A 72089-nucleotide genomic window follows, 5' to 3' on the forward strand; every position below is an offset into this window, starting at 1 on the left:
TTCAGTTGATATCACAAGCAATCTAGCTCAATAAATATGTTGTTGCAATCAATTCATTTTCTGTTTTATTTTGTTAGTAAAATACTATTGTCTGTATTCAGTAGCAAATGTGCTATTTCAAATATGCTTAAAATTTAGATATGTAAAAAAAATCTATATAGAATAATTTTTAAACCACAATGAAAACAAAAAAGTAATCTTCCCTAAGAAAAATAATAATAATAAATGAAATAAATGGTACTGTTCATAAAATGAGTAAAAATGTTTTTATCTGTTTTTCTGTAGTATGATTCAAAGACCATAGAAATCTAAGTAACATTGTTGCAGTGACTTTAACTGATATTATCACAAATTTTGTAGACATACCAGAAAAAAAAAAAAAACACTAGAAAATAGTATTTTGTTTGTTCCCTTTTCATGCTTTTCAAAATACTCTTCTAACATGAAATTTCATTTTCTTCCAACCTATGTATTATTATGACTTTAAGGAAAAGGTGGGGTTATGACACCCTAGAATAGGGAAAAATCAGGTTAGAGAGTATGAAAATAATTTAACATTCACAGAATCACAGAATGTTAGGGATTGGAAGGGACCTTGAAAGATCATCTAATCCAATCCTCCTGCTGGAGCAGAAACATCTAAATCTGGTCACACAGGAACGCATCCAGGCAGGTTTTGAATGTCTCCAGAGGAGGAGACTGCACAGCCTCTCTGGGCAGCCTGTTTTTGGGAAAAAAAAAAAAAAAAAGTTTGGTTTTTATTAACTCTGTCGTGGAAAGATTAAAGGAAAACAGTTTTAAAACTTCTCTATAAGCTATCTATTCTGGTTTAACCCTGACATGAAGCTATGTACTGTACAGCTGCGTGCTGCTCACTCTCTTCAGGTGGGATGGGAGAGAGAATTGGAAAGGAAAAAGTGCAAGAACACAGGGGTTGAGATACAGGCAGTTTACCAGTAAAGCAAGAGCTGCACGTATGGCAGCAAAACAAAACAAGGAATTAATTCACAACTTCCCATTGGCAGTATTTCACATAGTGCCTCCTTGCTGGCAGGGCAGCATAAATAAAAAAGTTCTTGAATGTGTCTAAAAGTGCTGCTCTTCAGCAACTAAAAACTGTGGTGTGTTATCACCAATATTTTCATCAAAAATTCAAAATATACCATTTTGTAAGGCTCTGCAAAGAAAACCCTGTCCCAGACAAAACCATGACACACAGTCATTGTACCAGAAAACTTAGAAAATCTCCATTGTGTCCCTGTTTCCTTTTCATCTATAAGGGAAAAAAACGTAGCAAAATCTGCCTTATCCTTTGTGGCAATCTTCATTATCACTCACTTACCAGTTCAGTGGTGCTCCCCAGTGTGAGTAAAACAGAAAGAAACCAAAAATCTTTTCCTGCCTTGCATCTTTCTTTCTCAAAAGGTGGTATTAAGAAGCCACGAGCATCTCCTTTCCTTGTAAATCCTACTTTAGCTGTTATCAGTGTTGCTATTGGGAAACAAACAAACAAAAAAGAAAGTATTGGTTTTCTTTCTGTGCAACTGTAAAGTCAACATTCAGAGCTGGACTTAACTTCAGGATGCTTTCCAGAACAAATTTACCATACACCTTTTGTCTGTATTTTACACTGCTAGTTCAGGTTCTTCTGCTGACTGGTTTTGGAGAGAGAATGAAGGAAAATAATTTAAATGTTAAGTTACTCTTGAAGAAAATTTCAGTTCTACTTATGATCAGTAAAGTAATGCTTTACAGCATACTTAAGAACAGGCAGGAAGTACTAGAACATAAACAAAAAAAAAGATATAATTTCATATGGGCATTACTCAACCACATGCAATCTAATATTGTCTTACAGTTTTTTAAAGATATTGAGACATTTTTGTTGTGATGCCCCTGAAAGCACCACCAGCCTGGACTGTTCCTTCCCAGCCCCCTAGGGCCTTCCCCATAGCCTAGCACCCTCTGTCAGCCTCTGGGACCATGTATCTCTGCCCAGCAAATGTAGCAGGACCAGTCTCCACCTCTTCCCACCCCAGTCTGTCCCAGCCTAGCCCAGCCTGTCCCGGCCATGGGGCCCACCAAGCTGGGCCCATCCATGAATGAAAATGATTCACTATCTTCTTTCCTAAAATGGCTTTCTTTTTCTAATGAGGACACCTGAAATTAATCAATCTTAAGAGAGACACATTAGGCATGAAGTAAAATCTGTGAGTTTGAAAAAAGTTACAGATGTCAGCATATCAGCTTGGAAGGAGATGATCATTGACCATTCAAGACAGAATGATTCCAAGTTAAGGAGCAGACTAACATGTTGAATGAGACGTAAAGGTACTAGCAGTTACTCGCTGTACTTTTGGTACATGCCACATATTGAGATTTGTATTCTAAATACCGATACACTGAAGAATTTGTAGGCAAACTAAGTCCCTGATGACATGATCTTTTACATTTACTGTTTATATAATTTTGAACTGATTATATGGTATCTGAATTTGTCATTTGTAAGTGCTATAGTAATGTTTGATAGCTACACTTTTACAAATTTATTGGTTTCTAATTAGCAGAAGAGCAGTCTTCCTGAATCTAAATTAAATGCTTATTGGAGACGTCTATGCTAAAGTTAGTTCTAATCTAAAAACTCATACCTAGTGTTAAATATGTGTATTGATATTTTAGTGATTAAAGCTATATTTTTACATGTCAGTTTAAGGACCTAGACTCAAAAGGGTAAATTAGCAAAGTGGATTAGTAAAAAGGGATTTACACATTTCACTTACTATTAAGTCTAACTTAATGTCCAATTAAGTTCTGTCTTTTCTGTATGTCCTTAAGCCTTAGAGGGACTTCTAATGATGGTGTCTGAATGTTATCTACTATCTTATTTAAACATGGATTATCTTTGAAACCACTATCCTAGTTTCAATGAGTATTAAGAATTTTATATTTTAGCCTATGATTCCGAACAGGTGTACCCTGCAAAGCAAAGCCTGAAATAATACGTGCAATGCTATACTTCTGATATGTAATTAGTACCTATGGTATAGAGTTTAGCCTATCCTGCCATGTTGCTGTCAAAAGAATATTAGGAAAGCACTGTGAAACTACCAAAGATTTCATTATGTTTTCAAAATTGAGGGCCTACACTGCATTCATACAATGCATCTGCTTAGATAATTACTAGTTAGTTTTTACACCACTGTCTGATACAAGGGACATCTGCAGTATATAATGGTATATTTTTGCATCTTTGCATGCCACATCAACTCAAGTTTTGAAAACATGGGACATATAAACAAATTATCCCACTCAAGGATGAATTAATATAATTTATATCAACATGTGCTGAACTCCATATACTTTTTTTTCCTATGCAAGTGGAGCAGGTGAATGATTTTCTTGTGTTTGTCATGCCAGTGTTGTATTTCACAGAGGTAAAATACATCCCAGCCTCTTTGCCTTCAGTTCATTCTGTTTTGTAGTACTGAACAGCAAAAGTTTACATTCAGGATATCACCTTTTTGTAAAAACAATCGTTTCCTATCAAGAAATGCTAATACACTGACAGACAGATGCCCAGTAAGGTTAATCATAGTAGCAATATCATACAGATTAGCTGGTAGGGCAGTGCTACAGCTATAGGTAGAAAGATTCATTAATGGTTTAAAACACATGAGAATTGCACCGCAGTCATCTCTCCATTGAATGCTACTCTTTCCACTAGGACAAGGCTAGGATAATGAACTCTAACGTGCAACACGCAGAAAACAGCTTTCAACCCATGTCATCCAGACAGCCTGGCAATAAGATGATTACAAGTCCTACTAAACATGAGTCTGACTTAAAGGGATCCTCTTTTGCAACTTTTTCTTAATGCTTTCCATAGCTTGCAGTTACACAAAGACCTAACAGTCTACATATTCATAGAATCATAGAGTGGTTCGGATTGGAAAGGACCTTAAAGATCATGTAATTCCAACACCCCTGCCATGAACAGGGACATCTTCCACTAGGCCAGGTTGCTCAAAGCCCCCATCCCACCTGGCCTTGAACAGTTCCAGTGATGAGGCATCCAGAACTTCTCTGGGCAGCCTGTTCCAGTGCCTCACCACCCTCACAGCAAAGCATTTCTTCACAATATCTAATCTAAATCTACCCTCTTTTAGTTTAAAGCCATTACTTGTCCTATCCTTACACTCCCTGACAAGGAGTCTCTCCCCAGCTTTCCTGTAGGCCCCCTTTAGGTATTGGAAGGCCGCTGTATGGTCTACCCGGAGCCTTCTCTTCTCCAGGCTGAACAGCCTCAACTCTCTCAGCCTGTCTTCATTGGAGAGGTGCTCCAGCCCTGTGATGATCTTTGTGGCCCTCGTCTGGACTTGCTCTAATAGGTCCATGTCCTTCCTGTGGTGGGACCCCAGAGCTGAACGCAGTACTCCAGCTGGGGTCTCACGAGAGCAGAGGAGCAGAGTAGAGAGGGAGAATCACCTCACTCAACCTGCTGGCCATGCTTCTTTTGATGCAGACCAGGATACAGTTGGCTTTCTGGGCTGCTTTCACACTGCTGGCTCATGTCAAGCTTGTCATCATCCAACATCCCCGTGTCCTTCTCATCAGGGCTACTGTCAATCCATTCTCTGTCCAGTCTGTATTTGTGCTTGGGATTGCCCCAGTCCAGATGCAGGACCTTGCCTTTTTCCTTGTTGAACTTCATGAGGTTCGCACAGACCCACCTCTCAAGCTTGTCTAGGTCCCGCTGGATGGCATCCTTTCCCTCCAGAGTGTCGACTGCACCAGATAGCCTGGTCATCATATTCCTAATGATCTGTGCCAAAAAAGCCCCTGACAACAGCACTGAGAGTGGGAGAGAGGTACAGTGACCAAACAGCTCAAGCCTGACAGAGCTAAAGCAGAATAAAAACATACATGCTCTGAAAAGTGTGAACTCTCTCTCTCTGTGAATGCAGTTTGATGTCCTTGAATTAACTTGCTTGGCGTTATGAGGTGAATACATTGAAATAGCTTGTGTCTCTCGTGTCTGCCATGTCTGTGAGCCCTGAAATGCAGTTTAGAGGAGCAAGTAGAATATTTTTAGTAGGAAAGAAACTTCATGTTTTCTGAGTACTGATATTAATTTTTACATAACTTAGTTAGACAGTAGCATTTCTACATGCGATAAAGGAAAAAGTAAGACTAAAAATGGCAATTTAACTAAAAGAAAAAATAATTGTAAAAGTCAGAATTAAGTAGAACTTCTCTTTTCTGCCTTTACAAAATGGATAACAAAACAAAGAGCAAACTCAATTTAAAGACAGTCGTACATTCTCACTATGTAGTCCACCGTTAGCACTGAGTAAGCAAATATTTCTGTGACAAAAATACAGCAATAGGTAAAAAATGGACAAGTATAACTGCTTTGGTCAGTGCATCATACCAACATTTCTCATGTGACTGAGTGTTGATTTGGTGTTTTATGTAATGAGTATTCCAGAATGGGATTTTGTAGCTGAAGAAGGTTGAATTTTTATTCTTGTTTTTTATTTTTTTTCCTTAAGAGCTGATCTATTGATTTTTAGTAGCTGAAAATGTACAAAGATTTTTCAGTACTAAGACTAACATTTTTTTCTTTTTTTTTTTATTGTTAATAGCATATGCTGTATGATTTCAACTGTTCTTTGTGACTAAAGAGGTATGATTATATGATTTTGATTTTATCTGATGTACAAGCAAATTCATATTCCAGCACCTAAATTTCATGAGCAACATTATACTTGTGGAGATAAAAGTGATTTTTCAATGCAATTAATAAATATGGCAGACACAGGTTTATCTTAGATGGAGTGGAGCTACAAATACTGAAAGACTAAGAAGAGATGTATTATACTTAAGGTAGAAGCAGACTGTGTGAACAAATACTGGCACTTCTTACCATCACAGAAAATTTATTTTGTGGAGTACATTCATTTGATCTAGAAAAGTTTTTCAGGTATGCCAGGGAGGGAATTCCAGCAGTGAAATGTTTGTGTTGTCTTCCCAGTTAAAGGTTTCTCTTTTATGTCATACTGTAACTTTGTGTATCATATTTATGTGTCATTATTTAGGAAAAAAGGTTTCACATTGATAGACAGTTATTAGTATATCAGATATGCAGAGTGAAAATTACATTTTCAATAAAACCTGTTGAAACATGCTAAGAATATCTGAAAATATTTTTCACTTCGGTGCCACAAGAAGGTCATTTGCAAGACACAACCTTTTTCATTATTAAATATCAGCAGCTACAGTAACGGAACTGTTAGTCTTCTCCCATCTCCTTATGCTTTGCTGTATCAGCCGTTTCTTCTCCTGCCTAGTATTCCACCAAATTTCAACTTGTTATTCAGAAACATGCAACTATAAGTGATAATAAAGTGGGGAGAAAAGTTGTACTTTTCTTGATCACTTTTTTATCTTTACTTCATATGATTCTTTTTCTTGTTTTACCTTTACATAAACCTACACAAAAGTTCACTGGTCCACTGACAGTCTCAGCTTGGCTGTTTAAATTTAAAGGCAATGTAACAGAACACATAGAACCAGGTCCTATAGTAAGAAATACTAATTAAGATTACCCTAAGTGGAAGTACTCTCATTGATTAAACAAAAAGAAGTTAATCTCAGACAATTCAAATATTCTGCATTGTGGGTGTCAATAAAGATGATGCAATTGCTCTGCAAGTTCTGCCTGTATTATGAGAGTATTCCTATTACACAAACGCCATGATTAATTTAAAAAAGTGTGGCACTACTTACCATATGACCGAAATCATCTTATTGGGTAAAGATAGGTAGTAAGTATGTCAATGATGGAGCACACTACTGGCTAAAAATTGGTCTCCACTATTTCATGTGACCTTTGAAAGGAGTGTTATAAGAATGCTTTCAGTTGAAAGAAAAATATATGAGCTTAATAAAAATAAATTTTAAAAAAGATTTTTTTTCCCTAGATGTTCTTGGATAATTCAGAACATAATTATCGTCATCATGATTTCTTTCAGTTATCCTTACAAATTGAAATAAAAACGGAGATTATATGGTGTTCTAAAAGGCTGTTGGGTTCAAGTGCTTAGTATTTTCCTGTTTGATTTCACTTTAATTTATTTATTTGGACAAAAGTATTTTAGTATTCCAAAGAAAACAAAGTTTTGGGGTTTTTTTTTCTCATAAATAATAATAAAATCTTTATACATTTTCACCTGCCTAAAATGTACTGTTTGTCATGCAGGTAACTTTTTAAAAAGTATATCTTAATTACATAACATTTTCAGTTTTAAGAAGGACACCTAGTATGCTTCCACTGTTTATCTCTAAAATTATACACAGATCCCAGCAGACTAACTCAGAACTCAGAATGGGCACAAGGAATGGAGAATAACGTATATCCTGTCATTCTCAAGGGTAGACTTTGTGACCAGATCACAACTTATTTCATTTTATTAGTTGCTTTCTGAAATAGCATGCTGTATAAGAACTTTTTAATACTGCACTATATCACAAAAACAACAACAACAACAACAACAACAAAAACCTTCTTACTAGTTCCCCTCCCAAAATCTTTCATTTTAGCTAAAAATTGCCCATTTTCCTGTTTCACTTTAAGCTATCTGTCTTCTCTGAGAAAATTATATTTCCACTTCTCACCATTGGTCTCACAGACAGCCCACTGTAAAAGAGTTCATCTTGTTTAACAAGTTGATTAATGAAATAAGTCGGTTTTTTGCATTTTATTTTTTTTTACTCATTATTTTTTCCTTACCCCTCTCATGATAGACACTGAACTGAATTCTGTCATTCCCATCAGGAGCCCACTGCACAGGTATTACTCACACATGCCTTTGGAAGTCCACCTACACAATCACTTTCTTGTCAGAACAATGCTGAACCTCACATATTCTTTCCTCTCTTTGTTTTCCCACATTCACCTGCATAATGACTGTCTAATTTTTATTGCATAGCCAAGATACTTTTAAGAACTCTAATATTTATTAGTAACTTCAATATACAATTGTATTGTATTTGTAATTGTTTACAACCAAAAAGTATGTGAAAGATCTCTGAATACATAAAATACAGCGGCCTCACTTTTCGATGAGTTGACACAAAGTACTTGTTTTTTCAAGTGTCAGGAATGGATTCACAGATATGTTCAAGAAAGACAAAATCTTTGAGTTTTCCAGTAATCTACTGTATAAGAGTGTGTACTTATATCCATTAGGACATAATAAAAGACAGAAAAATTAGGAATTTGGGCCAAAAGTATCATAATAATGCTGGAGATGCCTAGTTTCAGGATACCGTATTCATGTCTTCCTCCCTTCTCGAAACTAAACAACCCAAGTCGTTTTTATCTCTATTTGTACATAATTTTTCCTCAAACTCTGGCCATTCTTGCTGGCTGAACAGGACAAAACACTCCATCTCAGGCATTGCCAATGCTATGTAGAGCAGAGGACTATGAATTTCAGCATGGTGCTTTCCATTTTCTGCAAAAGTATCATATTGAATCAGTCTCTACATCACCATGCATTATAGCCCCCTTAGCCTTTTCTGAAGAACAGATTCCTAACCTGCTGCTGCCTTTTGTTGCATCATCCTGTGATTTTCACAGCTTTTCAATAGTTGTCTAGGGAAAATGGGAGCAGAGAGCATGGTCCAGCTAGCATGGTACTTTGCCTTCTCAGTATAAAAATTCAAAATATGAAGCTTACCTGATTAGGTGTATTCATATTAGGAAAATCTTTCATATTCCACAACCAAAGAACAGTAACTATCCATTACAATTGAAGTATAAACAGTATTCAAGTTTACTTATTTATTTTCAATCCAACATGTCAAACTATGTTACTGAAAGCAAGTGTAAAAGACACAACAATAAAATTCTCAAGTTTTACCTAGACCGTCATTCACATCTGGCTTTAGGATTTGAAAGACTATTGTGACTGCAATAAGATCCTTAGATCATATTTACTCTTGTCTTCACAGACAGAAATAGAACTAAAGAAATACGTGGAAATATTAAAAGGGATTCTCAAATAGCAAAGAAATAATGAAAACTAATTAGCTCTAGTGATTAAAAACAGACGTAAAACTGGGGAAAGAAGTTCCCCACATGCATTTCCTATGGACTGTTTAAATGTTAGGTGTCATTAATCAAAATACACTGTTCTCAGTCACCCTTGTGTGAATTTTAGTAGGTTATAATACAACTTACACTAATTAGAGGCATAACAACACGGCTTCTGTGAAGGGGATCAGAATCACTTTTTGTGATATGCAGAATGACATTGCAAACAGCAATACTGCAGTAAATTTTAAATAGAGACAACATTAAATTTGGAAGTAAACATGAAGACACAAAGCAGAAGTTCAGAATGTATCTTTTGACAAATTGATGTAACCTCATCACTCATCATTACAAAGCTGTCAGTTGCAGACCTTTCAATTTCAAAATTAATTTTTCATCTATTTTTGCAAGTGAATGCAAAGTGAATGTCTGACCATATGCTACAGGTTCATGATCACTGGAAAAGCAAGCATCTGTCAAACTCTATTACCAGAAACTTTACATTTTAATTGAGCAAGTAATTGTATGCAAATATTTTATTTTAATCACCTCAAGGCAAATTTTTCCGGAATTTCTCTTCTCTTAGCCTCATGATATTCTGTGACATCTCAGATGTTTGATTGTTATGATCTGTAATTGACTCTCAGTCGTAGCCATTTCTTCTGATCAGTTCTACAAATAGAAAATGCTTGATACAAGAGTTAACTCCAATCAAGTCTGACCCATGAACTCTGAATATGGCTATGAGACACCACAAAAATAAATATTTATGATGCCTATTCAAGAAAAATAATAGCAAAGATTTAGGACAAGGGTAGTGCAGGAAAAAAAAAAAAGAAAAAAAAAAAGAAAAAGAAAGAAAAGAAAAAGAAAGAAAACGAGAAAAAGAAAAAGAAAACGAGAAAAAGAAAAAGAAAAAGAAAAAGAAAAAGAAAAAGAAAAAGAAAAAGAAAAAGAAAAAGAAAAAGAAAAAGAAAAAGAAAAAGAAAAAGAAAAAGAAAAAGAAAAAGAAAAAGAAAAAGAAAAAGAAAAAGAAAAAGAAAAAGAAAAAGAAAAAGAAAAAGAAAAAGAAAAAGAAAAAGAAAAGAAAAGAAAAGGAAAAGGAAAAGGAAAAGGAAAATGCCATAAGAGTAATGAATTTCTAGAATCGCAGTGTCTTCACACGTGGAAAGTAACCTTGGAAAGAACCATGAAAGTCTTTTGCTGGCAGGAAAAATTCCTGGTAAATGAGGTTTCAAATCAACACATTAACAAGACTATTCAGAAGTAACAAACCACGACCCAAGTTGCTATTCATTCATTGGTCACATGCATAATATAGGAAGGGTTCTGTTGCTCAATCAGTAGGTACCCTGGTTATTCTCAAACTTTAAAAGCATTGGTTTAGCTCAAAGCAATGACATTTCATAGATGTGCACACAATGAATTAGCTAATGAATAAACCAGCACTAAGATAAAACTAATGACAGACAAAATATCATTTCCCCCTCCATCTCTATCCAAGAATTAAGAATCCAAGCTACTATAAATTTTTAAAATACAGACTTGTAAAGAGAAAAAAAAAATAAAAAATAAAAATAAAAATAAAATGGGACAGGGTAATGTTATGAAGAAAAATATATATGTAAAAATAGATTTTATTTTAGTTTTCTCTATTAATAAGTTTCTCACATTAATAAATCTCTGAAATTTAAATGCGTTCTTTTGGAGCTAATTTATGAAAATGTGTTTTTTAAAGCACATATATGATTTTGACAAATGGGTGGGAAGAGGAGACCATCAACAATATCCATAACTGTCCAGGCACAAAACAAACAGCATGTTCCCTTTGTAGTACTGCCAGGTGGAAATAAACCTTGAACAGGTGATTTCAATAAGGGAATCAGAACTGCTCTGTGTGAAGTGACTGTTCGTTATTTAGAGATGTCAAAATAATATTTTCACATATAAAAATTGGAATAAACATTTATTTTCCATATGAAAAACAAAGAACATAAAATTAGTCTATTGTCATGACAAAGAACAAAACAATTACAGAAATTTGATTTAAGATTAAATTGACTGTAAGTACAAAAATGTGATAATGCAAATAGTCAATCGTTACATTTTGAAGTTGTGATTGTGACTTTATGATTGTCTTTTTCCTTTATGTTAAATATTTATTTTAAAGCATCAGGATTTTTAATTAAATCTCACTTGAACCTCTCTAACCTTGGGTTGTATGTATTGAAAAACTTTTCTAAGAACTCCAGATTGTTGTACTTTAGTCCAATAAAAAAATGTACATCAGTAAATTTTAGTTTTATAGGTACTCATGGTATAACTACTATGTTTAAGAACAAAAAGTATTTGACATTATTTACTCTTCCTTATATGTAACTATAGAAACCAAAATGCCTTGCAGAAGACCTTGACTTACTTTGATTGAAATGCTATTGGACAAATCTCATCATTAGATATGCACACAGAGCTTCAGAAAGCACTTATTCAAAGGCAAAGCAGAATTTTCCTGTTCGTTTTACAATAAGAGGTCAACCTTATTTTTTTTTTAATAACTTTTTGCTTTTTGGGGGGGGGGAAGGGGGTAGATGGAGAGAGGGAGGGACACGAGGAGGACAGTAGGAGAGAGTTGCAGTTTATAAGTTTATATTTCCAGAACCCTTAGTATTTGACTCTATCTTTTCCAAAATACAAGTGGATACTAAAGCTTACACCAGTGAAAACTTGAGAGAATATTCTTTAAATTGACTGTGCATTCCTCCCTCCCTTCTTGAAATCTCTGATATTTGAGGTAATCTATTTAACTATTTGCTATTTGGTTTTAATTCAAAAATATCAGGAATGTCAAGTAAATTTTTAGCTATCTTAGGCAAAAGATTTTGGCTAAGACTCAGCAAAATTAATTATAAACTTTCCTAATTTATCCAGAAGAAATAAGAAATTCAGAGTTCTCATCTTTGTCTAAGAGGTAACTCAGTAAATGCTATCATAAAATAAAAAAACTTTTCCCAGAAATTTAAATTTGAGATGTCATTTTCCAAAGGATGAATAGGAAGAAGGAATTATCTCATTTCACAATTGAAAGCAACAGCACATGGTCAATCTTGATGCCTTTTTAATATCTAGCATATGTCTTTACAGAAAAGTGAAAACAAATAGCACACAATACATGAATAATGCTCTTTAAATAGCAAGTTCACTATTGCATGCATAGAGCTAGAATTCTTTTTTTTTCCCTATCCATATTATTTTAACTTTGTATACATCAACTTTTATCATTTACACTACCACCCAGACATTCAGTTGCAGAACACTTCTGTAACCCTTCATAATCAACTTTAGTGAATATGAATATGAATGCTGTACTGAGTAGCCTAGTAGCACTAATGAATTGTGTCACATACTTTTTTACTCTATTTTTTCCAGATCATTTATGAATACGTATAAATTCCTTTGCAATGATATGTTAGCCTAATAATTTGATGGTGTATAGCTCAAGAAATGGCTGCAAAATGGCTGTCAAGCTCTGGAACAGGCTCCCCCAGGAAGTGGTCACTGCACTGAGCCTGCTGGAGTTCAAGAAGCATTTGTACAACGCTCTCAGACACATGGTCTGATTTTTTGGGTGGTCATTTGGGGATGCAGGAGTTGGACTCGATGATCCCTGTGGGTCACAGAATCACAGAATTGTAGGGGTTGGAAGGGACCTCAAGAGATCATCAGGTCCAACCCCCCTGCCAAAGCAGGTTCCCTAGAGCAGGCTGCCCAAGTAGGCATCCAGATGGGCCTTGAATATCTCCGGAGAAGGAGACTCCACAACCTCCCTGGGCAGCCTATTCCAGTGCTCTGTCACCCTCACTGTGAAGAAGTTCTTTCTCGTGTTGGTGTGGAACTTCCTGTGCTCCATCTTGTGGCCATTACCCCTTGTCCTGTCCCCACAAACCACTGAAAAGAAGTTGGCCAAATCCCTCTGTCTCCCACACTTAAGATACTTGTAAACATTAAAAGTTCTTAGTCTTCTTAGTCTTCCTTCCTCAAGACTGAACAGACCCAGGTCTCTCAGCCTTTCCTCATAGGGAAGATGCTCCAGGCCACCTATCATCTTTGTGGCCCTCCGCTGGACTCTTTCCAGGAGATCCCTGTCTTTTTTGTACCGGGGAGCCCAGAACAGGACACAGAACTCCAGGTGAGGCCTGACCAGGGCAGAGCAGACAGGGAAGATCACCTCCCTTGACCTGCTGGCCACACTCCTTTTAATGCATGCCAGGATCCCATTGGCCTTTCTGGCCACCAGGGCACACTGCTGGCTCATGCTCAACCTGTCGTCCACCAGGACCCCCAGGTTCTTCTCCGCAGAGCTCCTCTCCAGCAGGTCATCCCCCAACGTATACTGATATATGCAGTTGTTCCTTCCAGTTGTCCCTTCCAACTCAGATATTCTATGATTATATGATTCTATGAAAATAAGCTAAATTATTTGTCCAGTTTGAGATGACACTTCACTTTTATTTTACTGTAAATTATTTTTTATGGTATGTGTGGTCATAGACATCTCTGAAAAATCCTCAGTCTATAAAGAAAGACTACATCTCATTTGGATTGCTTAAAACATTCGTGGCCTTAATTATGTCTGATATTCTGCAGACTAATTATAAAATAAATATCTTGATTTGTAAAGTAATATTTAAAAAAAAAATCATACTTTAAACAATGTTCTAGAACATAAAAGTCAACAGAAAAGGAATGAAAAAAGTCTAGGATCATTAGATTTCTAGGAGACAATATGAAACGAGACAGAAAGAAATTTCCCTTCTGCCTTTCCCTGCCTTCTGTATGTCTACAGAAACATGATTAAAAACTATGATTTCTGGCTGCTGTATTTTATTTTATTTTTTAATCTCATCAATTTTGTTTTCATTATTTTATTTTTTTGCAGTAATGAGCATCACAAAGGAGCGGAACAGAACTGAATAAAAGACCCAAGTCTTGTCTTTTCACAGGCAGTACATTTCAAGAAAAGAAAAACACCAATAATTCAAATCTACAACAGCCAACATGAGCTAGTTACTGTTTGTTTCTCCCATTTTCCTGCTGATAAAGAGCATTAAATTGTAATCTGCAGAATAAAGGAACAATCTAAAAACATGAACTGTTGCTGGTTTCCAGGAGGAGTTTAAAAAAAAAAAAAAAGTGATAAAAATTTTCAGTGGGGGTGTGACTGATGATGTTAGTAAGCCTGCAACTTTATGCCACTTTATTTCTTACTGAGTACTTCGTTCAGTTACTGTCATAAATGAGAAGAGGAAGAGTTAGTGAAACTTTTGCTGACCACAATATTTAATTTGGTTTGAAGGTCTGAAAGCTAAACTGTTTACTTAATAATTCATTAGCCACTTAGTCAAGATAAGCCATTTGGGCAAAGATGTATTGTTTAAGCAGTTGAGCCAGTTCATTTTGTCTGAAATAGATTAGATAACACCCTAGTTTGAAGACTGTACGACAAGGAAATCTCCAGTAGAAAGATCACAGTGATAAGTGTGTTGTAACTTCTTCAGATTTGAAAGGCATCCTATACCTGAAGAGGGCTTATGAACGTATCTTTACAGACTGTATAGACTATGATAGGTCATTATATAGAGGTAGTTCATCACAAAATCTAAACGCGTATTTTTTTCCTGTTAAGTTTGTAAGAAGATTTTCAATATTTCTTTCAATATTATATTTTTGACTATTATGATATGTGTAAGTTCTCAGCTGTGGAAATTGTCTTCAGTGGATTAGTCAACAGATATTTTCTATTAATTCTTATTCATAGAATTGCTCTCTCCAGCTGAGTAAGTGTATTTTAACCCACCCACAAGTACATAGCACCACTTTCTGAAGTTCCTGTCTCATAAAAGCATCTCTGCTGCAGCAAATGGGGAGCAATGGGAACAATGGGTGACTGTTACAATAAAGCTCCCCACCTACCTCACCAGGGTTACTGGTCTCATTTCCTAGTTATGGCAGTACTACTGCTGCAAAGTGTTTTGCCTGTCCAGCCATAAAACCCTACTTTGTAGAGTCTCTACAGTTCCTGGAAGATGAGTTTTTTTGTGTTTGAAAGCTTTAGAAGTGGGAGGGAATTGTGTTGGTAATGATATACTGACATAATGGGAATGCTCCGAGACAGTACTGGGAATATCTACCTGAAAAGATCTGTAATTTTCTTTTATTCATTTTTATTATTATTACTTGCAATCACATGTCAATGATTAATTTTGTTGAACTGTGTATTCTTAATGAAACGTAATTTTTATTTCCCAAGTGCTGAAAGATGACTTACATCACAAACAAAAGAAAAACCCTTGTCTTAAGAATCACCTTTAGAGCCCAGTATTTTATTTGGAAGATCTTTCCCCAAAAGTAACTATAAATCTAGTATCTACTTACTCAGACTTCTCAACCCTCATGAGTAAACAAGTTCAGCAAGTCTGAAGGGCTTTTAGACATTATTGGTGACGTGCACAGACTGAGAAGAAAGTTCTTCTATCAGAAAAACCATTAACACCCTGTTTTGTGTACATGAATCTTCTGTGGTGTTTTTGTATCTCCCTCCTCTTGTGAGCAACTGCAGGAAACAAACTGCTAGGATTCATAATACAATCAATATTCAGTACATTAAAACCTCAGCATATCTCAATGTAGATGCTGAACATTTAATCTCTGTCACTAGCCCAGTATGCTTCTTGAGCACACAGAAGAGATTTCAATAAATATTTTATGGATCTTTTCAAAGGCTTTTCTCTTTCACTTTTGCCAACTAGTGTTTTATAACACCCCTCTTTTTATCAAAGCACACAAAAGTCATATGGACAATGACTATCATATTTCTGAGAATAGTTTTTAAGGTTCTGTAATTTGACACTAACCCTTAAACATGATCCCTTTTATTTTATTTTTTCCTATCCCTTTAATAGTTTTATTATTCGAGACTGTTGCTTTTTTACATCTTCTTTAAAGCTGTAGGAGTGATTGTAGTGGGAATTAATATACTACTTTAACAATGATTTTGTCAAATTCCTCATTAAATTCCTGTCTTATTTGGGCAACTCTAAAAAAGACTCAATAAACTGAAATTGCCTGGAGATTCTATTAGGGTTTTCCTTTTATTTTTCAGAACAATTACCTTCCCACACTTTGCTATGAGCCAGATTAAACAAACAAATAAATGAATACTTCTCCCACCACCACCACCTTCATGAACATAGAAATTATTTGCATTGCAAAAAACAAATTTCACTGAGTAGTAATGAGATTGCGATTAAGACCTTATTGCTGCATTGCACAGATTTTGCCTTTTTATTTTAAACAATTTACAGTGTAGTTAATAAATTCACTTCAGACGAAAACATGGACAATCCTAGTGACGTGGGTTTTAGCACAGCTTTAAAAACATATCACTTATTATCATTCCTAACTATCACTTAGTTCTTGTTTGTCAGTAAGAGTCTGTTTAAGGATGTTTCATGTTATTTTTTTAAAGACAGCAAAGCAAAATTAATGCATGCAAACAAACAATGAATATCCAGTTAGAGATCTGACTAGTGTATTACTTTAATACTATTGAGACAATTCATTCACTTATTTTGCACCTACAAATCTCTAACATCCTAGAGTAAAATAAAAGTCACAACAAACAGCTCCATCCAGTGGTTCTCTATGACTGTATTATTTCCCGTTTTAGTGTTCACTTTGAGCAAAGAATTCACTTGAATGCTTTGGAAAATATGCCAGAATAATATGAACATCAATATGAAGCAAACATCCCCCAGAAGTTTCATTTTCTCCCATATCTGTATCATTTTATTTTTTTCTAAAACACCAGTATCCCCTCCATAATTAGTGGAAGCAACTGCAAACTACTTGATACCCAAAGATAAGAGAGTATTTTATTTCAAGATGCATAGTGTGGCAAATGCTGCACACAGCTATAGAAGAGGCACTTCACAATATAGATCTTCTGCTTTTATTTTGGAAAGTTAGCAGCAGTTAAGTATTTTAGCTTTACTTTGTTTCTTTTTGAGGTTAAAGGATTTTTTTTTTCTGAATCTAAAGGAAAGCAATATCTACTTTTTCTGAAAAGAGTAGGCAATATTTCATATTGCCATACTCAATTATGTGTGCCTGCATAACCTTTTACAGTTATTATATTTTTCAAATCTTTCTGCAGTGATGTTACCAATGCAATACAAAAAATAAAAATAAAAATAAAAAAAATAAAATCTACAAAGCATCTTGAAAGTGTTAGAAGGGGAGACGGCTGGCATTGCTTAAAGACTAATCTGAAATGACCGGATTTCTAATTTATAAAACTGGGACAGCACATGTCGGGGAAACATCATCAGGGACTTTGGGAAGATATACCTCTAGCCACTTCCTTTCGTCAGGTGCATGCTTGTTTACCGAGAAATTCAAAGGACTGTGCTTGAGGAGAGGAGCTGTAGAACAACTAATTTAAAATCAAGGCATTATGCAGGCTTTTTGAAAACTTTTGCATACCAATGTATTTGAAAGCTTTTACATATCAAATCTGTCATTCTAGATATTTCATTTTGTGAATGATATACAACTGCAAAGAATTAAGTGTGTGCAGTCCTGAACATTGCTCTGAGGCTGAGGCTGCTTCCTTATTGCTATGCTATTTTCATTTTAGGCCAAATTTGTTCTAAAATTCTTTTTTTTTTTTTCTTAATTTTGTCAACCTGAAAATACAAACAAAATTACTGATGTTTTAATTTGCAACATTTCTGGGGGGAAATTATCTGCCAAGTAATATTTCAGTTGTTGCAGAATTGGATTTGACTGCTAAAATGATGCTCATGGTACTGAACTTATGCAGCCTGACTAACTTTTATATTATTCTTAAGTTGCTGTATACACTGTTTCTCTCTGTCCTCGAGTTTTATATCTGCTATCATAGACTCATATGCATTTATTTCTTCTCTTTAACAAAAAGCACTTGAATATCAAACTTTTCTGATAGTCATTCTTGGTTTACTGCTTGTGACTTGCCAAGGAATAAATGGTAGTACTTTGATGATAAACAAGGTATATCTATCCATTATGCTTAGGGTTAATAAACATAAAATTGATTATCTATAGTAGATTGATATCTACAAGATAGCAAGTGAAATTAGAGAAGCATGTACAAATCTGTCTTTACAAATTCCTTCCTCTGAGTTACCAGAGACATTCCTTTATTTAATAATAATAAATAATAATTTAATAATAATTTAATGTGCTTTTCAGCTTATTTTCATATTTTAATATTCTGTTAATAGTGAAAATAATATTAATTAATTCAGTAGAATATATCAGTCAGTTGCATAGAAATAGAAATTAAACCATTACAGTACTTTCTGATGAGAAATTATAGTGACGCAATCAGTTATAATTCCAATGCAAAGGTTCGGTTGTAACAAAAAGGGAAAGACATGCAATTAGTCCAGCTATGGGTGGACATTGTCCATAGAAGAGTGCACCATACATACCACTGAAGATGGGTGAGGTAGGCTGAGATCTGATATATGTTTGCTTAGTTTTTATTTTTGCTGCAATCATTTGCCAGTTTAATGCATTCCTTTGCCATAATTTACATCCATTTCTGCAACACATTATACGCAGTGCCAGAACAGCTGTTTTGCAGATGGTCATGAAGTAACTGAGGTAACATGTAACTTAAAATGAGAAAACAGCAGTATTTTCCAAAAGAATGGCAATGTGAATCCATGACCTCAAAAGGTCACAAGGAGGGGAGTGGAGGGGGATGCACCAATCTCTGCTCTCTGATGACAGTGATAGGACCCGAGGTAACAGCATGGAGCTGGGACAGGGGAGGGTCAGGCTGGGTGTTAGGAAAAGGTTCTTCACTCAGAGGGTGGTCAGGCACTGGAACAGGATCCCCAGGGCAGTGGTCACAGCACCGAGCATGCCAGAGTTCAAGAAGCATTCAGACAATGCTCTCAGACACACGGTCTGATTTTTGGGTGGTCCTGTGTGGAGCCAGGATTTGGATTCACTGATCCTTGTGGGTCCCTTCCAACTTGGGATGTTCTGTGATTCTGAGTCAATGACAAAGCAGTAAAGGTAATGACAGCAGCTAGTAGATCTTATATTTTACACAAGTAAGGGAGTTTCCCTTTCTCTAGATCAGAATTTTCATAAATTTAGAGTAGTAATGTGTGGTAAAGCCATATATACCTGTACAGATTTAGTGAACAAATAACACTAGGTGTTTTGTTATCAAAAAAGCAAAACCCACAAAGTATTCATAATACATTTACTAAAACATGTTAATAGACTTTACCATCTTTTGTGGCTTTATTTAAAAATGAAAAAAAAAAAACCACCAGAAAACAGATTTTTTTTTCTTATATATGCAATAGATTAAATATATATATATTATGTCTAGACATGTTCAGATATAAATGGAATGCAGATCTATGTTTTAGAAAGTGAGCAATATTGCTAATAGTGAGTTTATGTATTTTTTTATCTTACTGGGCTAGAATCTGTAGGCCAAATACTGATTTTGAGTTTTACGTGAATACAAAACACACTAACTAGCAGTGACAAGGTAATGTTTGAGAGAGAGGTGTCTGGAAATGGCTAGAGGATGCCATAGTATTATGCATCACAGCAGCCAGGTTGGCATGTCCCTTAGGAGGACTTAAGAAGCCAGGCTTTCACCAGAGTGTTATTTAGAAAATGGGATTGTAGAATTGCACACTGTAAAGAAATAAATTCTATGGCCAGAGAGTTTTTGACCAAGGGTTTGACTTTACATTCAGAATACACATATCACCTAAGAATTACTTTTGCCAATTAGAACTATGTAAACTTATACTAAATTATATATTGTTATGTGAACTACATAATTTCCTCACATTGTGTTTTGGTTCCATTTCTATTTAAGAGTAATAACTAATTTTAAGAATATATTTTTACATTGGGACTTTAAACCTTGGAAAGAAATGGAAAATAAGGAATTCCATTGCCTGCTCATACGTTTGTAGCACGAAAAGTTACATCTGCTGCCCAAAAAACAGACCAACTATCATTATATTAAGGATGTATTACTTTCCATGCTGTCTGCCAACCTATAATTATCAGCTGAATCATAATTTATAATTTCCATCAGATAGCGCTTCAGAAAAAAAAAAAACACACTTCACTATAGTTACCCACAACAGAAAAAATACCAACAACAAACAGCAGGAAATTAATATGCAATTTTTTACATATGCAATTTTCACTTGGAAATTTGGGAAATGTGTAGGGAGGGAGAAGAACTATGAAGGAGCTCCACGGGGTTCTGACACATGGTTAAATTAAACTGAAGCAAAAGGAAATGTTTTTACTGCTCTGCCGAGAAGAAAAACTCTTCATGGTAAGATGAGTTTTAAAGAGTGGAGAGGCATTCCTTTTGACTTCTTCAGCTCTGACTTCTTTCAAACAGTGACTCTGTCAGAGATGTGGTTAAGTTGTTTATCCCCAAAAGAAAGTATCCCTTTATCTGCCAAATACAATTTGATGTACTGCAGAGAATACACTTTCTGATTCACCAGCCAGGGAGCATTAACATAGACTGACCACATAATAAGCACGTTACCCAAATCTGCTAATGAATTAAAAGAGCTTCTCTTTTGCTTGCACAGACACAGGCTAATGACTTCTTCAGGACTGAAATATATGATGAAGTCTCTGCTATAAGCACATTTGGCTTGCTGGATTAAATTTTGCTCAGTTCACATCAGTTCTACAAATGAATAATGTAAATTCTGTATCAAACCTTTATTCCTGTATTTCCTCTGCTTTATTCCTGTATTTTCTCTGCTTTATATCTCATTCCAATAAGTCAGAAATAGAAATAATCTGAACATTTGCATAGCTTCTAAAAAAATAACATATAGATCACTTCTAGGAATTCTTTAAGCCTAACTTTAAAAGCCTCGTTTTGTGTGTACTTTGAGCATGAGTCAAACATCAGCAAAAACCTTTATTCAGGGACTTGGTAAAGAGCTTTGTTACTCAGACAAACTGGAATTACTATATATTTCTACAATTTCGGTAATGCTTGTGTGGATAATACTTCATAGTACCTCTGATTACCCTAAAATAAAGACAAAATTCCCTAAAAAGTCTACCATTTTCACAATTTTGCAGTTCTCTCCTTAGACTCTCTTTACCATGGGGCTAGGTAACCAATCCCTCCTCTCTGGGAACTGATTTCAAAAGCTTCAAGTACAACAACAAAAAAATACTTAATGTTTCATAATCTTTCTAAGAGATGTAGGAAATAAGGTAGAAGTTCTGATACAAAACATAACTTCCAAATCAACATTACAGAAAATATTGTGCTTCTGCAATAGCATTTCCTTGCAAAATTTCCTTTGCAACTGTCATGCACAGCTAAACTACAGAGTTTGCATTTTGGGTTCATTTCTGCCATTTCTGCAACAGTCCAGCAGCCCATTGTTCAAATAGAAATGTTGAATTTATGGAAAAAAAAATAGTTTAATAATGCAAATAGATAGGGGGAAACATGTTTTTCCATTAGACCTGTGGGGTAGATTATGACTTCCTCCTTGTCCTTGAGTAGGTTCTTATCTACTGCCTCTTCAATGCTTTTAGCAAAATGAGTCACTGCTCCATTTCCCAGATAAGGGAGACTATCAAATTTGTTAGTCATTGATAGAGCTGAACAAACAGAAAAAAAAAAAAAAAAGATATATAGAAACACTTTGATAAGGCATAAACTCAGTTCACCGTGATTTCTGAAGATAGCCATGCTATCCATCTCGAATAATCTAAAACCTCTAGATATTTACATAGCTGAAAACTTTTTAGACCCAAAAACTCCGATCACAAGTATTTCTTGTAAACGCTGCTATTCTCCTGGATTATATATTAATCACTAAGTTCTAACAGCAGTTCATATTAACTTCATTAATGTTTTAATGATTTACTTCAAGGAGCAAAAACATTTTCACAGGCTTGAGGTGACCAACAGTATGGTAAAAAGCCTGTCTAGTAAATTGTTTTTTCCAGATGTTCTTGTGAATGCATACTAGTAAGGCATAGCATTCCTCTATTGATTTTTTGTATAAAGAAAACATTGAAATAAATATGGTGGTGATGAGGTAAAATATGATTTCATAGCCTTTTGTGCACATAATGTGCAATCTTTGTATATATAGGAATATAATAAGCCTATCTACATTATATATAAAAGAAACAGAAGAGAAATAGGGTGCCACAAATGTACATTGTGTTGAAGACCTTTTCCATAAAGGAAAGCAAGACTGATTCACAAAGCAGAAAAAATCCATATCCAGCATTACTCACTGGAAATATTTGACCATTTCTGTCTCATGGTTGCCCCAGGTACTCCATAAGCTGAATAGGTGTCAAAGTGAATAAACTATTCAAAGGTAAAATTTCACAGCCTGAGGTGACATAAACACAGCCAAGAGAAAGCTGCAGAGGCTTGGACAACTATTAACCATGTAGCACTGGACACTGGCACCTGCATAATCTCTACAGTATCTCTTCTGTAAGAATTGCCTTTCACCCTCCAGTCCATGATTTGGAGCAGTTATAATGATGTTTTTAACATGGAGTCTTTTCTTATTCTGTAGCACTTGATGTTTTTATAATAAGGAGGTTTATTAAAAATAGTAGCTCATTTTGAAAAAATGAAAGTGACTTCTAGCAATTGTGGTGCTTTCACAGGGAAGCTTATCTGAAACTGAATCCACAGTTTTATACATAAATTAAATAAACTGGTCAGAAACATGACCATTGACTTTACAAACAGCATTTCCTCTTTGAAATTCTAATTGTAAATGGAATAAACTGATAAATCTCTAGAAAAATCATTTTGGAAAAAAAAAATCTAAAACATCTCACATACATAATGTCTAAGAAACACTAATAATCTACCAAGGTACATATCAAGAGAAAAAAAAATATAAGAAGGTAGTACATTTGTATTGTTCTTCACATATAATTCATAAAGATATATCACTACACTTTAAGCAAAGGAGACAGAGAATGGTAGAATAGTAACATTAATATTTAAAGAAGAGGAGATAGAAGTAATATACTATCTTACCAAGCCATGTGGCATCATAAAATCAAATTCTAACTATTTTAGATCATGGTAGCAGAATAAGAAAGGAAAGAAGAGGTTAATCTATCCTGAGAGGATGGAATTCCTCTAGGTATCTGCACTGGCATCTGCACTGGACAGCTGGAGCTGAAATTATGTACTCGTCTAAGGTTTGCTACTAATGCAGCAGGGTGTAGAGATATACCATACTTGGCTTATAAACTAAGAGTTTAGTCTAAATAGAGAAAATCCGTATTCTTGAGCATAGCTGTAATAACATATATTGAGGTTTTAATCTATTTTTTCTAACTTTGCTTCATTATTGCGAAACATATACCTTCATATAAACTTTTTTCACACTACAGGTGGAACAAACTCTCTGTAAGTGGAAACAAAAGTATTTTGTTCCCAACATACAACAAGCCTTAAAACCAGGATGCTAATTTGGATCACTAAGCTCCCTGTTTACCAAGATGTACCAGAGCTGCTCTGACCTGCCACATGAACTGATTTAGAAACTGAAAATGTGGAGGTCTATTCAGAATGGATGAGTACCAGCCAACAGCATTTACATAGAAAACTGTTCAATGTACAGTGGAATGAGCATTCAACCCTTCCAGGGCTTATCCAAAATTAATAAATACCAATAATTAACCATTAGCAATGATTAATATTAACCGTTAACATTTAAAGAACAACCTTTACATTGCAGTTTTTTAGATGAACCTGACAATACATAAACAATGTTGCCTACAGGTGATTTGCAGTATCTTGGTTGAAACTGAGTATAGTTTCAACAACTGTGTTATGCTATTTCAGTGAAGATTTGATGTTTCTAAATACAAGTCCAGGAACCAGTTTTGTTCTGCACAAATGTTTTTCATAGTGTATTGACTTCATTCAAAATAACTGAATTCTAAAAATGCATAATTTTTGTTCTGTAGGAAATCATGTCTGTTCAACAGTTGGTTTGCTCGCTCTACCATTTTTAGGTAGTAAACCCTATGTTCAAGCTGATTTCATAGTATCTGTCCCTCCATAGTCACTCCAAAATATCTTAATAAGGAGCTTTTGTAATATGTCAGTAAAAGTATTCATATCTTTTTTTCTTTAAAATTAGGATTCACAGATGGCTGCTACAAAAGAATGCCAGCTGAGTTCTGGACAAAAATAATTTGTTTAAAAAAGAAGAGTATTTTAAATCATTTTCCTGGATTTAGTAATAAAATCATAAGACCTTTAAACTGAGGTGGTCAAGTAGGAGACAAAACCATCCCACAGGAATCTGCAGTCTGAAACTGCAGTCTGACCTTAAGCTAGATCTTATCAAACCCCCAGTTAGTCCTTCCTCCTTTTGAAAGTTTTTTTTTCCATCTTTCAGTCAACAGCTAGGTAAATAAATAAATAAAATAAAATAGAAAATATTTCTGTATTCACTTCAGTGTGCCAATGAGCTCCATGCAATCCTTCTGGTTTAAGCATTAAAAATTTTAAATGCTCTCTAAGCAAGCAAGGAGGCATATTGCGCTGCTCTTTTTATCACATAAAAAATATGAACAAATCATTCAATTGTAGAGTTAAAAAAAAAAAAAAATGCAGTTTCCAGATTCTGAAATAGCACTTCATTCTTCAGACACTAAAACTGTTTCTCTCTGAAGAGTCTTTTGTGACATGAACACACAAAAAGCCTTCTGGCTGTTTTATTATCTTATAGAGCCGTGTGTGCTTTTGCGGAGGCCCTGTGCCTGGTGCAGCAGCAGCACCATAAATAAACAACATGCAGCCATGCTGGAAAGAATGGGGCCTTTCAGCAGACCTCCACTGAGAAATGCGTCTCAGGGTTGCCCACTGCTTGCAAAGTAGAACATGATGGATAGCAGTAGCAGGGCCAGCATGGACAGCCCCTCAGACAAATGCTGACCAGGAAACATTTTTAATTTATTCCATTCCCTGAGCCATCATCCTGAGGACATTAGACTTCTGCAGGCTGATAGCCCTGGGCAATTTCCTTCCCTGTCTGTTCCCACCTCTCTGATGCATAACTATACCACAGATAACAAGGACACCACTAAAAGGGTATAAAAATAAGGTGGAACTAGATCTGGATAATGAGAAGCATATAGAAAATAACTAGCGAAGGCCACCATTGGAGGTGGTGGTGTGACCTTTTGGCTACATCAAAACTTCTGGAGGGCTCACAGAGGTATAATGTACAATGTTTGTGTAAGGATTTTTGCTATCCTTTTGTTGCTAAGCACTAAGTACCTTCTGCTTGCTTGAACTACAGATGGATTTTTGTCTGGTCAGGTAGTGAGACTTGTGTCTGTTCAGACACAAAAGCTCTGAAGAGCTGTCATACACAGCAGCTGTATCTCTATGCTGTCAATGGGAAAGGGCCTTATTAAGTGCCTGCACCCTCTGAGGTGACATTTACATCCTTTAACTTGTTTTAGGAAAAGCTGATGAAGGATATCTGGCTCAGCTGCTTAGTCAGTAAAGAACAGGATTCAGACTTGCAGAAGCTCCACTTAAAGTGAACTAACCCAGGTCCACATCAGATTTCCATCTGACATTAAACCCTGGGTTTCTGTCATAGGGAATGAATTCTGGTCATCTTCAGCAGCAAGGCAGTCTCTAAAAGATTTTCACTAGCCCCACCAATGCAGCTATTCATGAATGTATTACAGAGTCCCTAAGTAGTCTGGTGACATGAATTCTCTCTGTGTAGAGGCACAGCTGGTGATCATGACATTGCTCACAACAGCCCCTGCAGTACCTCTCTTACTTGAAAGCATCTCTGTAGTCTGATGAATCCCAAAGTCATGTCAAATTCTCTTTACTAAAATAATTTAGCAATTTTCTGTACACAAAAGAAATATTTGCTTGATATTCCTTATAAATATCTATAAGAATCTTCCCTTGCCAGAAATTGATACTCTTTTCAGATCCCAAGGATTCAAGAAACTAGAGTTCAATACCATCTTTTCGGTAGGGCTATCTTACCTCCAGGGTACTAGTCCTATTTTTAGCGCCATTTCTCTGAGACAAAGTGTAAGGTTGCGGTTCTGCTCTAGAAGGTGAGAACTGTAGGAGAGAGACATTAAAAAGCAGAAAATAGATCCATCCCAGCAAGTATGCTATCACTGAGCAGAACTAAGTAAGAGAGATGCCTCCCAGGAAAGTAATCACTGTAGCAATACTGAACATCTTTTCAGAACTTACCAGCAATTGTTATTCAGCTAGAAACTTTTAACAGTAGTAATTTATTATAGAACAACCTTCTATGTTAGCAGCTATATTTGTTTCACTATATTCCAGATTTCTCATTCAGTGGCCAGTTTTCTGGATCTTGTCTGGCATATGAGACAGCTACTTGAAGTCAGTTCCACATGCTTTTATATTTCTTAGTTCTTTCAGCCAGCAACTGGAAACCGTTGATGTCTATTCATTGATAGTCGTCTGCCTCTGCTACTGTCATTCTGGTAATGCCATTCAGGTCTGACCTGATGAGAACTATGTAGGAATTCATTCAAACCAGTATGCCCACATGACAATTCAAAACTGCTGTTTTCCACAGGAAAAAAAATAGCTCTTTAAACCTTACTGGTAACAACAGAAATTATGAGGGGAAAAAAAATCCTTTCTAAGTCCTTTCTTTCAAAGGCATTCTCACATTCAAAATTCAAAACACAATAGCCCTCCTAATGTTTCTGAAGCAAATACTTTTTTCATATATCCTACTTAAAATGACAGTCATCCTAATGAAGACAGTAGAAACACTACACTAAAGGTTATAGAGCAATTTCAGAGGCTGAAAGGAAATTTGAAATGCGGATAACCAAAACACTATTTCATGTAAGGAACAATTAAGAAGTAAGTGTAGTACACACATAAACTGAACAGTATCTCACCAACAATTCAGTTTAGTCAGTTAAGTTAATAGTTTAGTAAGAAAGTGTATATTGAAAATGTGGTGTTGAAGAGTAAACCAAAAGGTAACAAGGAGGCTGTCTGACAATTTTAAAATTCACTTATGCTTGCTAGATTTACTTGGTCACATTTCATTTTGTAACTAATAAGAAGAAGGTACTCTAAGGCAATTGAAAAAAAAGATAACCAAATTCAAAATTCAATACATTGATGGAGGAAAATATAATGAACATCATTTATTTATTATTTTATCGTTTAATTATTAGCCCTCTGACAGAACCAAGTATAAAATATTTGGATCACCTTGAAAATCTTTGTTTTGTGGTACCTTCAGAATTAGTTTGCTGTTTGTTACTGCTCCCTCAGAGGTGCAAAATATGACAAGTTCCTGTTAGAATGTTATTCGTTGTATTTAACTTAAGATATGTGCAAAGTTTCAGTGAATTTCTTTGCCTGTTAAACATCTTTTCATTACAATGTGATTTGTTCTTTAACTTAAAGATCTGACTAAAGAAAAATGTTGCTTTAACCTCCTCCAGAATTTGCTGAGAACAAAATTGAGCTGGGTTTGTAAGGTCCTCTTTGAACTTGATTCCACTGCTGAAGAAAGGCTACAATAAATTAGGAACTTCAACAAGTTTCTCAAACTTATATAAAACCCTGTCTTACGGACCTATTTTACTGTGAAGTTTTAGTTTTCAAATGACACAGAATGTGCTATTTAAAGCTATTCTTACTTTCTTTGACAAAGAGTACTAGTACAAATGGAGTAGTATAGCAATGGCAGCAAATTTGACAATTTTCTGTACCTATTATTCCAGAAAAATCTCTAATATTTAGAGTTCTTTGGTGTTTGTGACAATTAATGTATTGTTGAGAATGTTTCATTTATTGTTCCTGATAGGTACTATTTACCTAAGAGCATTGCGAAAGATGCTTTGGTCATTTGGAATCAGCATTGGTGGAATATCTATCTTCTCCTGTGAAGAAATTCCTCTTTCCCTGTGCCCAAGAATAACCATTAAGTGATAATGGCTACACAATTAATGACTTCATGAGCTTCACAAACTCTCTATTTGCAGTCACACACAACATTTGTAGAATTCCACCAAGTAGAATGAAGCCAGATGAAGAGGATAATATTTTTAAAATAGGTGGGATCTATCCACTACTCTGGAAATAACCCCCCTGCCATGGACAGGGACACCTCCCACCAGACCAGATTAGTCAAAGCCCCCATCCCACCTGGCCTTGAACACTTCCAGAGATGGGGCATCAACTCATCTGGGCAACCTGTTCCAGTGCCTCACCACCCCCACAGTAAAGATTTTCCTCCTTATATCTAATCTAAATCTACCCTCTTTTCATTTAAAGCCATTACTCCTTGTCCTATCCCTACTCTCCCTGACAAAGAGTCCCTCTCCAGCTTTCCTATAGGTACTGGAAGGCCGCTATAAGGTCTTCCCTGAACCTTCTCTTCTCCAGTCTGAACAACCCCAGCTCTCTCTTTGTTTACTTTACAATTACCTTAAAGGAGGTTGTAGTGAGGTGAGGATCAGGCTCTTCTCCCAAGCACCAAGTGGTAAGACAAGGGGAAATGACCTCAATCATAGAATCATTAGGGTTGGAAAAGACCTCCAAGATCATCTGGATCGCAGGCACTCCTGCGACGCTGTTGCTGCACTCTGGTGGCAAGGAGCAAAGACATGCCGGGGTAGTTCCAGGTCTGCTCTGGCCAAGGTGGATCCTCCACATTTTCTGGTGGATCCACCTCTATGGGCTCCACGGTGTTTGGCAGAAGGATGAGTCAGTCCTTGCTCGGGACTGACCAAACAGGATGCCTTTGAAAGTTTTCAGGCCAGGGTGCTGAACCAGGGTGTCGTGCACTTCCATGCCTAGGTCCCATGCCCCGTCCAGTTCATTTCCATGTGTGGGTCCAATGCTGCCGTCTGGTTTACAGCCATACCTGGGTCCCACGCTGTGTGGGACCGCTGTGTGGGCACACCTCTGCTCCACGTGGCTGTCTGTCAGACGCTCCTGCCTTCACCCCACACCACCGTTGTGCCAATGGGAAGGCCCAGGCCCCCAGGCACTGTATTGTTGAGGGGACGGCCTGTGCCCCACACCATTGTGGTGCCAATGGTAATGCCGGGGCCTCGTGTCTTTGTCATGCTCATACATGTCCATGGGCTGCACGCCAGAGGTCCCTCGAGCACTGGTGTCTGTTCTTGTGCCGCAGGCACTATCCCACTGTCCATGCCACTTCCCCTTCCCATCAGGTTCCTTCCTTCTCGGTGCTTGCTGGGACTGCATCTCTGTCCTCCCACCCCGAGGAGGGCTGCTGCTCGCCTTCCTGCTTCTCAGCTTCTTGCTGCCACACAAGTGGCTGTCAGAGGGCCTAGAAGCTCAGCGAGTGGTGGGCCAGCTGCAGGGGCTCCTGTTTTCTAGGGCCCGGAGCAAAGGGGGAGCGGTGGTGGCCACTGTGACTGCAGCAAGCCTCTGTGATGCCCAAAATGAGTGGCCCATGCGTGGCCAAAGGCGGCTGCGTTGGGAGCGGCCTGGAGGATGCCCTCAGGTGGGAGAAGGAGGAGGGTCAGAGGGCCTCAGGGTCCCATTTCTGGGGCTGGCTCCCCCAGGCCATTTGATTTGCCAGAGAGCAACTCTGCCCCTCAGCCACAGACAGCCCTCCACCTCCCATCCTGTGCCTTGGGTTTATTTTTAACACTGGTTTTGAGGTAATTTCATTCTATTCTATTCTTTATGGAAATGAACAGAAGCAAGATGCATCTTCAGCCCTAATTCCCTTGTGTGCTTTGCACACATGCTGTCTGGTGTAAGCAGGTAGGTGCACATGGAAGTTACCATGTACCAAAATGGCTATTTTGCAATAAAAATAACAATAATAAAGAATAGGATGGTACCTACCACACAATGCTACTTGTAATAACAGAAAATTACTCAGATACAGAAACTCAGTCCCAATATAAGAAATTATCCATCTGTAATTGCTTACACACTAATATTTTGAATCATCATAGAATCATAGAATCATTAAGGTTGGAAGAGACCTTCAAGATCATCTGGTCCAACCATCACCCTACTACCAACATCACCCACTAGACCATGTCCCTAAGCACCAAGTCCAACCTTTCCTTGAATGCCCCCAGGGACAGTGATGCCACCACCTCCCTGGGCAACCCATTCCAATGCCTGACTACTATTTCTGAAAAGAAATGTCTCCTAATTTCTAACCTAAACCTCCCCTGGTGAAACTTGAGGCCATTCCCTCTAGTCCTATCACCAGTTACCTGCGAGAAGAGGCTGACCCCCAGCTCCCCACACCTTCCTTTCAGGTAGTTGTAGAGAGCGATAAGGTCTCCCCTGAGCCTCCTCTTCTCCAGACTAAACAACCCCAGTTCCCTCAGCTGCTCCTCACAGGACTTGTGTTTCAGACCCTTCACCAGATTCGTAGACCTTCTCTGGACACCTTCCAGGTCCTTGATGTCCTTCTTGTACAGAGGGGCCGAAAGCTGAACACAATACTCAAGGTGGGGCCTCACAAGAGCTGAGTACAGGGGGAGGATCACCTCCCAGGTCCTGCTGGCTACACTGTTCCTGATACAAGCCAGGATACCATTGGCCTTCTTGGCCACCTGGGCTCACTGTCAGCTCATGTTCTGGTGAGCATCAATCAGCATCCCCAGATCCTTTTCCTCTCTGCACAGCTTTCAAGCCACTCTGCCCCAAGCCTGTAGTGCTGCATGGGGTTGTTGTGGCCAAAGTGCAGGAATTGGCACTTAGCCATGTTGAACTTCATCCCAAAGGAAGGAAAGAGAGAGGGATAAAAGCTGAGACTGGAGAAGAGATCAGGGAAGGGGCACACAGTGGGAGGAGGTGGGGAGAGGATACGGCAGAATGAAGCAGCATTCCAGAAAGGTACAGAAGCTCTTGCACAGAGATACATCACAAATCCTGAAATAATAAAGTATTTTGGGCAAAGACCTCAAGTGTTTGTTCGGAATTTTACAAAAGGGACCATTAAAAAATAAATATTGCTAAAAATAACCCCTACTTTGCAGGAAAAATATTGAATTACAGGTTATTTTATGGCCTGGAGCATGAGCTTGTATGACTTCTACCCAGTTTTTTATATTACTCTTCTTCTGTCACTATAATTGTCTATGCTAATGTCCAATTCCAATGTAAGAGATTTGTTTGCCTTTAGCATCTGTTCCACAGTTTCCACTGGGAATTTTGAAGTGAAAAATTATTATTTTCTCCTTTTCTATTGGCTCTGTTCTCTATGAATAAATAATGCTGGCTATTTATTAAATATTTGTTGTCTCACAATTTCTTGTACCTCACATAATTAAAAATTTTCTAACTATAGTACAAATCTCATGTGAAATCTTAGCATCAGTCTTCACCTTTGCTTCTCTGCTCCATTGCCTAGTCTTAACAGTCCTTATCTGATGTTTAAAACTTTTCTAAGCTTCATTTAGACCATTGATTGTTTATGCTTTTCCCTGATTGCATTAATATTGGTGTTTTTAATTTTTATCTCTTTATTGCTGAGTACTATTTTCAACCTCTCAATCACGTGCCTAGTTAGCATTGTGGCCACTTTCCTTTCTCTCTGTGTTGTTTTTCCTTGTTGCTCCCTCCAACTCCTTCTTGTAGGTAAATAGTTCTCCTGCTGAGATTTGCTATCTTTTTTGTCCCTTCTGTATAAGCATCCCCAACTTTAAGCTCATATTTAAGTAGATTAAGGCCGTCCATATTTATTTCATAATAATTTCCTGTTTCAGCATTACTACGGTTGATTTTTATGTTAACTAAGACCTGTTCTTTTATGTAGTTTGCAATATTTCTAGTAAAACATAGTTGTACCTCACTATAATTATTACATTCACAGGAATATTTTGACTCCGTCTTTACATATAAGTGATCACAGTTTATGCCTAACATTTATCTCATTACAACAATACTGCTACAATTTAAAATTATAGCTTCTTGGGTAATCTTGGGCATTACAATCTCAGGTTAATTTTTCTACATGTGCCATGAACTCATCCTTCCTGAAGTTCAGGGTAGAAACTAATAGGACAGGACTGGGGAGAAGCAATAATAGTCTCTTTTGCAGCTGCCTGAAGAGTCAGGGCAGTGTCAAGGATCAGCCTGCTGTCTTCAGTTTCAAGAGTCTACCCACCTGAAACACCCTTCTCCTCTTGGTGCTGGATGGCACCCACAGCATGTCACAGCATTACCCTCCAGTTCCACTGGAGAGCTGGAGTTCCAGGTTAAATTATAACAACACTGCTATAAGATGTTCTCTGTCTAATCTTTTGACTGTGAAGCCATTGTTTTGTCAAGAAATGTGACAGACCATCAATAATAGCATGTGCTAACTGAGCTGAAATCCCTAGAAATCATAATGTGGTGGTTTTACCCAGCTGCGCAGCTGAACTCCATCACAACAGCTCTCTCACTCCCCCTCCTCAAAGAAAAAGGGGGAAAAATACAATGGAGAGGGCTCAAGGTTTGACATAAGGACAGGGGCCCACCAATTATCATCACAGGCAAAACAGCCTCAGCATAGGAAGATTTATGGAATTTATTTCCAATCACCAGCAGCCTAGAACAGTGAGAAAGTAAAAGCAAACTAAAAACACTTACACCCCTATCTACCCTATTCTACCTCCTCCCACCAAGTGCCGCAGGGGAACGAATGGAGGCTGCGGTCAGTCCCTAACGCTTCATCTCTGCCGCTCTTTCTTAGTCACTCCCTTCCCCTGCTCCAGCACTGGGTCTCTCCGATGAAATGCCATCCTTCCCAAACTGATCCTGTGTGGGCTTCCCACAGACCGCTCCACCGTGGGACCCATGGGCTGCAGGGGGACAGCCTGCTCCACCAGGGGCCTCTCCACAGGCTGCAGGGGAACTGCTGCTGTGTGCCTGGAGCACCTCCTGCCCTCCTGCACTGACCTTGGGGGCTGCAAGGCTGCTTGTCAAGCCTCTCTCCCAGCTGCTGTTGTGCAGCAGTTTTTTGTTTGTTTTGTTTTGTTTTGTTTTTTCATTTTCTTCAGTCTGCTCTCCCAGAGGCCCAACCAGTCTTGTTCAGTGTCTCGGCTCTGACCAGCAGTGCCAAGTCCCTGTTGGAGCCGGCTGGAGCTGGCTCTGATCTGACATGGGGCAACTGCTGGGTTCTGCTCACAGAGGCCAGCCCTGTAGCTCCTGCTGCTACCAAAACCTTGTCATGTAAACCTAATACACATAACTAGCTGAACCTTTTGGAAAGTCAAGACACATGCAAGGCTTGTGAGGGCTTTGTAGGACTTATCAGAAGTTTTTGCTCTATTTAATTCCTGAGGTAAGTGGTCTTTTGCCTCGTGTGAAAAAAAAAATATATATATATATATATATATAAACTGAATCTTTTATCACTAAAAGGGAGAATTAAGTATCCAGAGAATAAGTAGCTTTCCAAACATATCTTTTTTAGTTATCAGATTTTCTGAGTTTTATTATTTTATTATTAACGAGCAACACAATACCCCACAGATTCAGTTCTCCAACACATTTTTCTGTTTCACAAATAACCTGTGCTCATATTTATGGTTTTCACTTTTGAACTGTAATGCTTCTTTCACTTTCCCATTAGTTCTTCTAGGTTTACAAATTGTTATTTAACATATTTGAGATCTAAACCATTTCAGTCTCTAGGCAAGGGCAGTGCTGAGCTGACAGAAAAAAAAAAAAGAAAAGAAAAAAAAGCTCAACTGCTCTTGAATAAAAATAAGTCATCACAATTTAGGGTGAATATCTATGAGGCAAAACATTGTGCAGTTCAATAGCAGGAGTCTGCCAGGAACTATAGCTGTTTGCTTCAAAATTCCTAATTAGCTCGTTTTCAGCCTTAGATGTGAGTTGTCTTCTGATCAGGACAAAAAGTTTTCCTTTCATGACACTTCTCAAGAGAGTTGTTTGGTTATCTTCATATGTATCTTTGGAGTTACTGGGGGAAGGGGGTAGGATTTGGGGTTTTGTTTTGTTTGTTTTCATTTTTTTATAGGGATACTTAGTCAATGCTTGCCAAAATGGTTTTTGTAAATCTCTGTTACAAGCCCAGCTGGAGCATTCAAGGAAATGCTAATTTCAGTCCCTGTTTCTGTTGGTGTGACAAGTGAGGCCATAAAATTCAAGTACTGGCTGAGGTCTAAAATGCAAATATTTATGTCAATTTTTTCAACTTCCAAGCAATATGTACTATACATTAACACATCCTATTTTAGATGTTATGGCTGAGAAAAGAACTTTCTGGAAGTATCATCTCTTCCAATATACTCTATATACTCAGGCTCCTAATTAACCTCTATGAGAATAGAGCAGTCTAGCAGAATAGAGCAGAATAGAGCAGACTACCAGAGCAGTCACTTTAAGATTTATCAAATATGTGTATACACAAATGTATGTGTATACATTTGGGCCACAAATCTTCATCACAGTGATACCGAAGGCATTCCATTAAAATCATGGATGTATTTGGCTTCAGTGTGTTAAGACCTGTTGTTGCTATTATTAGGGAAAATCCTATATGTCCAAAAAGCTTGAAGGGACAAGAAAGAATAATGCATGTTCTTTTGGGGATCAGGTAACTATATTTATACAAGCAATAAGGAACGGATTTTATTTTTTTCATATTTCTACATTCATACACATATGTAAGCAATAAAGAAGTCTGAGGTGTGATCTTACTATTTCTCCCCAAATTACTCTTTTTTCTCCTTTCTCTGTTATGAGCCTATTCAAAATGCCACCGAAGATGACAGAAGGGCTCCTCTGTCTTCACCAAACACTGAGTCAAGCCCAGAATTATCTGCACAAACATCATTAGCTTAAACAGTTCACAGAATGGCAGCACTGAAATCCCAAGCCCTGGGGTTCTCTAACTCATCAGTATCTACTCTTCTTTGACTTTATCAGGTGAACATTTAGCAGATATTTCTTTGGGAGCTGTGTGCTAAATGTGAAACACTGACATACCCGGAGGCTCAAAAAAACTCAGCCTAACAATGTTGGATTTTTATTAGTTCAGTTTTTGTTGTTGTTGTTGTTTTTGTTGTTGTTGTTGTTGTTTTGAAGGCAGAACAGTGCGAAAAAAAATCATTGTGCTTTCCCCCTTAAAAAAAAAAAAAGCACAGTGACCCATAACTTAAAAAAAAAAAGTCTGAAAGTTTCATTGCAGTTTTTCTATTGATACATAAACATTATTAAATGAGGAAAGAATGAAGGAAGGCAAAGTAAAACAAAGCTAACAAAACTTGAGTACTGTTTCAGACTGCAGTGTGATTGTAAATGATGGTTCTGTGCTATGCAGAAGTATATACAGTCTCTGACCTTTGCTCTTAGGGCCATAAACCTTTTCTAGTTAAAATGACAAATGACTTAGAGACTGTCCTATTTAGGACAAATGCTAGCTACAAGGTGATTTGAGCCATTTCTTGTTTATGCCTTTTATAGATTTTCTTCAGATTGGAATGGCATGATTAGAAAGTTCTCCTGCCAGCAAGCAAACAAGCTGACAAACATAAAAATGACTTAAGAATAGCCACTTGCCACTCTGAGCTGACCAAATCATTTAAATATTTTCAGGAAGAGAAAGAGAAAGTTTCAATTCATCCTATCTTTTTCAAAACAACTGCATTATATCTTCAGCTTTGCAGAAAGCATTTTTTTTCTCAGCTAAAGGACACACATAGTCTGCATTAAAATCTGTTGAACAGACCCTCAGTAAAGTACATATCAGCTGAAGTCAATGGAGTGTCACCTTGCAGAACGTGTAGATATAGATTCATAATTCAAGGTTTGTCTTTGTAATTTTTACAGTAAAAAAATCACTTTCCCTCTGAAATTTACCCATTCTCTTTTTAAAGAACAAATGAATCCTTGCCAGGTGTCCCTGCGAAACAGAACATCATGTTATCCCAGATAATTCACCTATCTCTAAAACCGCATGCTTTTTTTTTTTTTCTCAAAATAACCCATGTTTTTCACTGATCCAAACAAAATTGGACCCAACTGCACTTCTTATTCTTGCTATAGCATTATCTCTGTTACATCAATGGTGCAAATAAAACAGTAAAGAAAAGGAAGTCATCAACTCACATTTATTGCACTGTTGTAACTGAGGTTATGTTATACTTAGTTTTACTTACCCAAAAGACATGTATTGGCTGCCTAAGTGTTAACAAATCTTGATTTATGTTACACTTTGGAATGATTTACTGTATTTCATCATAAAGCTCACTGTAGTAAATCATCAGTAGATGAGAGACTTAGAATCTCTTTTCAGCTTTACTTTCTTTTATGTTTTAGTTTTGACAATGAATAAATCACACACGCACACACAAAGACCAAAGTTAAGTTTTTTATGTAAACAATACATGAGCTCCCATTTTATACCTGTATAGGATGCAACATACAATAACCAATTTACCACAGATGGCACAGGAAAGGTTTATACTTGTAAAGCTCATTTCTAAAGAGCTGAAACCTATGAAAAATAATGATTAAGTTCACTATTAATTTGAAGATGGCATTTTCTATTCCCAGAACCTTGGCTACAGTTTTGACCAAAGCCTGTGTTCAGTATTTGCCATTCAACAGACCCCAATTGGTCTCACTGCAATGATACCCCAGAGAGGTCTACAAAAGGAACCCTTAGTGACAAGTTACAGATTTCTACCCCCAAGAGCTAAATTAGTAATTTTGTAAGATGTGGTAGCTGAAGTCTTTTGTCGCTTCTGGAAATGTGTTCTCCTCAGTGATTTCTGGAGAGGAATGTGAGACGTGAAAGGTATATTACTTTGACTTTTGACTTGTGTCTTGATCATTCAGAAAGATTTCTGCTCTTATCATGCAGACTGTTACATTTTTGTTTCATTTTCTTCTCCTGTTGCACAATTTTTAGGGCTGTTTTTCCCACAAAAAGATATGAGGAAGGGAATTCCTGTGTCAGCCCTTTTTAAGGTGACCCCCATGCCCTAGCTTCTTCACAAAATACAACATTAACAAACTAATCCAGGCTGTGACTTAGCAAAGTTCAGAGATAATTCAGGCAGTGAAATCACAGTGATAAAGTGTCAAATGTTTTCTTCTGCACTATAAAGGAAAACATTCTCTTTGAACTCAGCAAGGACTTTGTAGGACAGGAGGATTATTTGAACCAATTTTCAGCACACTCTTCTCAAACTGTTCTGTATGTTGGAAGAACGCTGCAGATCCCTTGGATGTAAATTGCAAATTGTTTCCCCCAGTCAGCCAAAGGACACACACAAGGTTCTCATTGTATTTATGTGTCTAGTGGTACTTGAGTCTGTGGCAAACACTCAGTCAATAAGAGCAAACATCAATAGCAATAAAAAAGGCTTGTCTTTCCTTTTCCTGCAAAGTCAATGGAATCTGTCTCATGTGATTTACTTGCCCACTTTTGCAGGTAAAATGGTCCCAGGACTGGAACAATTTTGTTTGATAGGCACATTTTACAACTATTTAAATGGCTGCCAATATCATTATCCATCTTCTGTAGTCACAAGTGTTGTCTTACTAGTGTTTTCTTGTTTATCACACTTGAATTATCTATGTGTAATGCAGACACGGGCGTTGTTGCTATCACCTCAGTTCAGAGGCTACATGGCAATTTAGATGCCAATAAAACCAGCCTAGCATTGCTGCTTTCTAAGATCAACCAGTAAGGGTAAACAGTCTTCAAGATCTGCATTTTCTTTATGAAAGGATGACCATCTGACACCACTGCATGATTAATCAAATATTAGATGCCTTTTCCTAGCTTCAAATTTCATTTTAACTCTTGAAGGAGAGATACAGAAGAGCATGAAGGAAAGTCAGAGCTATTTGGTTTCTGTTTGATTTGTCAAAAAAGATAAAGGGTGTTATTTTGTGTTACCTTAGCCTGGCCATTGTCCCAAATTAGCACTGCACCTTCACACATCTGAATGTCTCAAAAAGAATTCACAAAAGGGAATTTGTTAAGTACAGCCTTGCAGAAGTAAATGGACTTGGTAGCATTTGTGTGCAATACCCTATGCATTAGCAAACATTTTATCAGACTTCTGAGTAGTTCCCTGTGTTAAACTGAAAACTGTGTATGACATATTTTGGAAGGAAAGCATTAGAAGGGGCTGAAACAATACACTAAAAATAGAAAAGGACAAGAGAGGGCCAGTGAAAATAATAAAGCATTAAAAGAGAAGGTGTTATAGGAAGGATAAAAATGGGAAAAAGAGGCAGAAGAAGGACTCAAAAATAACTGTAACAGAAGACTCAATACAATTATGACTACAGTGACTTAGAAACTAACTGTGGTATGTGTCTATTATTAATTACATTGAATTTTGGATGCATGTGGAAACACAAATTGTATAACTACACATAATAACAGCAAGACAAATTTTTGTTTCTGAAAACTTTTTTTTTAAAGAAATTGTTGTGTTACGTTAAATGTTATGCCTTTTTAAGTAAGACGCCCAAGGTAAAGCTCTCAATGTCTATGTTAATCTCCCTTTCTTGTTTTATAACAAACAAATCACATTTGTGACATGCAGTCTAACCTCAATGAATTTTTTTTTCCATTCCTGCCATATTTGCTAATACAATTTATAATACAGTACAATACAATGTGGTAATACAATACTTTGCTATTCAAACTGTTGCCTTCACATTCTGGAGCAAGTGTCCATATGATCTTAAGACATTCCAAATCCTTTGTTTTACAAAGGAACATGATCAAAACAGGTATTTTCTCCCATCCTTACAGCTGTATTGCTTAATTTCCTGCAATGGATCTCAAATAGTTTTATGTGTTTCATCTACAGAATTGGAAATAAATTCTGATGTATTTTAAAAGTTATGAGATGAAAGTCAATGGTAAGGTTCATGATTTCTTAGCATGTCCCAACTACAAAGTAAATGACTTCACTGAAGTTACTGTGAAAGTTATTGTTCATTATCCTGTACAGAACAAGGACAGGATTTTACACTCACTTCACAGTTGGAGAAATAAGGACAGTCAAATTAATAATATAACACACAGAGAGAATATGAAATCATAAATAGGCTGCAGGAAAGCTTAAAATCAATCCAGAAATTACTCTGCTGGCAAACAAAAAGACTTTTGTGGGCTTATTGCCAGATATTGTAAACTCCCTGTAACTGCAAAGTTAACTGATGCTCCCTTTATACATTAGAAGAGCTGTAGATGCTGTGAAAGTTTAATAATGTCCCCGAAAGACCCCTGAACTGTCTGGGAGAGCATGACAGAGCCTTGAACATTATTAGAGCAAGAAGGCCAACCCTGGCAATTGAGTTTGCAACATTTTACTGGTTAAAGATTATTTTTCATGAAGAAAAGGATTAGATCTTCTTGTTTAAAACAAAAGCTGACATTGTACTTTATAGGTACATACTCCCAAGAAGAGGGAAACAACTGTATCAGCTAACTTCACAGCCCAAATAAAATATGTATTGATGTGGACTGCATGTGCACTCATATATGGGGTAAAAATTTAATTTGATCCCTGTCTACAGAGGAAAAAAAAAAAATTCACTAAGGTCCAGGCTTACTAACATGCTTAGTTAAGCTTATGTTTATTCATTTGAAGCTGTATACACCAAAATCAGTAGCAATAATGGATTCAAATTTCAATACCCTCCTAAATTTGGGCTTATCTACCATCTAACCAGACAATTTGTACAGGTTTTAATTATAAATATATATATTCTAATTATTAGTAATGTTCATTTACAATAATAAATATTTTCTTCGGAATGTTCTTTGGAATTGGATGTATTCATCCAATGAACAACTATAATACATATGTTCTTGCTTCTCAAAAATACCATCTATAGTACCATCTATATAGTCGAGAGTACAATCAAAAAGTACCATGTATATAGTCTAGAGTATTTACATATATGTCTACATATCCAGAAAAAAAAATGTATATAGAAAAGAAATATAGGATATTTAGTATCAATGATAATCCTAAAAAGGAATTCAGTTTTGGGAAATTGTATAATTCTGTATAGTCCTCCCAGCTTCAGTTTTAAGTGCTGTGGAAAGCTTGTCCAAATAACACACTACCAGCAATATAACAACAATGTTCAGAACAATAGTGCAATAACTTTAAAGCATATCTGGATACCCAATCTCAAAAATTTACCATGTAATTACAATTACAATTACAATTTTACTGATAGTGAGTTGCAGCCTCTAATAGTCATGTGATATTATTTGCTGATTTATCTATGAAAGATTGCATGTGTCAGCAAAAGCAATTTTCATAGCCTGCATGTAAGATCTGGAAACCAAATTCAGTTGCAGTCCTTTATTTTTGCATATGATCTGTTGTGTAGAATTTACTTATTGTATATTGAAAATGAACAGACTAGCAGACATTTTCAAAATATATACATAGAGAGACCATTGGAGACCTCATTCAGACACAGTTCAGTGTGTTTTCTTCCATTTTTTTTTTCTGAACTAGTTCATAGTTTAATATAAATTGAAATGTCAGTACCTTGTATGACATTTACCTTGGTCTAGTTGGGAGTCAGGAATAAAATAATAAATTGATTTTCTCCCAGTTCACCCAGACTCTTACTCATCCAAGCTTTTTTATTATTATTATTCAAGAGTTATTATTTATTTTTAATGCAGATTTTAGTTATTATTTTCAAGTGATTTTTTTAGTTATTATTTTCAAGTGATTTTTGTATTTTTTGCCACCATTACCTGGACAAAGAAGCGGTAGCAGCAGAGGTATTGCTGTTGCAGTATTTCTGGAACCATTTGTACTAAATCATCTGTCTTATGAAAAAAGGCTGAGAGAGTTGGGATTGCTTAGCTTAGACAAGAGAAGACTCAGAGGGATATTATTAATGTGTACCTGAAGGAATGTTGCAAAGAAGATGGAGCCAGGCACTTTTCAGTGGTGCCCAGTGATAGGGCAAGAGGCAATGGGCACAAACTGAAACACAGGAATCTCTGTCTGATCATCGGGAAGCAGTTTTAAAACATGAGTGTGACTGAATACTGGCACAGGTTACCCAGAGAGGTTGTGGAGTCTCCCTCCTTGAAAATATTCAAAAGCCATCTGGACATGGTCCTGAGCAAGTAACTGTAGGTAGCCCTCCTTGAGCAGGGAGGTTGGGCCAGATGACCTCTAGAGGTCTCTTCCATCCTCAACTATTCTATGATTCTGTGAAATCTGTTAAGACAGGCTGTTCTTCATGAGACACACAATCCAAAACAACAAAACTGAGGTGCTTTATAGAGCCTTTACCTACAGACCAAAATACCCATGTATGTATGTGTGTGTAAGACAGAGAAGAGGATAATAACAAACTCACTGCTTTTTTAAGTCACGGAGAAAAAATGACATAAGATATTCAGCAACTGCAGTAACTATAATAACATTTTTATAAATATTATAAAATGTTTTAAGCATTCAAAATATTTTTTTCCAGCTATTATTAACAAATGGACATCAGCCATCATTAGTAATAACATTTTATTAATTTTAGGGACAAAATGAGGACTTTCAGAATAATTAATAGAAAAAGAAAAAATATGCAAGCACTAAGATAGCTTACTGTCATTCAATTCAATATCTAGACATGTTCTAGACATCTTAATTGAAACTGCATTTAAAATTTCACACAACTGAAAGACTTTTTTTTGTATTCCTAATTTAGCAGAATGCTAATTCATTATTATAGCATCCTATTAATCGTGGAGGAAATGTCCTCCATTGATCCATATCCGTTTGTTAACAATTCCCATAAAGTGCTACATTTCAAGATTTATAATGATCAGTGAAATAAAGTATTTATGCAAATTACTTAATTTACTTGCTTAAATTGAAGAGGCTAAGTCCCCAGGAAGACAACTCTGTCTTGCTTGCAGTTTGTAACTGCAAGATGGCAGTGGGCATACCATGCAGTTACACTGAATGGGATCTCTTCCTCCTCAGTACGTTTGGAGAACTTACTCTACAGTTTAGGGCAAACTAAGCATATAGGAATGGTTTCAGAGGGTGTCCCATGGGCCAGAGTTGATAAATAGTGAATTACTTCACCCGGTAATATTTCATTCCTGACCTGTACTGTCTGTAATCCTCTCCTGGTAAATGTGCAGCTTTCACACTCCCCAGGCAATCTGTTTGCTGCTAAGCCCTCTGAACTCATATTTTTCTAGACAAAAGGCAAGGAAAATCTGTGTGAATAAAAGAACATATTCCCACTTCTGCCAGGTAAGACTACAAAACACTTCAGCACATATACAGAATTTTTCACATTTCGTTAAAAAAAAAAAAAAAAAGGAGTTTTGGAGTTGGGGGGGGGAGTGGAATAAGTAAGCAGCAAATAATAGCTTTTAGATGTAATCTTATCAGCATCCAAGGAATATACCATTACAAGGTGTGTACTAGGCTATTCTACAAATAAAAGTTGTATGATTTAAAGATATATTTGTACTAGAGCATTCTACTAAATCATTTTTAATTTTTTAATATCTGCAGTCACTGGTATAATAGAGTGATTTTTTTCTTATTACTTAGCGTTGTTTCTTGTTATTGTTGCTTTTTAATTTTTTCTCCAATTCTAATCCAATATATCTTCTTATAGATAGGGTAAACTGAGCTAATAGTCTCCAGTCTGAACTCAGAGTAGATTTTTCAAATGAGCTGTATGTTCACATAGCTTTGAAAATTGGAGAGTTACTGTCAGTACGCAGTGCCCTCTACTGATCACTTCAATGAAATTGTAGAAACAGTACACTGTCTTTTCATACTCAATATTTCATTATATTTAGGAAAAAGAAAATAATAAAGAAAAGAAAATATGATGGTGGCAATTATGTTTTACAGGAGTCAACAATTCTACTTTTAGCCACCACATCGTTCTATACAGCGCTTCCGAAATTTGTTTCCCTAACATATACAAAATAAAGCAGACAAACACAGAGAAAGTAAAGAGCTCAGGTTGTGTAGCAGAGGATAGCAATGGCAAAACACCTGTGGCAACATCAGCCACTAGCTTATAGTGTTAAACCTCTGTTTTCCACATATTTAAAAAAGCAGTTATGTGACAAGGAAGAACTGAAAACAAGAAAAATATAATGTTTATTAATATCAGCTTTGTATGTTAACTGTATATTAGTACAAAATTCAAACTGTCTGTAGCTATCCAAAACCTGACAAAATGTTGCTTAATTATGTCCCAATAATCATATTTCTTGATAAATCTTATTAACAGCAATAGTAGGTGACAAACATTTTCAATTCTCATATTTGTTATAACAAGAAAATAATTTTTATTAATAAATAATTCCTGTGTCATGCTATTACAAGGGACATCAGGAAATAGCTCCTTGCACTGGTCTGATTCAGCAGGACAAGACTACTTCCAGGGAGGGATGGGAGAGGCAAGGGCAAAGTGCCTGGTGCCTGCAGCCAGGCAAGTTTGTTGGGTCATTGCTTGGCTTTTGTGCTTCTTCACTAGCTCTTCTTTGGCCTTACTTCAACGTGCAACAGAGAAAAAAGATTCAGTCACAGCTCTGGATCACTGAATTAGTAAGACAGCCCCACAATTTAAGAATGCATAAATACACAAAAGGGCCATTTATTTCAAACTAATATATTTGTTTAAATCAAATCCCGGTAAGACTTTACTTACAGGGCAGCTGCAGAGTCCCTGACTGGGAAGGAGAGGGTGTATTCAAGACACATCACATCCTTAGCTGTGGAAGGACCTCTTGAAGTCTGTCGCAGTTAGGGACTTCTCTAAACAAGATCAAGGAAAAAAAAAAAAAAAAAAAAAGGACAAGACCACTCCAGTTTCAAGAGTCTCATGCTAACCGTGCTCTTCCTTTTACTCTAGTGAGAGGAGCTTATTTCTGGTCCAGCTTTGTGTAGATCTACTTTGTTCAGTGACATCAGTGATGAACTGTGAAGGGATTCGGCTCCAATAACCACAGTGGCTGTCTGCCTTGATGCTGACGTGAGCAAAACAGCAAACAAATGGAAAATATACTCAGATTTTCAAAGGGAGTCAGATCTCTCTGCCACAGGAAAAGAAAAAAATATTAATTCATCCTCCACCAAGTGTTACTGTGTGCAGAATTAAAAACCTGAACAGACTGCCTGAAAAGCTCCACTAAATCCTGTTTCTGCATGTTTTGCTGGTCCACACAGACTGTTTACCCTGCTATGTCTATTTTTACTGCATATGCTTTGCCCGTCACATACTAGTGGAAAACAGTAAGAAAATGCAAATAGGTACTTATTTTAGGAGAGAGAAAGGAAATAGAGCTATATAGGACATCCCAGAACCACGCGTAGCTTCTCTTTGCTGCCAGTTATCTGTCACTCTAGTGCAATAATGAGATCAAGTAGTGCTTGCAGACTTGAGGCACATCTTCATTCCCATTAAGACAAGCAAATTTGACACATAAGTGAGGAGAAAACTATTTTTAGTTATGCCCATTGCTACACCTACAGAGGTGACCAGCATCTCTCATTTTATATTGATCTGAAGACTGCTGCTTCATGCAGAGTATAATGTAGAATAGCTTCTGGAGGTTGAGTGAAGTGAAAAAACAGTTGCACCAAAATTAGACACGGTGCATAGTTGTTTTCAATACTAAAGTTTTATAGAAAAGATAAAATGTCTGTTCGAAAACTTAAATTTCTCCATCATTCTTCACTTTGTTTTCACACTTATTAGACATAAAAAATAGTAAATGAAAAGGGAAAAAAAAAAAAGCAAACTGTGTCAGGTATCAACCACTGACTAATTTAGAGAAAGAGTAAATATGAAGGTTAATAATAAGGAAAAGTTTATGAAATGTAGTATTTCTACTACTTTTATGGGACAAAGAGGAAATATTTCAGTTATGATTGCTTGATTGTAACAGAAAATACATCAAAGCAATCTGTTTGGATAATATTTTTACCCTTTTTAAATATAAATACCAGATTTTAGTAATATTTTACAAAATTTTTATTTAGCATGACATATATTTAAAAATATATATATATAAAATATATATATATATAATGTGTTATATGAATTAACAAACTTGTAAAATCCAGGATATCAACTTCCAAAAATTAAGAAGCATTCTGAAATCCCTTTATATACTTTGCTTTCTAGAAGATATCCTTAGGTATATTTAAATTTAAAGATTAGAAGACTAGCTCTTCAAATATGACTCCTAATTTTGGAACACATTGCGCCATTCTTTCTCATTCCTTTCACTCATCTTAAAATTTTCTTATTTCACTTCAGTGCAAATGTAAATCCAATCCTTTTATGTTCATTATGAATAAGTATTAGTAATGATTGTTGTATGATTATCTACTGCTTTCTCTAGGAAGATGCTTAAGAAATATTCCTCTTGAAGACTCCTCTGGAGACTTCTGCAGCTGGTTATGGTAATTTTGTTCACCTGAGTAACAAAAATAAATAAATAATACTAATAATAATTGCACAGCATGACAAAAATACTAGATTCTTAAAAAGACTATTCGGCTTATAGTAGTAGTCCTAAACCTATCTATTTAGTTTTTAAGTGTCAGTGTTGATTGCCATAATTGTTACTGAGGTATAGATGTCTATTACCTTGAAGTTCAAAGCACCCTTGATGTTAGCCGTAATAGTAAATACTCGTCTTATGAGGTGGATTCCATCAGCTACACAGACTTGCTAATGCTGCATATTGGTTTGCTTAAGAACTGAATGTTCACAAAAAAAGGGATTGACAGCAATTCAGGAAGACAACATGAGATTAAATACAAAACCCATGGGTGACAGCAAGCTGTTTCAAAACAGGAAAAGCTTTCAAAGGCATCTCTGTATTCCTCTAATCACTAGAAATGATGTCTGTGCAATTTGTATTATACATATACATATGTTCACAATGAACATAAATAAACATATTCCTTTCAATTAACCTCTTCAAAACTGGTATTCAGTCCAGTGATATATGCTCTAGCAATGAAAAAAGAACACTGTAAAAGGGCATTTCTGCACAACCATCAGGTCCTACTAAGAAAGATGAAAAAGCATTGACTTATTAGATAACTGAGTGACTAAGTTCCAAGATTGTGTGAAAGGTCTTAAATGATTCTTGATAAGATGATCTCTGGACTTACAGTCCCTGCTTCTTGACAACACTTCCCCACCAGAGCTCACAACCTTTGCTGCTGTGGAGTCAGCACAGGCAAACGAGTTCTTGTATGTTCTGGCATGGGACCAATTTCTGATTAAACATATCACAGTGATAAGATGATGATTTTTGTTTTTTACTGCTTTATGTCATGGTAAAACAGGGTAGAAGAACATGTTGGAATTTTTCAATCTGATGCCAAACAAGCTCAAAATCTCACAAGCAATATTTTTTTTTTTAAGGAAAAAAAAAATATATATATACTTACAAAGAAATATGAGTATTCCATGGCTTGTAATACATCTGTAAGGACATTAATTTGTAATATAGTACATGATTCAAAATTTTACTCTAAATCATTATTCATTGCCACTACTGGCTCACCTGCACAACTGTCTATTTTGCACTGGCTACCTCTCATGTCTGACCAGAAAATCAATCTCAAACCTGAAAATATTTCTTGAGGAAACACTTAACAGGACAGTAATATTTCAAGAAGAAAAAAAAATGTATTCAAAAAAAAATCAGCATATTTGAACAAAAAATATCATTAAAAATTCCAGATCTCATCTGATTATTTTCTTTTTCAGAACTGCATAGGCATAGAATGAATTCCAAATGTCTAGTGCATGAGGTCAGTTCCAGACCTTTTTCTAATTACTGTCCCTTCCAAGGAGATGAAAGACCAAGACCAAATGGCATTATTTTGTATTTCACCCAACACATAAAAGAGAGATGGAAGGAGAATTTTTTTTTCACATCTCTGTGTTACAAGACTGTATATAATAAATATGTTATTTAATATGACTCTCATTTCTCTGAGCTGAAGTATGTGACTCTACACTGTGTATGAGATTGTTAACAAAAACATGTATTTATATTGTTATTAAAACAAACTCTCTAACCACAGAAGTGTAAACAGCCTGGCTCAGATGCCCCATAAGTAGGGGAGAATGGTCATTCTAATGGCACTCAGGATGGTGTTATATAGTCAGACTTTCACTGAAATCTCTGCCGTGCTATGCTTTTGTCAGAAGCAAAATGTCATCTGCTTCTTCTGAATTTTTTGTTATTGTTTTTCTTTCACTGTTTCTAAAAGCTAACAGAAATCTAGCCAAAATGACGGATTGTCTAAACTTAAAAGAGAAGCACTTGAGAAAGTAATAATACAAATGCAGCCTAAGGCTGCACTGTTTGTGGAGGGGAAGGGACAGATGATACATATATATCCAGGCTTGGTAGGCTTCCCATCAATAAGCCAAATCTATTGTCATTTTTCAAGACACACATCAAGAGTTCAGCATCTTCAGACAGCTTTAGCCTATGCAAACAGAAGAAATAATGTAAAATAAACTTATCAGGTTATACATTGTTAGTTATAGTTATATCCGAATCCCAGTGATGATTCCAGCAGAATCAGACTCCAGCATGAAATTTGGTGAAACAATTACTACACAGCAAGGGCTGAAGTGCTTTCCTGTTCATCTATATTTATAAAAATAAATAAACAAACAAACAAATAAAGAAAGAAAGTCTGATCAAGCTAATTCTGTAAAATAATTATAATTCTGGTCTAATATGATTGGTACTTGGTGTCAATGTAGCTGTACTGGATAGATCTACAACTTTTCAAACAGAAACACAGTAAATAACATCATTTGCTTTCTGCATCCTTTTTACTCAGCTTTGAAAATTATATTTCCTTGAAATATTCTCTTGGTCAAATTCTGAAGTCAACATCATTGCTAATGTACTAATAAGTATAATTTAGTCCAGGGGGTTTCCAAAAAGGAGAGTCAGGTGGGTGCTGTACTGTATTTTCAGAAATTACTAAAAACGTGTGAGAGAAAAGATAAAATTAGAGAGACTATATCATTTGACACAAAGTTAGTTCTATGTAGCAAAGATTTATGAGACTACCTGCTGCTGCTTTTCAAAGATGTGTCAATCAGAATTTGCAGAAATGCTGTTATTGATAGAGTATCACTTGTACTGTTGGCACATCACAGCATACTTCTCCACCTCCTGGACCACAGCACATGTACACTTTCAAATGAAGAAAGACCTCTGAGTTCTGACAACTGTTTTGACAAGACTTTTCACACAGTAATGGGAAAAAAAATACCCCATCATTCCAGGTGAGTGAAGTATCCTGGTTTAGATGCTGGATCCAGTAATAGTTTCATTCATCCAAATCAATTTCAAGTCAACACAGTGATTAAATGTTCTCACTACATACCCTCTTTTTGCAAGAAAGAACTGTTATTCTTTCCTGTTAGAAAAGTAGCTCCTTTCAGCATCTTCAGAAACAACCTGGGGAGAAAATAATACAACGCGTTTTTTTTCCTTTACAGCTTGTGCAGGTATTTTAGGTGTGATGCTTGTGTGTTGTTTACAGCAATGACTTCTTTGGATGCATAGTGTTCTATACTTCCACTGCTAGTTATATATCTCATTTGTTTCTGATTCAGACACTCGTGCTGACGATTCAGGTATTCATCCCACCGTCCTTCAGGAGGTAACAAATCACAAGTGAACAGAATTGTGAAGAACAGGGTTAGAAATACATCAGTCAGAGAAGAATGAAAAGGTAGGTCACTGCCTGCCACTCTGGTAGGAGCATATATTGGCACAGAGCCAACGGTATTTAAAGTAATTTTAAGCACTGCAGCTAGTGAGGTTTTTTCATAATACATTTCATTGGAAATTTCAGAACATGCTGCTGCTGTGTTGACTACATTTTAACCACTAAAGCCAAATGTCAGCCCTTCACATCTGCAGCAGGAGCAATGACTAAAACACTGCTGGCCAACCAGTTTGAACCAGATGATGTTAGGGAGCAAATTTTAGTGGCATCTAGCCTTCCACTGAATATAATCTGACTAGCTATTTTTAGCCCAACACTCACTATATTGCTAATTATGACATATGCATTTGATGTTTTTCAACAGACTGATGATGTAAGTCAAATACTCACTGAATGCTTATTTGGCTTTGATATTTGAAACAAAATTTATATTAATGATCTCAGTTTTCCAAATGCTAATTCATTATGGCTTTGAATCTTAGGTTTTCTTCATGACTCCCCCACTTTATTTCCTGCTATTTTTGATTAGTCATTTTATATTATGTTATTTTTATGTCACTAAAATAACGTCAGCCACTTTTTATGGATTCCTTGTCTTCTCAGGCACTGTATCACCTTCCTGTGAGAGGAAAAACTGTGACGAGACAGACAAAAATACTCAACTTTGTCTGAAGTTGTAAATCTCTCATAGAGGATTTAAATAATTATCTGTGCAGTGAGAAGCATTTACAATGAAGTAAAGGAAGAAAATTAAGTCTAAAGTGATGAAAAACAGGTCTCCTCTTACAGCACCAGACAACCTAAAGGACCCGCGATGCAAAACAATTCTCTAAGAAGTCAGACTTCTCTTTTGAAAGAGATATGAAATCATGAGGAAAGAGAGAAAATGCTTGAAACACAGCAACAGACAAAAAACAGAAAAGCTGTAAGGGACACCGGTTTTCACTTCCATCTTGCCCATCTTATGGACATCTTTCCACCTTAAGATTGACACCACTACTTAAGTACTAACAAAATATAACTCTAAACTGCAAAGTAGCTTTATTACAAAGTAATAGATTTCTGTCTGCATTATTAAAGGAAATATGAACATTCATATCATTTTCAGGTGGAGAAAACATACATACTTCTTGGTCATATCATTTTTTTCAATCTTAAACACAGTAATTCTCTTCCAAATAATTTTGAAAGATTTCTGCTTCATTTTTAAATTCCATTATCTGAGCATCTTTGCTTTAAACAAAAACGATTGAAGACCAAATGCTATTTTCCATTTTCCTTCAATCACATGAATTAAAAAAGGCAGTCATGTCAAAGTCCTTAGTGCACCAAGGAAAGTGCAGCATATAAAAAACCACCACCTTCCCTGTTCCCTGGTGGAAGATCTTGCTAATTTCCATTCCAAGCAGCTTTCAGAACAATAAAAATAAATAGCTAAATTAATAACAATAATATAGTGTGCATACAGTAGCATCAACCTGCTTAAAGAAACCAATCACAGACAAGATTTGTTAAGTGTTTGTAAAGATTTCCCACTAACAACTTTTACCTGCTCTGGCTGATTAACATTTTGGAGAAAACTATGCAATAAAATTTGCAATGCCCGTTCTAAACAACTGAAATTGTTATGTGCCTGATGTCTGAGACTAATCTTGCTTTTTACTGCACAGTGCAGTTACCTTTGTTCTGCTCAATAACAATATCTCCTTTAATTTACTTACTCTGGCATAAAGATATGATAGCTAAGTGTCTGTTCTTTAATTTCTTTGCTATAAATAATTTATGATCTTCAGATGACTATTTAAAGTTCTTGTAGGAAATATTATATGTTGACACCATAAAAGGTATGCATTCCTAAGATTAAGCAGGTGTTACAAGATAGTTGTACAGCAACTGCAAGATAGTTGGAGTGCCCTGTAGCTGTAATGTTTCCCCACCTATCTGAGCAGAAGAAAAAGAACAGTTAAATCAAAGTCCCCTTCTTAGAGGTACAGATTCTCCTTCAAGGAATCCTTTTCATTTTATCCCAAGTTTTAAAATATATGCTCTGGTTAGGTACTCACATAAGCTATTGGTGCTTCTTTATAACAGTTTATTATATTATATTATGATAGTATATTATTATTATTACAATATATTATATTATTATACATGTATCATACATAGCACAGTATCACCAATATTGTTATGCTCTCTAGTACTAATTTTGTAGGTCTCTTAAAAATAGTCTGACATGTCTTGCAAGGATATTTACTGCCTACTTTTCAAGAACTTAACAATACATCAGTGTCTTGCAATTCTCATTGTTCATATTAATTCATATACCTTCTCTCAGATTAATGCTAAATAGTAATCATTATATTCTTATGCCTAAAGTCCTGCTCCTTACTTTTGTTGTTGAAATTACTGATATATATACTTATATATACTTTCAAAGTTAATGGTTTTATCTAAATATTTCCAACGTATACTCAGTTTGTTTACCTTCAGAACAATTATTGCCATAGTCCTCAATATAAATGACAAATAAGTTTAGCTAAGACGAAAAGATTTGGTGGATCTTTTTCTACTCAGAGTTCAAAACAGTATCATCTGATTTCCTTCTTTATGTGAAAAATATCTGTGGATGTCTTCTTCCCCCACAACCTAAGTATATGTTACTTAAACCTGGTATATGCTCTTCACCAAGCCACAAAAGTTGCTGTTAGTGAAAGGAAAGCCATAGCCAGAAAGGCCAATAGATCTTTTCAGGGTATAGAAAATTCATTCCTACCTGTTCTCCATATCACAAAGGGCTCCTTCTCTCACAAAAAGGGTGGGTCTCTCCTTCCCATTTGAAGCAGTTTTCCCACCAAATATGCATATTTTTTCCTTGGCTTGCATCCGTTAAACAAAATGAGGTGAAGATCTACGGCCCCATACTTTCCATCCCATTTGTCAAATCAAATTCATAGAATCCTTTTCTTGTAAATTATACAAGCCCATATTGTTAAAGAAATAGAGCGTTTTCTGCAAATATTTCCTCACTTAAATTTTATGCCATTTCAAAGACTTATTGATCATGAAAAATGTCTGCTATTTCACGAAATACTTTAGGTCCCATCTACTGATTATCAAGTACAAAGGCTACTTGTACGTACTCTCTCATTCAGTTAGCAAAGATTTTCACATTACCTCTATAAACACAAATGAAGGTTTCTATTGCAAGTTTTTAGCTGAAGGGCAGATATATACCTGGATACCTTAAAAACAGAGATCAAATTTGTTGTCTTGAAGCCCTGGATCTTTTGAACACTATATTCAATATATATTCCCAGTAGATTATATACTCGATATATATTCCCTCTCTAGAAGTTCTATGTCCCTCTTGTACGGGGGAGCCCAGAACTGCAGACAATTTTCCAGGTGTGGCCTCACCAGAGCTGAGTAGGGGAAGAGGATCACCTCTCTCGACTGGTTGTCCACACTCCGCCTGATGCAGGCTAGGATCCCATTGGCCTTCTTGGCCACAAGGGCACACGGTTGGCTCACGGTTAACTTGTTTTCCACTTCAATCCCCAGGTCCCTCTCTCTCCAGCAGGTCAGCCCCCAACCTGTACTGATGCCTGGGGTTGTTCCTCCTCAGGTGCAGGACCCTGTGCTTGCCCTTGTTGAACCTTATGAGGTTCCTCTCCACCCAACTCTCCAGCCTGTCCAGGTCCCTCTGAATGGCTGCACGGGTCTCTGGCATGTCAGCCACTGTGCCAAGTTTTGTATCGTCCGCAAACTTGCTGAGGGTGCACCCTCAGCAATGACCTTTATCCAGGTCATTGATGAATAAGCTGAAGAGCACTGGACCCAGTACTGACCCCTGAGGGACACCACTAGCCACAGGCCTCCAGCTAGACTCGGCACTGTTGAGCACAACACTCTAAGCTCTGCCATCCAGCCAGTTCTCGATAGCCACTGTCCACTCATGGATCCCACACTTCCAGAGCTTGCCCAGGAGGATATTATAGGAGACAGTGTTGAAAGCCTTGCTGAAGTCAAGGTAGACAACATCTACTGCTATCCCCTCATCCATCTAGCCAGTCATCTCATCATAGAAGGCTATTAGGTTGGTTAAACACGACTTACCCACACATGAAAGTCATTATTACCTCTTATTTGATACTTTCTAATGTTTTGCATTTGCTTTTTTTTTTCTTTTGTAATTGATAATTTTAACACATCAGAGGTCAATTAAAATTATTAAAACAGATCTTGAGATCTTGTGTGTCAAATTCCTTGTGATTGTTTAATTAAGCTTTGCTTTCCCACACCTCTTTTCCTGTAATGCTGAAGGCCATTCCCAGGCCCATCATTAGCATACTTCCCAAGTCATATTCATTAAATATTCTTTTTCATTTTGAGACTTTATTGATATTTTGAAATAAGAACAATTGAGACTTTTTGTACAAATTAGTTATCAGGTTGAGTGTTGGTTTGGGAGCAAAAGAGGTGATGAAAAATTGTTAAGATCCAATGCAAGATTTTAAAAATAAATAAATAAATAAAAGCAAGAGGAGGGTTTGGGGTTCCTTTGTGCCACTGAGACAAAACATGTTTACATTACATATACATGTGAGGCTTCTAGCCTGATGGTCTTCTCAGCTTACCACTGCTTTGTTCAAACAGGAACACAAACAGGTCTCAGTCTCATCTCACTGCTGATTATAACTAGCCTTTTCCAGTATTTGGCCAATCATGTTACTTTAATATTTAGATGATGACACCAAAACACGAAGGTGGTTGACTGGTGCAAATAGCTTTATAATGATATTCAGGTCCATACCAGATCAGCTTTAGGGTAACAGAAAATACTGCATCCTTTCTCTTTGATTACACCAGTAGGAAAATTTCAATATGACCAAGAAACCAATCCTGTATTTTCAGATAAAGAAAACCAAATATCACTGGAAGCATAGCCTCCTGCTGTTATCAGTATGTGGAAACCAAGGATTTGATGGAGAAGAGGAAGCTGGCTTCAAAAATACACAGCTGAGATCATGCAGATTTAACAGTTCAGGAGACTGAAGTTCCCAATTTTGTTGCTTGTGAAACTACAGCAAAACTTAAGTTGTAAGAGATGAAGTTAAACAAAAATGCCCTAGAAAACAGAACAGGCCATCTCTTGGAAGTACCAAGTAATTTATTTTCCAAGAATAAATGCCTGCACAGCACAGGAACCATGCAGAGATACTGAATTGTGTGAGAAGCAAGATATTTTAGCATTATCCTTGTGGAGCTCCTTGAAAACAGCTGTTTTTCTCCTTGGATCCAAGTAGTTCTGCACAAGTTATTGCAGGTAAGCCTGCACAGCGTTAGATATTTGTTAACTCTGCTGCTTCTGGCATTATTAATACCAAAATTCCATCCATACCTGGTATGTTTAGTACCGTGAGATTATATTCACAATTAAACTGGAAGCACCCATTCATTTCTCACAGGCACTAAAAAGGATAATTGGATTTATTAAAATAAATCACTGACAGCTTTTAATGCAAATGCATGGTTAACATCAGAGACACTGAAGAGCTCCTGAAAGAAATAATAATAAAACAGTAGATCAGTCTCACAAGTTCTAACTGGCAACTCTTCCCCAGCCAGAGGGCCTGTTCTATAAAAACATGGCAAGTACTTAGCAGCAGAAAAAGAATAAAGAGAATTTTCAAGAGGTGAATGGCAGATCAATACCACTAGAAGTTACTGAATTTGGTAAAGAAATGAGACATCAAGGCAGGGGGATTACTAAGTTTCCTGTTGTCCTTAATTATCAGAGAGGACAAAATGTGCTACAGAAGGATACAAAACAGGGTAGCTTGCAGGCAGAGGTGTGGTGCAATTGCAGTTTAAAGCTCAGATCTTCACACTACACCCAGAGTAAGATATCGTAATATTCCACGTGACAAACAAGAAGTCTACAAAAAAAAATAATGAAAGGAAGGATAAAGGAGGTAAAACATCAGAAAGCTGCAGGTGAAAAGTAAGCCACCAGAGAGGTGTTAAACCTCTGTGATGATGAGCTCATCATATGAGATTCACAAACATAAGTCAATGCCAGCTGACATTTCCTGGTATTTACATGCTTTACTGCACTTTCCAATCTCAGGCTCTAAACTCTGATCCTTTCAAACACTTTATCTTTCATCTTTTCTTATTTTTTTCTCCTCTCTGTTTCTCCCATTCTACCATGTAACCAATCCATCTCATAAACCAGCATTTTAAAAATAAGTGTAGATAAGTACTTTAAAATATATATGTGTACAGAACAACCATTAACAATCTGAAGAAGTTTGAAAAAATATATATATTTATATATATATATATATATAAAACTAAAAATAGGAAGAAATTCACTAAAATTACTAGGAAAACTTTTTAAATAATGGAAATACCTGTAAAATTAAATGAACATTTATCATAGAATCATAGAACAGCTTGGGTTGCAAGGGACCTTAAAGACCATACAGTTCCAACATCCCTGCCATGGGAAGGGATGCCACCCACTAGATCAGGTTGCCCGGGGTCCTGAACCTGTTTCTGAACACCTCCAGGACTGGAGGTGTTCAGGCATCCACAACTTCTCTGAACAACCATTTCCAGTGCCTCACCACCCTCTGAGCAAAGAATTTCCTCCTAACATCTAATCTAAATCTCCCCTGTATTAGTTTAAAACTGTTCCCCCTTGTCCTTTCATTATCTGCCTGTGTAAAAAATCACTCTACATCTTTTTTATAAGTCCCCTTTAAATACTGAAAGGCCTGAATGAGATCTCCCTGGAGGCTTCTTTTCTTCAGGATGAACAACCCCAGCTCTCTCAGCTTGCCTTCATAGGAGAGGTGCTCCAGCCCTCTGATCATCTTCATGGACCTCCTCTGGATCCGCTCTAACAGATCAACATCCTTCTGGATGCAGGACTCCAAGCGGGGCCTCACAAGGGTAGAGCAGAGGGAGACAATCACCTCCCTCGACCTGCTGGCCAACCCTCTTGTGATGCATCCCAGAATGCAGTTGGCCTTCTGGGCTGCAAGCACACACTGGTGGCTCATGTCAAGCTTTTTATCCATCAGAACCCCCAAGTCTGCAGGGCTGCTCTCAATGAGCCCTTCTCCCGGTCTGTACTCATGTCTGGGATTGCCCTGACCCAGGTGCAGCACTTTGCACTTGGACTTGTTGAAACTCATTAGGTTCACCTGGGCCCACTTCTCAAGCTTGTCCACATCCCTTTGGATGGCATCCCTTCCTTCTGTTGTATCAACTGCACCACTCATCTTGGTGTCATCTGCAAACTTGCTGAGGGTGCACTTAATCCCACTGTCTATGTCGTTGATAAAGATATTAAAGAGCACTGGCACCATGACAGAGACCTAAGGGACTCCACTCATCATGAGCCTTCCCCTGGACATAGAGCCACTGACCACTTAATAGTCCTCCCTTCAAATCAATCTCTCTCCCTCCATATTAGAGATCAGGGTGTCATATGGGACAATGTCTAAGACCTTTCAGAATTCCAGTTAGATGATATCAGTAGGTCTTGTCTTGTCAACTCATGCAGTCACACCAGCATAAAAGGCCACCAGATTGGTCAGGCATGATTTGTCCTTGGTGAAGCCATGTTGGCTGTCTTGGATGTGCCTTGTCTTGCATGTGCCTTGACATTGCTTCCAGAAGGATCTGTTCCATGATCCTCCCAGGCACAGAGGTGATGCTTACAATTCTGTAGTTCCCTGGATGTTCCTTTCTACCCTTTTTAAAAATTGCAGTTATGCTTCCCTTTTTCATGTCACTGGGGACTTTGTCTGACTGCCATGACTTTGCAAATATGATGGAAAGCAACTCCAACAGCCAGTTTTCTCAGGACCCTGGGGTGCATGTCATCAGACCCCATAGACTTGTACCTGTTCAGTTTCATCAGGTGGTCTTGAACCTGCTCTTTGCTCATTTCTCGGAGGGGGTACACGCTTCTTGGCCTTTCTTTTCTGACCAATGTACCTGTACAATCCCTTCTTGTTATTCTTTGCATCCCTTGCCAATTTCAGTTCCATCTCTGCCTTGGTTTTCTGTACTGGGTCTGGCTGGGATTTACTTAGCTTTCCCTACAGCAGCCCGTACAGTGCTGTGCTCTGCACTGGTAGCTAGAACAGCATTGGTGTCACACCAGTGCTGTGTCTATTGCTGAGCAGTGCTGGCACAGCATCAAGCTGAGCATGAAACATCACAGCATCAAGACTCCCTCCAGACTTCCCTCCCCCAAAGAGGCAGCAGGCTGGGGGTGGTCAAGAGGCGGGGAGGGGACATCACCAGGGCAGCTGACCTAAACTGGCCAAAGGGATATCCCATACCATGTGGTGTCACACTCAACAATAAAAGGTGGGAAAGGGGAAGGAGAGGGGGGGTCCTCGTTATAAAGACATCTGTCCTCCCAAACAACCACTACACGTATTGGGGCCCTGCTTCCTGGGACGTGGACGAACATTGCTCATTGATGGGAAATAAAGAGTAATTTCTTTTCTCTCTCTCTGTGCTTCCACACAGCCTTTGCTTGTTCTTTGCTTGTTTGTTTGTTTGTTTGTTTTTGTTATTTTGTTTTGTTTTCCTCTCTTCCTTTTCCCTTTAATTAAATTATCCTCATCTCAACCTATGAGGGTTTTTTGTTTGTTTGATTGATTGATTTTTTTTTGTTTTTGGTTTTGTTTTTGTTTTTTCTTTCCAGTATACTTTCTTCTCCCCCTGTTCTTCTAATGAGGGGGAGTGAGAGAGCAGTTGTGGTGGAGTTCAGCTGCCCATCAAGGTAAAAGCGCCATACTTTCTTGATCCCATTCCTATACATCTGAGCAGCAGCCCTGTACTCTTCCCAGGCCACATGTCCCTGCTTTCACAGCATGTGCATTTCCTTCTTAGATCTCAGTTTGAAAAGCAGGTCCTTGCTCAGCCATGCCAGTTTACTGTTTTCCCTGCCTGATTTCTTACACATGAGGATGGAGAGCTCTTGTGCTCTAAGAAAAGTGTCATTAAAAAGAGTTGCCAGCTCTGATCAGTTCCTCTGTCCCTAAGAACAGCGTCCCAGGGGATCTCATCCACTAGGTCTTTAACGAGCTGGAATTTCGCTCTTTGAAAGTTCAGGGTCCTGACTTTGCTCTTCACCAGGCCCATAGTCCTCAAGATCACGAACTCAACCAGGGTGTGGTCACTGCAGCCCAGACTGCCTCCCATCTTGACCTCTTTAACGAGTTCATCTGCATCAGTAATCATGAGGTCCGGTAATGATCCTCCTCTGGTTGGTTTGTCTAATACCTGAATAAAATATGACCATTTTACGCAGCCTCGCTTTCCTCAAATTAGGTAAAGGCTTTGTGTTGATACAGAGCTTTATAAAGAAGCTGACTCAAAGGTTTGCAGCATACTACGAAACAAGAAGGTGTTTACTACATCTGTATTTTAACCCTCTTAAACTAAAGGAGCTCAGTGAACCAGTTTGTCACTGGTATGTTAATGCATTTAGCTCCTACACTTCTCAGGAATTAGATTTCAAAAACATTTCCAAGACTTCAGAGCGTAGACTTTATATCTGAAGGATGGCTTTCTGTTGCTTAAAGCTCATACATTCCTAAAAGACTCACCATTGTAGTCACAGTAGTTTAATACCCTGTAAAATAAAGACGTATTTTGATATTATGCAAATATACATATATGACATTTTTATAACCATTCACAGTGTAGGAATTTTAAAAGGTAATTGAAGAATGAAAATAAGTACAAAACACACATTTAAGTCATCTGTGTTTTCATAAACCTTTTTGCCTATCCTTCACTTGTATAATTACTCTGAGCATTGCAGCTGGGTAAGAGACTGGAGGGCTGAACCAAGTCCAGTCACATGTCATTCAACAATGGGAGGTGCTGAGTCCTGCACTTGGGTCATAACAACCTCATGGAGCAATATAGAGTTGAGGAAGAGTTGCTGGAAAGTTGCCTGGCAGAAAAGGCCCTGGGGGTGCTGGTTAACAGCAGGCTGAACATGAGCCAGCAGGGTGCAAGAAGTGGTGGCCAATGGCATCCTGGCCTCCGTCAGAAATAGTGTGGCCAGCAGAGTAGGGAAGTGACTGTCCCCTGGTACCCAGCACTGATGAGACTGTATAAACATCCGTATAAATATCTGAAAGGAGGGTATCAAGAGGATAGGGCCAGACTTTTTTCAGTGGTGTCTAGTGACAGGACAAGAGGCAATGGGCACAAACTGAAACACAGGAAGTTCCAGATGAATACAAAAAAAAAAAAAAACACACTTCTCTACTGTGAGGGTGACAGAGCACTGGAAAAGGTTTCCCAGAGAAGCTGTGGAGTCTCCTCTGGAGACATTCAAAACCTGCCTGGATGTGATTCTGTGCAATGTGCTCTAGGTGACCCTTCTTGGCAGGGGCGTTGGACTAGATGATCTTCAGAGGTCCCTTCTAACCTCAACCATTCTTTTATTCTGTAATTCTGTGGCTGTACCTCAAATATTCCATTCAGTTCAGAAAAGATCACTGAAGCGGGTGAAGGGACTATAAATCAAGACTTATGAGGAATGATTAAGGGAATTGGGGTGTTTAGTCTGGAGAAGTGAAGTCTGATGGGAGAATCACAGTATCATCTAGGTTGGAAGAGACCTCCAAGATCACCTATTGTTTAACCTCTTCACTAATGGATGATAGGGCAGAGCATACCCCCAGCTAGTTTACAGATGATACAAAACTAGGAGCGGTTGACACACCAGGGGTTTATCTTGCCATTCAGAGGGAGCCTGTTAAGGCTGGAGAGATGGACATCAGGAAAGTCATGAATTTCAACAAAAATGCTAAGTCCTGCACCTGGGTAGGTTAAAAATAAATAAATAAATAAATAAAAATAAAATGACTGGCTGCAAAGCAGCTTTGCAGAGAAGGAGCCATTGCTGATTTCTGATCATGAGTTGACCATGAACCACCAATGCATCCTTGTGGCAAAGAAGACTTAGAAATATCTTTGGGTTCGTTAGGAAAAGTGTTGTCAGCAAGTCAGACGAAGTTATCTTTCTTCTTTACTCAGTATGTGTGAGACCACACTGGAAGTGCTACATCCAGTTCCTCTGTAAAGGAGAGACATGGACATACTGGAGAGAGTCCAGTAAAGGACCTCCATAATTAAGAGAATATTCAGGGGTTCTTACCAATGTGTGTATATATATGTAAAGGGAAAGAAGGAAGGAAGAAGGCTTTTCTTGGTGGTGCCCAGTGACAGGACATATGTTAATGGACACAAATTGAAATACAGGAAATTCCATTTAAATGAAAGAAAAAAACATTGCTTTTTTGGAACATTATGGAACATTTGTTGTGTTGGAACATTGGAACAGGTTGCTCAGAGAGATTGTGGAGTCTCCATCTCTGGAGATAAGCAAAACCCAGCTGGGCACAGATCTGAGGAATCAGCCCTAGGAGACCTTGCTATGAGCAGGAACGTTGAACTAGATCATACCTGGAAATCCCTTCCAACCTCAATGATTATGTGATTCATAGTATTAATACTGCATATCCACTTTCAGAACTAGATTTTTTTAATTATCATTTAACTTAAGGATAAGCACCAAGAGATGACAGTGATGTCTATATTACTGTTACTTACATAAAATTCATATAACATTTGCTTTGATTTATTATTTTAAATCTTGGGATTAGGTATTTATACTGTGTTACAATCACTTTCATTTGAGCCCACCAATACCAATTTTCAATTTTCAGTTTGTTTTGAACTTCAGAAGCAGATAACTTTCTGTTTATTTTAGACCTGCTCAGATCCCCAATATTACCAAGGAACTTGGTGAAAATAAAGAAATAGTCCTGTGGCTAAAAACAGATTGTGTGTTTTTCCAATGAAAACCCTTATAAGCTTGCCCTGCAGTTAAACTGCCATAGCAAACAACAATAGTCTATTCACATCTATTATAAGAGGAGTATCACCTGCAGTTTTATTGACTGTCCGAAAACAGGACCCATTTTGTGAAACAATAAAAATCAAATTTAGTGTAAAATCTCCCAAGGTTATAGTCTGTAACCTTATAACATCAGACATGACAGCAGTAACCCCTTTTTTTTTCCACTTCACACTCCAAAAGAAACCAGAGATTATATTCCAGAGCAGGGAGTGCTGCATCCATTGACATATTATCATGCAGTAACACAGCAAAAGTAACAGAAAATGCCATCAATTTGTTTATTTTCTGAGTGCTTTATATCGCTATCCATCACAAAAAGGCATAGCCTATTATTCTAATTCTCAGAAGTAAAAATCTAAGGACTAAATGAAGTATAAAACATTAATGACACAAAATAATTTTGGCACATAATCATGTTTTTGCTTTAATGTTTGACTACTCAGGTTCACCTGAAAAATTGTGCAAAGTGAAACATATGGGAAGTGTAATTGAATATTTCAAATACAAGTTCATACACGGCAATAGATGATTTTCACATACAGACTGTGAAGGGACCCTGGAAAAGAGTGGAGGTAATGTATCTTCACCACTCTACCTTCCTTTAGCATTACTGATGAGATTTGTGTTGGGTAATAGAAGGCAGTTCCGTTTTCCTCTGGATAAAAAAGCACAGGACAGGTGTAAAATATTTGATAGGACAGTGACTATGAGCTGTGCCCCAAACCATGTCCATTGCAGGAAAGACAGAAATAAAAGCTATTGTCTTAGAAAACACATAGCTTCTTCCAGAAGGACCATGCGGGCCAGGTCCTTTCCTTCAGCACTTGAAAAAGGGTCAGCCATGGGCTATATAGGGTACTCTGTACAGTAGTTGAACTAGATACAGTTTCACTGCAAAATTCTTTACTTCTTTGTTAGAGGCCAAATTCAAACACCTGAATTGGCCATGATCCCTGCTCCAGAAATGTTTTTCTGCAGTGTCTTAAAGTGTCTTAAAATGAACTTTAAGTTGTTCATTAAGACAACTTTAAAAATGCCACATCCAACTTTGCCTTCAAACTCTAGTTTTCAATGAAAGGAAACTCATGTGTATAGTCTGTATGGAGCAAGGCACTCCTGTCAATCTCTCTAGGTAGCCTGACTCAGTGTCGCGTTAAGGGGTGTAGCCGATTAACCGTTACGGGTCCGGTCAGATTCAGGGTACTGAACTATCACAATCACAGATTCACCAATAATGCATTAACCGATATGGGTCTGGTCAGATTCAGAGCACTGAACTACCACAGTCACAGATTCACCAGTAACGTATAACCGCCCCTACTCTAGTCGCATTCAATGAGAACTATCACAGCTAGGAACAATGCAGTTAAGTGCAATTTATTACAGCAACAGGTACACGGGTTCTTTGGATTGCTGGTGATAGTTACTGTCTGCAAAAGCAAGCTAGCATGCATGAAATACACAGGTGCGCAGCCTGGAAATTAACGTGTTAAAAGGCACAAAGACTCTATAGAGATTTCTAAGTTTCCACGGAGACACATAATATAACCAAGTGTTCAAATCTCACCCAAAGGCATCCCAATGGGGGGGGGGGGGGAAGAGAGGCTCAGCCCGTCGACTGACCCCAGGAGTCAGGAGGTCCTTGGGATGGTATATTCCCTCGTGATAGTATCTCCCCTGACGGTGGTATCTTAATGATAGTATCTTCCCCTGACATCCCCTATCTCTTAGGCCAATTTATATTATTTTCTATCTTTTAGGTGGAGCTTGAGTGACTCTAGTCAAGCATATCTTAGTTATGATTGGTGAAAAGTTTTCCCGTCTCTGTTTAAAGTAATAGGCTCCAAGAAATTCAGAGCGCATGCTCAGTGAGGGGTGGTCGCACCTTGGAGGCAGGTAGCTTTTGGGATGGAGGTGTGTTTTGGTATTATAATGATATTATAATGAGCAAAAGTACACTAACAGCATTTGTCAAAACATGACAGGTTGTTGGCTCAGGGTAGCAAAAAGTGCGGCTTATCGGTCTCGGTGTGCACAAGAACAATCAAGTCCCCACCTGGTCACAGAGCCTAGCCGTGGTGTCTCCACTCCACTCTACGCACTGTACTGTTCCTTAGAGCTAGCACACCAGATTCCCCCAGCGCAACAGTATCTAAGGCTGGAAGCCTAGGGAACCCTTAGGTAATGCAGCTACACCCTACCCTGAAAGTCTCTTCAATGCTGTACATTTTCTTTAAAATGTGAATGTTAGTTTTATTTTCCTAGTTACTTTAGGCAATTGCACCACACTCAGTAGCCTGATGGGAATAATTGGAAGTACATTTCAATGTTTAAAGATAAGAAACTGCAGAATAAATCTTAGGCTGTACCAATACACAAGCAAGTGAAATAAAATGCATATACCAGCATTTTCTATTGAAGACATTTTCATCTGAGAAACAAACAACTGAAAGATTTCTAAAATAGCCTATGCTTAGACACCTAAGTGGCCTAGATTTTCACCCAAAGTGCTCAATAGCTCTGTTTATTTCAACTCTCAATTTCACAGACATGCTGAGGACAGATAAAAGTTCCCCGAAATTTGAAAGAGAAAAAATCTGCAGTAATGCACATTATCAAATTATTTTTCTGGCTTATGTAGTGAGTGTTTGGTAGCAGGGGGGCTGCATGGGTGGCCTCTGTGAGCAGAGCCCAGCAGCTGCCCCATGTCAGATCAGAGCCAGCTCCAGCCTCTTCCAAAAGGGACCCACTGCTGGCCAGAGCCAAGCCAGTGAGCAACGTAATTTGTGCCTCTGTGAGAGCAGATTTAAGAAAGGGGGACAAAAGTGCTGCATAGCAGCAGCTGGGCGAGAGGAGTGAGAAATAGCCCTGCAGACACCAAGGTCAGTGCAGGAGGAGGGCAGGAGGTGCTCCAGGCACGGAATAGAAGTTCTCCTGCAGCCTGTGGAGAGGCCCCTGGTGGAGCAGGCTGTCCCCCTGCAGCCCGTGGGTCCCACATGGAGCAGATCTCCAAGCTGCAGCCCCTGGAGGAGCCCCCGGTGGAGCAGGTGGATGTGGCCTGGAGGAGGCTGCGGCCCATGGAGAGCCCCCGCAGGAGCAGGCCCCGGGCCGGAGCTGCAGCCCATGGAGAGGAGCCCATGCAGGAGCAGGGGGTCTGGAGGGAGCTGCTGCCTGTGGGGGACCCATGCTGGAGCAGTTTGCTTCTGACAGATGGACCCCGTGGCATGGAGCCATGTGGGAGCAGTTCTTGAAGAGCTACTGCATGTGGGAAGCCCATGTAGGATCAGTTCGGGAAGGGTGGTATGCCATGGGAGGGACCCTATCTTGTATCAGGGGAAGACAGTGACCATTTCAGAACAGAAATAGTCCTACATTTCCTCACACCTAAATTGAATACAGTATTGGACTTTGAATCAGAAAACTATAACATGGAACAAGATATGGGTTGTGATTTATTTATTTATTTATTTATTTTTAAATATGTATCATCCACTTAAATTTGTAACTAGGGTCATTTAGGTGGTCCAAAAATGCCCATCAGAAGCCTATTCTTGTGCCTCTCAGAGCAGACACATTCCACTGCAGTTTTCTTGTTAAGCCCCAGCAACAGTTCCAGATGTCTAACGTCTGGAGAAAGGGACCTTGACCAGGCAACCAAATAAAAATAACTTGACATTGAAGATACATTCACTCGATTCAAGCTGTGGGAAATGCAGGCTAGCCAATTTCAGGTCTGTCCAATTATCAGTTTGGGTTTTCTTTTTTAGCCCAGCATGAGTTCAGTTTTGAGTCTTAGTCAAGTAAATAGCTGCTTCAAACAGCAACTGAACAAGGTATCATCATTAAAACTTAGCTACTGCAAGTTTGAGTGCTTGGGCAAGAAAGAAAAAAAAAGAAGGGGAGAAAGAAAAAGAGGAACTCAGACTAAGAGCTCCCTTTCATCTAGGCAGTGTAATGCAAATCTTTTCTATCACACATTTTAAGATGTAAATTGGATTCAAGTTGATGTCCACCTGTCTTGAACCAGCAGGGATATCTTCTTTGCTTTATCAAAGCATCTCTCTGCCAATTAATGGCTGCTGTGACAGTTGGAGATTTTTTTTCCTTTTTTTTTCTTTTTTTTTCTTTTTTTTTTTTTTGGTGCAGACTTTTACAAATACAAACTCATTAAAATTAGCTCTTTCACCTTCTGATACATATTCCAAGAAAAACTGTCACAGTGAAAAATATCAAGGATCAAGTGAGCTGTATAGTCTAATTACAACTTAAAAGACCTAGCAGCTTATGTTTATTAGAAATAAGTCTTATTTTCTTGGTATTTTCTCTTTTCAAAAATTTAATATTTTTAAGAGGAGAAACCATTATGTTAATACAGAAAGACAGTTGTATTGTTTACTCACTGCAGACAGACAGATAGCTCACTGTTCATTAAAGGATATTTTATTTAATGGAAGCAAGCTGAGATTTCCTGATTTATTAAAATTCTCTGCCACTCCATAGAAATAATAATGTTCATCAGAATAACTTTATAGAGCTCTTATACTGAAATTCACTGAAACATTAAAAAGAAATAACAAGTTCAGATCAAGTTTTTACAATCCCATAGTTGTTTAGGAAAAAAACAAAAACAAAAAAAAAAACACTTTAACTTCAATAATCACAAAACTGGTATGACTATAATTTGTTTAGTGGTAAGAAGAAAAAAAGGAAACAGAAAATGTTTTTTGCAGGTTTAAGGAATGCTGTGGCAGTTTGGCTTTAAAAGTTGTACTTTATTTTTCATTTATTCACAGGTTAAATTACTATATTAAAAAATTTTGGCATGAGAATAATTTTTGACCAATTTTCTTGCTAATATTCTTTAGTTGAGAATAACACTGAGAATAACATGTCTGAGAACTGCTGACAGGCAGGAAAATGTGTAAGTGTCAAGGTACAGCTGAGAGAGCTGTTGGCACTTGGAAGCAGGGGAGATAGAGAGGGACACCTTTTAAGGTCTTCAGTGTCTTACTTTGTTTCTACCCTGTGAGGTTTGGTACATACATGTTTATTTTAGGAGACAACTGATCTAGAAAATCTCCTCAGAATACAACAGACCGCCCCTACATTTAATTTGGTCTTGTGATTTAAACAGTACAATATGATACTACCAAATGTCTGAAAATCTCCCAAGATGACACTGCCAAGAATATCTGGCATGTTTCAGGTTCCAGACACAACTTTTCCCCCAACACATGCTCCCTCTTCGTAGCATTTTTATCTCACTCTTCAGTGCACTTCTGCAGTTTCTCTGTGACCGTGGACTTTCACTGGATCATCAAATAAAAGGTGCACTGCAAAACCTGTAAGCCTTAGGGAAGGAAGCCACAGTGGCTTAGGAAGAGCCAGCAGCGGATGTGCCCTTCCACAGCAAGCAGTATAATCCGCAGGGCTGCAGATATATCTCATCAGGTCCCATGGCCTTGCACACCTTCAGATTCCTTAGTTGGTTTTGAACGTGATCTTCAACACTGCATGATTCACCATTCTTCCAGTCCCTGCCTTTGCCTTGTATCTGTAGAAGCCTTTCTCATTGACCTTGATGTCCCTGGACAAATTTAATTCTAACAGGGCTTTGCTTTTCCTAACCTGATGCCTGTCTGCTCAGACAATGTCTCTGTATCCCTCCCAGGCTATCTGTCCTTGCTTCCACTCTCTGTATGCCTTCTTCTTCTTTTAAGCTTGGTCAGGAGCTACTTGTTCATCTTTGCAGGCCTCCTGGCATTTTGCCTGAGTTCCTCTTTGTTGGGTTGCCTTGCTCCTGAGTTTGAAGGAGGTGCTCCATGAATATTAAGCAGGTTTCTCAGGCTCCTCTTTCATCCAGGGTTTTGTTCCATGGTACTCTACCAAGCAGATTCCCGAAGAGGGCAAAATCTACTCTCCCAAAGTCCACTGCAGCAAACTTGCTGCATTCCCTCCTCACTGCCCTCTAGATCCTAAACTGCACCATTTCATGACCAGTGCAACCAAAGCTGCCTTTAAGTTTCACATTCCCCACCAGCCCCTCCTTGTTGGTGAGAATGAGATCCAGCACAGCACCTCTCCTTGTTGGCTCTCTATCACTTGGAGAAGGAAGTTGTCATCAATGCATCCCAGGACCTCCTGGATAGCCTATACCCTGCTGTGCTGTCCCCCCACAGATATCAGGGTGGTTGAAGTCCCCCATGAGAACCAGGGCTAGCAAATGAGAGGCTGCCTCTATCTGTCTATAGAGGGCTTCTTCTGCTTGATCTTCTTGATCAGGTGGTCTGTAGCAGACCCCCAGTATAAAGTCCCCTGTCCCTGCCCTCCCTTTAATCCTGATCCATCAGCTCTCCGTCAGCTCCTCATCCATCCGCAGGCAGAGCTCCATGCACTCCAGCTGCTCATTGACATAGAGGGTGAAGCCCCCTCCTTGTCTCTCCTGCCTGTCCTTCCTAAAGAGACTGTGTCCTTCCATTTCAACGCTACAGGCATGGGAGCCATCCCACCACGTCTCTGTAAACATGATTAGAATATAGATAATTAGAAACAGGCATTTTTCTTCATGTACTGCATCTGTTCTCAGATTCATGACCTCCCCTTGAAAAATATGAGCTAAAGATAAGGACATGAATTCTAACTGAGCTAAGCTTTCCTTTTATATTAGCAAAATAGTTTCATGTCTGCTGTGCTGTATACTGTGCCATCTGCATTAGACATTTCCCAATGCCCACATGATATTATTTGATATTATTTTTAAAGTTATATAAGCTGTAGTAGGTAAATCTTCTTTTACTGTTTCACTTGGAAAAAAAAAAAAAAAAGGAAAAATAAACACTAATTCTCTATAAAAGGGAAATCAATTTAGTTCAGTGACAGTAGAGAGAGTTTCAAAATGAAAGAATAATCACAAACACCTTCAGTATAGGGAAGTAATTTGCAAAACCAGCTTCCAGAAGGGCTGTAGGAAGCTCTAGGACAGGTGACTGGAGATCAAAGAAACTTCTCTTGAATAACATCAATCAGTTCTCTAGATCTAGTAAAGGACTGAGGTATATATTTGACACAGTAAAGGAACTGCAAATGTTAACCATGGACCAAAATTATATAAAGCAGAGAGAAATTATAAAAACTCTCTAGTTGCAAAGGAAGGCTTCAGTAAAGGAAAAACATTATTTTTCTCATCTAAAATATCCTTACGTTCTCACAGAGAAGAATAAAATTCTATCCATCTCTCCTGACTGTGAATTCAGAGTCCATTTTGTCTAAGGTTTGCAAGTAACATAGTGTTATTTTCAAAACACATAAATATGGAACAATTTTCCAAAACAGGCTAGATCTCCACAACAGAATTAAAAATTAACAGTTTTTTTTTTTTAAAAAAAAAAAAGTTATTCACCTCTAAAACCTTATCTATACCTATATATATATTATATATATAAAAGTGTACTCACATACTTAAGAATATATAAGTATAATATATAAGTTAAGTATAATATATAAGTTATATACGAGTATATAAGTTTAATATATTCATAGTTATGAATATATACCTGTGAGTTGTCATAAAGGAATTAGGTAGGGCTCCTCTCAAAAGGCCAATAGACCAGCTAAAGTGCCTCTACACCAATGCATGCAGCATGGGAAACAAACAGGAGGAGCTGGAAACCACGGTGCAGCTAGAAAACTATGACCTAATTACTACCATGGAGACATGGTGGAACAATTCACACAACTGGAACGCTGCAATTGGAGGCTACAAGCTTTTCAGAAAAGATGGGCAGGGCCAGCATGCCACCCTCTATGTTAAGATATGCATAGATTGTGAAGAGCTGCATCTGAGAAAGTGACACAGACAGGTTGAGAGCTTGTGGGAAAAAAAAAATAAATAAGGACCAAACCAAGAAAGGACACCTTGTCACTGGGTTCTACAAGAAGCTGCCTGATCAAGGGAAGCCTGTTGAAGAGGCCTAGCTGTTTCTGCTACAAGCCCAACTTTCAGCATGGCTGAGGAAGGACCTGCTGGTCAAACTGAGATCTAAGAAAGAAATGCACAGGCTGTGAAAGCAGGGACATGTGGCCTGGAGGATGCTGCCCAGATGTGATCATGAAAGACAAGGCAGAGATGCAACTGAACTTGACAAGGGATCCAAAGAATAACAAGAAGGGATTCTACAGGTACATTGGTCAGAAAAGAAAGGCCAAGGAGAGTGTACCCCCTCTGATAGATGAGAAGGAAGAACTGGTAACAACAGACATGAAGAAGGCTGAGGTACTCAACAACTTCTTTGCCTCACTCTTCACTGCCAGTATGGCTTCCCACATCTCTTCAGTCCCTGAGGCAGGCTGGGGGAGCAAATACACAGTAAGCAAAGAACAGGTTCAAGACCATCTGATGAAACTGAACAGGTGCAAGCATATGGGGCCCAATGACATGCATTGCAGGGTGCTGAGGGAACTGGCTGATGGTGTTGTCAAGTCCCTGGTGACAAGAAAAAAGAGAAACATCGCTCCCATTTTTAAAGAGTAGAAAGGAAGACCGGGGGAGCTACAGTGCAGTGAGCGTCACCTCTGTCCCTGGGGAGATTATGGACCAGATCCTCCCGGAATGTTAAGGCACATACAAGACAAGGAGGTAGATGTCATGTGCTTGGACTTTGGTAAGGCCTTAGACACTATCCTACATGACAATCTGATCTCTAAATTGGAGAGAGATTGATTTGAAGGGAGGGCTACTTGGTGGATAAGAAATTGGCTGGACGGCTGCTGACTGAGAGTTGCAGTCAATGGCTCTATGTCCAAGTGGAGGCCAATGATCAGTGGTGTCCCTCAGGGGTCTGTCTTGGGACCAGTGCTCTTTAATATCTTATTCAATGACATAGACAGTGGGATCATTTGCACCCTCAGCAAGTTGGCAGGTGACACCAAGCTGAGTGGTGCAGTTGATACTGTAGAAGGAAGGAATGCCATCCAAAGGGACCTGGACAAGCTTGAGAAGTGGGCCCAGGTGAACTTAATGAGGTTCAACAAGGCCAAGTGCAAGGTGCTGCAGCTGGGCCAGGGCAATCCCAGACAGGCCTACATACTGGGTGAAGAACTCACAGAGAGTAGCCCTGCAGAGTAGGACTTGTGGGTGTTGGTGAACGAAAAGCTTGAGGTGAGCCAGCAGCTCTCTTGCAGCCCAGAAGCCCAAGTTCTTCCTAAGCTGCATCAACAGACGGTTGGCCAGCAGGTAGATGGATGTGATTGTCCCCCTCTGCTCTGCCCTTGTGAGGCCCCACTCCCCACTTAGAGTCTTGCATCCAAGTCTGGGGTCCCCAGCACAAGAAGGATATGGAGATGTTAGAGCGGGTCCAGAGGGCCACAAAGTTGATCAGATGGCTAGAGCACCTCTCCTATGAAAAATGACTGAGAAAGGTGGGAATGTTCAGTGTGGAGAAGGGAAGGCTCCAGGGAGATCTCATTGCAGGCTTTCAGTACTTAAAAAGATCTTATAAAAAAGATGGAGAGTGACTTTTTATATAAGCAGATAGTGATAGGGCAAGGGGGAACAGTTTTAAGCTAACACAGGGGAAACTTAGATTAAATGTTAGGAGAAAATTGTTCACTCAGAGGGCGGTGAGGCACTAGAACTGGTTGTTCAGAGAAGCTGTGGATGCCCCATCCTTGAAAGTTTTCGAGGCCAAGTTATATGAGGCCCTGGGCAACCTGATCTAGTGGGAGGTGTCCCTGTGCATGGGAGGGGGTTTGGAACTGTATGGTCTTTAATGTCCCTTCCAACCCAAACTGTTCTATGATACTATGGTTCAGTTATATGCAAGTAGTTATATAGATATAGATATCAGTATATCTGTAAGGATTGATATGTGTATGCCTACACATATTAAAAACAAAAACAAAGAAAGAGAGAGAGAGAGAGAAAGAAGAATTAAATATTTCACCAGTATGTGCCTTGCAGAAAATTAAACTGCAAAATGTCTTCAGGTAGGAACACCATAAAGTGAAAAGATGCTGAGAGAAAGGGTTCAGGTAGGTCAAGAGTCCAAGAAACACAAATGCTTCTTATAGAAACTGGCTGCAGTAATGCTGCTGTTACCAGAGCAAGCTGATGAGCTGAATGTAGCGGACACCAAGATTTCTTTAAATTAAATTTTACAAAACAATGAAAACATGGATGCTGCAGAATCTTTTACAGCAACTCAGCTGAAACATTCTGCTTCTTCTTGTGTTTTTCCGCTAGTGTTCAGAAAATAAGAGGTAAAATATTCTTATTTTAATGAGCTCTTTTTACTATTTTGAGACTTAAAAATTGTCAGGTCATTTAAAAACATATGTCCGTTTATTCTTGTTTCTTTTATTTTTCATTTGTTCTTCTTTCACAGTGCATAGTCCTAAGAGATTGGTAGAAATACACACATCCTTCTAAAGGATAATTGTACTGCCATAAGGTGATTATATGACTGGTTTACACCCTGCAGTATAGACAGTTTTATTCTATGAACATTTTTTTTCCCATAGTTTTCACAACGAGGGTGTTAGATTTGCTATTTACTGCTAAAAAACTATTGAGATTTTTGACCCAGTGGCATTTTGGAGCACTTGAAGTGCTTGCTGAGAACAAAGGGAGGATCAGAGAGAGAGCAAGAATTATAGTTCATAAATGCTGCAAATGTTCTGAGCAAAGTTTACTGATGATTAGACATGATTTCCCCCTTGCAAGTAGTACTATGGTTACCGAGCAACCTAATTGCCAGTAGGAACAAAGTAATATTCCTCATCATTACTCATTGCTCTTACCAACACAAAGTAAACTTGAAATGAGAGTCAAATCATTAATAGTCTTGCCAAGACAAATTTGTGCAAAAGCTGCAAAGCAGCTTGAGCCAAAGCATTTTAGGAATGTCTGAAGATCACTATTGGAGCAAGCAGAATATTCATTTTTCACCCTTCCTTTATAATCCCAAGGATCACAGCAAAAGCCCTCAGAAAGACCTTCATTAGTTGTACTCCTGACAGGCAGAATAAGGTCAGACTTTAAAAGCCTAAAAAATCCTTCACTGAAGAATCAAAGTTCTTTATTTTAATCTTTTCTGA

This window comes from Anser cygnoides, chromosome 2, assembly GCF_040182565.1.
Source record: "Anser cygnoides isolate HZ-2024a breed goose chromosome 2, Taihu_goose_T2T_genome, whole genome shotgun sequence".
NCBI classification, from domain to species: domain Eukaryota; kingdom Metazoa; phylum Chordata; class Aves; order Anseriformes; family Anatidae; genus Anser; species Anser cygnoides.